Below are 71,224 nucleotides of genomic sequence, written 5' to 3' on the forward strand. Positions count from 1 at the left end.
TGACACTCTGAACTCCTTAGGAAGGTAGGATAGATATAGGTCTATACGGGTTTTGGTCTGGAGTGTCTCCCCCTTTGAAGAAGGGGATGACTGCGGCAGCTTTCCAATCTTTGGGGATCTCAGACGATACGAAAAAGTGGTTGAACAGGCTAGTAATAGGGGTTGCAACAATTTCAGCGGATAATTTTAGAGAGAGAGGGTCCAGATTGTCTAGCCCGGCTGATTTGTAGGGGACCAAATTTTGCAGCTCTTTCAGAACATCAGCTATCTGGATTTGGTTGAAGGAGAAATGGGGGAGGCTTGGGCAAGGTGCTGTGGGGGGTGCAGGGCTGTTGACCAGGATAGGGGTAGCCAGGTGGAAAGCATGGCCAGTCAGAAAAATGCTTCTTGAAATTCTCAATTATCGTGGATTTATAGGTGGTGACAGTTTCCTAGCCACAATGCAGTGGGCAGCTGGGAGGAGGTGCTCTTATTCTCCATGGACTTTACAGTGTCCCAAAACTTTTTGGAGTTTGTGCTACAGGATGCAAATTTCTGTTTGAAAAAGCTAGCCTTCGCTTTCCTAACTGCCTGTGTATGTACAGTGGGGCAAAAAAGTATTTAGTCAGCCACCAATTGTGCAAGTTCTCCCACTTAAAAAGATGAGAGGCCTGTAATTTTCATCATAGGTACACTTATGACAGACAAAATGAGAAAACAAATCCAGAAAATCACATTGTAGGATTTTTTTATGAATTTATTTGCAAATTATGGTGGAAAATAAGTATTTGGTCAATAACAAAAGTTTATCTCAATACGTTGTTATATACCCTTTGTTGGCAATGACAGAGGTCAAAGTCTTCACAAGGTTTTCACACACTGTTGCTGGTATTTTGGCCCATTCCTCCATGCAGATCTCCTCTAGAGCAGTGACGTTTTGGGGCTGTTGCTGGGCAACACAGACTTTCAACTCCCTCCAAAGATTTTCTATGGGGTTGAGATCTGGAGACTGGCTAGGCCACTCCAGGACCTTGAAATGCTTCTTACGAAGCCACTCCTTTGTTGCCCGGGCAGTGTGTTTGGTATCATTGTCATGCTGAAAGACCCAGCCACTTTTCATCTTCAATTCCCTTGCTGATGGAAGGAGGTTTTCACTCAAAATCTCACGATACATGGCCCCATTCATTCTTTTCTTTACACGGATCAGTCGTCCTGGTCCCTTTGCAGAAAAACAGCCCCAAAGCATGATGTTTCCACCCCCATGCTTCACAGTAGGTATGGTGTTCTTTGGATGCAACTCAGCATTCTTTGTCCTCCAAACACGACGAGTCAAGTTTTTACCAAAAAGTTATATTTTGGTTTCATCTGACCATATGACATTCTCCCAATCTTCTTCTGGATCATCCAAACTCTCTCTTGCAAACTTCAGACGGGCCTGGACATATACTGGCTTAAGCAGGGGGACACGTCTGGCACTGCAGGATTTGAGTCCCTGGCGGCGTAGTGTGTTACTGATGGTAGGCTTTGTTACTTTGGTCCCAGCTCTCTGCAGGTCATTCACTAGGTCCCCCCGTGTGGTTCTGGGATTTTTGCTCACCGTTCTTGTGATCATTTTGACCCCACAGGGTGAGATCTTGCGTGGAGCCCCAGATCGAGGGAGATTATCAGTGGTCTTGTATGTCTTCCATTTCCTAATAATTGCTCCCACAGTTGATTTCTTCAAACCAAGCTGCTTACCTATTGCAGATTCAGTCTTCACAGCCTGGTGCAGGTCTACAATTTTGTTTCTGGTGTCCTTTGACAGCTCTTTGGTCTTGGCCATAGTAGAGTTTGGAGTGTGACTGTTTGAGGTTGTGGACAGGTGTCTTTTATACTGATAACAAGTTCAAACAGGTGCCATTAATACAGGTAACGAGTTGAGGACAGAGGAGCCTCTTAAAGAAGAAGTTACAGGTCTGTGAGAGCCAGAAATCTTGCTTGTTTGTAGGTGACCAAATACTTATTTTCCACCATAATTTGCAAATAAATTCATTAAAAATCTTACAATGTGATTTTTCTGGATTTTTTTTCTCATTTTGTCTGTCATAGTTGAAGTGTACCTATGATGAAAATTACAGGCCTCTCTCATCTTTTTAAGTGGGAGAACTTGCACAATTGGTGGCTGACTAAATACTTTTTTGCCCCACTGTATTTTGGTTCCTAGCTTCCCTGAAAAGTTGCCTATTCGATGCTAATACAATACGCCATAGGATGTTTTTGTGCTGGTCAAGGGCAGTCAGGTCTGGAGTGAACCAAGGGCTATATCTCTTCCTGGTTCTACATTTTTTGAATGGGGCATACTTATTTAAGATGGTGAGGAAAGCACTTTTAAAGAATAATCAGGAGGCATCCTCTACTGACGGAATTAGGTCAATATCCTTCCAGGATACACGGGCCAGGTCGATTAGAAAGGCCTGCTTGCTGAAGTGTTTTAGGAAGCGTTTGACAGTGATGAGGGGTGGTCGTTTGACCACAGACCCATTACGGATGCAGGCAATGAGGCAGTGATCGCTGAGATCCTGGTTGAAGACAGCAAAGGTGTATTTGGAGGGCAGGTTGGTTATGATGATGTCTATGAGGGTGCCCGAGTTTACGGATTTGGGGTTGTACCTGGTAGGTTCAATGATAATTTGTGTGAGATTGAGGGCATCAAGCCTAGATTGTTGGATGGCCGGGGTGTTAAGCATGTCCCAGTTTAGGTCACCTAACAGCACGAGCTCTGAAGATAGATGGGGGGCAATAAATTCACATATGGTGTCCAGGGCACAGCTGGGGGCAGAAGGCGGTCTACAGCAAGCGGCAATGGTGAGAGACTTGTTTCTGGAAAGGTGGATTTTTAAAAGTAGCCAAGGCTTTTACGGTTACAGAAGTCAACAAATGAGAGCACCTGGGGAATGGGAGTGGAGCTAGGCACTGCAGGGCCTGGATTAACCTCTACATCCCCAGAGGAACAGAGGCGGAGTAGGATAAGGCTAAAGGCTATAAGAACTGGTCATCTAGTACGTTCGGAGCAGAGAGTAAAAGGAGCCGGTTTCTAGGCACGGTAGAATAGATTCAAGGCATAATGTACAGACAAAGGTATAGTAGGATGTGAATACAGTGGAGGTAAACCTAGGCATTGAGTGACGATGAGAGATGTATTGTCTCTAGACACCATTTAAACCAGGTGAGGTCACAGCATGTGTGGGAGGTGGAACAAAAGGGTTAGCTAAGGCATATTGAGCAGGGCTCTACAGTGAAATAAGACAATCACTAACCAAAACAGCAATGGACAAGGCATATTGACATTAGGGAGAGGCATGAGTAGCCGAGTGATCATAGGGTCCAGTGAGTAGCTAGGCGAGCTGGAGGTACTGCGATTCAGACAGCTAGCGGGCCGGGACTAGCTGAAGGGCATTAGAGAGACGTTGCGACGAAAGAAGTCTGTTGTAGCCCCCTCATATGGTTACGTTGGCAGACCAGTCGTGATGGATCAGCAGGGCTCCGTGTAGTAAAAGGGTCCAGGCCAATTGGCAAAATAGGTATAGTGGCCAAAGAAATTGGCTGATGGACCTCTTCAGCTAACCGTCCGATATGCTCTAGACAGCTAGCGGGCCGCGGCTGGCAGGCTAGCAGATGGACTTTCAGGGGACGTCGCAATGGAGAAGCCTGTTGATAAAAAACCTCGGGCAGATTACGTCGGTAATCCATTCGTGATGAATCGGCTGGGCTCTGTATTGGCAGTAAAAGGGGTCCAGGCCAATTGGCAAAATAGGTATTGTAGCCCAAGGAGTGGCTGATGGACCTCTTCAGCTTGCCGGGAGATGGGCCTAGCATGGGCTAGCTCCAGGCTAATTTATGCTTTCTTTCGGAACAGAGACGTTAGCCAGTAGTAGCAACTCGGATTGCAGCTAGCTAGCTGCAATGATCCAGGTGAAAAGGTTCAGAGCTTGCAGTAGGAATCCGGAGATATGGAGAAGAAGTCCGATGGGTTGAATCTCGCTGTGCAGACTGGCACAAAGTTGTCCGGGCTAAAGGTTAGCTGATGACCGCTAGCAGTGGTTAGCTGACTACAAGCTAGTGGCTAGTTAGCTGGCTAGCTTCTTTGGGGGTTCCGGTTCTAAAGTAAAGGAAAATAGCAGATCCATACCACATTGGGTGAGGCGGGTTGCAGGAGAGTATGTTGAAGTTGAGGTTAGTTGAGGTTAATAATATATGCGAAGAAAAAAGTTCGAAAAAGATATATACATGGGACACGACAAGACGAAGACAAAGAGGCCTGACTGCTACGCCAGCGGAATAGAAAACAAATATTGATTGTGTTTCTGGGTAGATCCCTACTTTCATGGATTAATTTGTTGTACAGTCCAATATGTTTTTGCAATACAACAAAATGAAAAATTACATTTTAATAATATAACGTAGCAAATTAAACTGAGATTGAACTGTGGGCTGGACTCAAACTTAGGTCCCAGTCTAGTTCTAAGGGGAGGTAGCCTACAGTGGTGGCTAGCGGCACTTAAAATGGGGAGGACGGCTAATAGTAATGGCTAGAACAGAATAAATGGAATGGTCTCAAACACATCAAACACCTGGTTTCTATGTGTTCTATGTGTCCGTTCACTAGATTCATTATTATAAGCCGTCCTCCCCTCACCAGCCTCCTCTGGTAGCCTACCCTTAGAACTAGAGGGACCTGAGTTTGAGTCCAAGGCGCAGGCTAGGTTCGTTACAATACAATACCCCACTGCTTTGGGATGTGCACAGACTGTATCAACGTGAGCCTTTATTAAAAACATGGATTTCCTATCATTTACTAAGCAGTTTCACTGGGGACTTTTATTTTGATGGCAGCTATCGGAATAAGAAGTTATATTATTGCCAGTTGTTGGTTATTGTTGCCAGGATTACAGATCTCTCACTGCTCACACTTGTAAATTACATTGTAATGTAGATTGGACACTGCAAGGCATTGTGGACAGGTTTAAAGCCGCACATACCAATTGGAACCGCAGATCCACTTTTCCTCAGGTTCTGAGCACTTAACAGTCAGCAATGTGCAGGAATGTACTGTTAATCAGTAAACTCATTAACTGTCCCGTCTGCATCATCCTAAAATTGTTTTCTAACCCAACATAAACGATGGATGTGTGGTGAACTTTTGGTCGACGATGTAAAAATGATCTACAACACAATTTTTGTTAAAATGAAAAGCTAGCAGGAGGAGGGGGGGTTGTTGAAAGCCTAAAACTAAACAAATGATATACATAAAACAATTTGGAGGTAGTGGATATATATGAAGATGATAGTGGATATAACCTTGAAAAGTGAGAATGGATATCTGGACTTGTTCCTCCGCTTCCTTCTTGGCATCTCACTGGAATCCAACCACAAACGGTTGCAGTGGCATGTATTATTGGATTCCAAGGGAAGCCAAGCTTCCCGAAAACATTTACCAAGAAAAAAATGTATATATTTTTTTTTCTTTTGTCTCTTTCGTCTCTCTGTGTTTCATAATTTTCCTACAATTTGCAAGAGGCTGAATGTATCTCATGAGAGAAAGCATCAGAGCGAGCGACACAGCGCCCCTTCGTCTCTGTATGTGTAGGCATTCTATCTGATGCTGTCTGGTCAGAAAGAGTATGACATTTGTTTCCACCCATAGCCTTTTCCACCAGTGAGCATTTGGCCTCCCTTGATTAAAAAAATAACTAATAGCCAATCAGTGTTGAGCTAAACTGTTAATGGTCCTGGACCACCAAAAAAAGTATCAAGGGAAGCCCGTTTTGATTTGGCTTCACCCCTATCACATCGCATCGAGAGAAATATGTAATTGACAGAAACAACTTGAATTGTTGCACTTTGTTGTGTTGTTGTCCTTCGGTGGCTAGCTATAAGCTAACTAAATTTGTCCCTTTTCTAAATTAGCCATGGATGGAGATAGGGATTTGGACTTGTGGTTTTACCGGCCAATGATTGTAACAGTGATTCTGATCCAACCATTAATTCATACACTGTGCCCCTGGACTGAGAGGATGGAAGTTCAGTATGTAGCTAGATGTAGAAGGCCAATGTTAACTAGCTAACATTGCCCATGAAAGGATGTTAGGCTAGCGAGCAAGCAAGAAAATAGCTTTCAGGTACAAACTGCTCAGCACTGCCCAATGCTATGCTGATGTCAAAGGGCATGCTGGATGAGTTTGACATGAGAAAATATAACATATCTGGTTGGGGGAGTGAGAGACTGATCCCTGCTGTGAGGAAACGTAGAAAGGCAATGTAAGTACAATAATAACAAAATGCCAAACTCACACATACCACATAACTATAGATAATCATACAATTTTAGACCTTAGGGGCTTTGGTGTGTTATTTTTTTAAATTCACTGACACTTTCATACATCAATACGGTACGAGACACAACAGCATTGGGGACAAATATATGACACTGTAGGAATTATATTTTCTTTGCTTCTATAGATTGTTTAGACTTAGTCTTTCAGTTGAGAGATGTGAATCACTGGCCTTCATACTCCCATCAGTAGACTCACTTCTAAAAGAGCTGGACCTGAGGAGAGTTATGGTGAGGGCCGACTGTGTTCTCTTAGCTGGACTGAAACAATCACACCGTAAACTAGAGACCTTGAGGTCAGTGTCCTGTCCAGGGGGTGTGCTTCTACATAAAGCTGCCTCATGATATAGAAGTAGATGAAGTGGAGGAGATTTTTAAGCCTTGAGACATGGATTGTGTATGTCTGTCATTCAAAAGTTGTTAAGTGTCTTTGAACAGGGTATGGTAGTAGGTGCCGGGCACAGAGGTTTGTGTCAAGAACTGCAACGCTGCTGGGTTTTTCATGCTCAAAAATGTCCGTGTGTATCAAGAATGGTCCACCGCCCAAAGGACATCCAGCCAACTTGATACAACTGTGGGAAGCATTGGAGTCAAAATAGGCCAGCATCCCTGTGGAATGCTTTTGACACCTTGTAGAGTCCATGCCCCCATGAATTGAGGCTGTTCTGAGGGCAAAAGGGGGGAGGGGTGCAACTCTATATTAGGAGGGTGTTCTTAATGTTTTGTACACTCAGTGTATGACTACAACAGATGACCCAAGACATGGACTTATCTCAACAGAGGACCACTTTTGAGGTCTGAATAGATTTCACGAAATGAATGTGATTTTGGGATGTAATGTCCCTTTAATTGTTTTATCTCTAATAATAGACACATCAACATTGGATTTCACTCATTGTATTAAATGTAACATTTCTGTTTCATCCATAGGATCAGATGGTTGACTATCACAAGATGGCAGGTAAAATATGTCACCAATGGCAGTAGGGGTGTGGGTCAGCATACAGTATGTAGGCTGCTGTAAATCATATCTTAAACCCTCTATTGTTGCCTGGTCTTATGGACTTCAAGCTGCCCCATGGCAACGACAAACAAGCCCTTGACAAAGAAACTCCTGCAGCATGGAAACACAGAGAGAGAGGTCCAGAAAACAAGGCGCACATTAATGTTACATTACAAAGTGCCTGAAAATATGTCACACATGCTGGTGAGTTTGACATTTTCAATCGCCTTACAGAAACTTGACTCTTTTTGTCGAGCCTTTCTAAGAGAGAGAAAGGTTAGGTTCTTGTTCAGTCACAATGTTCACATAAAGGGAGATGGACATGTATGCACAAAAACATAAACAGTTTTGAATATTTCATCTCTGAATTACTGTGGACCGAAATTATGTTCTTTATATAGACTTCAATGTTTAAATGGTGGATCATTTTGGTCTATTTTCAGTATTAATTTCAGTTTGATTAGGAGCAATCTGTAGCATGACCAGTGAAATGTGGCATATCAGGGGAGGAGGAAAATATCCATCTATCTTGTCCTCCACTCCAGGGTGGTTTTTAGAGTCTTGGTCAGAGCAGGAGGGCTCTTCTACTCATTACGTTATACATTACATTTGCTCTTAAGGTAGGGTCAGGGTGATACCAAAACATGACTTTATGCTGTGTACTGTAGTATTGTGTTTAGTGTTCTGTTTAGAGGCTAAGTTAGCCTGATCCACCTACCTGACCACTGCGCTGAACTTTCCTTTCACTTCATGTACGTTTGCGAGATCAGGATGGTCGCGCGAGGCTAACCCTACTACTGTAAGTAGACACTAAACATTGTTGTAACATTGTCATAAGAATGACTATATACCTGACAGGACATGAAATGACAAGCAATGACACTGAAGTGATTTCCTCTGAAGCATCATGGCAGTTTCTTAAGAGTGTTCGTAAGGAACACTAGGAACCAGCTGGATTGTATCTGCAAAGAGGGACCTTTTGGCTTGCACATTAGGAATAGCAACCACAGTTGTAGCTATAGCAATGTGCCCTTAACTTGCACATTAGGAATCCAGCCATCCAGCAACCACAGTTGTAGCTATAGCAATGTGCCCTTAACTGACCCTGTAGAGTGGGGCGGCAGGGTAGCCTAGTGGTTAGAGTGCTAGACTAGTAACCGGAAGGTTGCAAGTTCAAACCCCCAAGCTGACAAGGTACAAATCTGTCGTTCTGCCCCTGAACAGGCAGTTAACCCACTGTTCCTAGGCCGTCATTGAAAATAAGAAGTTGTTCTTAACTGACTTGCCTGGTTAAATAAAGGTACAATTAAAAAAAAAAAAAAAAGTGGCTGTTTTATTACTGGGATATATATTTAATCCTGGTTATATCACTGACCCTAAAGCCTGTTAAAAGATGATCAACACAACATGGCAGTATTAGATTTGAAAGTGAGTGTATTTCCACTGTAAACTCTGAGACTGGTAACTAGATTGAGGGATGTAGAAAGCAATTCTCATTCTAGAGTAGTATGAGCCCTGCGTGTGGTGCTGATCAGGCAGAATCCTTAATCACTTCTCTCGCGACCCTCATTTCCGCTTATCCAGCCCACTCCCTATACATGTGTAAGCAGAAGAAGAGAGCGTGTGGGAGTATGATGTGGTGATTAAGAGCACTTGGAGGGAATCAATATATTACACAGGACGATATATATATATATATATATAATACATATAAAAAATTGGGGGAATAATATTTACTATTTTTTTTACATTTACATAAAACATTTTTTTATGAACAACAACTTACAGACACACACAAACAATGACTACATCTCATCTGCCCAGACCCTGTCACGACTTCCGCCGAAGTCGGCTCTCCTCCTTGTTCGGGCGGCGTTCAGCGGTCGACGTCACCGGCCTTCTAGCCATCGCCGCTCCATTTTTCATTGTTCCATTTGTTTTGTCTTGTTCCCCGCACACCTGGTTTTCCCCGCATTCCCAGAGACGGGGAGTCTCTCCGTCTTCCAGCACCCCCGCTCCGGTGCCCATGGAGCTGGGAGGGGCTGCGCTTAGGGAGACTGGAGGAGGGGCCTTCACGTGCACTATCTGTGGCCGCAGAGAGCACACTGCCGGTCGGTGCCGGGTTGTTCCCTCTGGGAGTCGAGGCAGCAGGCAGGGCTCTCTGGCATCACCCCAGGTGAGTCTGCACCACTCTCATCCAGAGCCCTCTGTTGACCACCTGTTTGTGCATGTTTGTTTTCCTGAGTTTTCCCCGCATTCCCAGCATTAGGCGCTCGTCGATTTCAGGTGCGACTGGGAATTTTATCGACAGAGTGTTCGCCCTTAGTTTAGGGATTCCCATTGTTCCTGTGGTTAGACCATTCCCGGTACACGCTCTGGATAGTCGACCATTAGGGTCTGGGTTAATTAGAGAAGCCACCATCTCCCTGGCCATGGTGACGCAGGGGAGTCACGACGAGAGAATCAGTCTCTTCCTCATTGACTCTCCTGCATTTCTCGTGGTACTAGGCCTTCCCTGGTTGGCTAGTCATGACCCCACAATTTCATGACAACAGAGGGCTCTAACTGGGTGGTCGCGAGAGTGATCGGGGAGGTGTGTAGGCGTTTCCGTTGGTGCTACCACTGTGGAAAGTCCAGACCAGGTTTCCACCGTGCGCATCCCCCCAGAATATGCCGATTTGGCTCTCGCCTTCTCCAAAAAGAAGGTGACTCAATTACCACCCCATCGACGGGGGGATTGTGCGATAAATCTCCTAGTAGACGCTGCACTTCACAGGAGTCACGTGTATCCCCTGTCGCAAGCGGAGACGGCGGCTATGGAGACATATGTCTCTGAATCCCTGCATCAGGGGTACATTCGGCCCTCCATTTCACCCGCCTCCTCGAGTTTCTTTTTCGTGAAGAAGAAGGAGGGAGGTCTGCACCCGTGCATTGACTATCAAGGTCTCAATCAAATCACGGTGAGGTACAGTTACCCGCTACCTCTCATCGCCACGGCAATTGAGTCAATGCACAGGGCGCGCTTCTTCACTAAACTGGATCTCAGGAGCGCTTACAACCTGGTGAGTATCCGGGAGGGGGACGAGTGGAAGACAGCATTCAGTACCATCTCAGGGCATTATGAGTACCTCGTCATGCCGTACGGGTTGATGAATGCTCCATCAGTCTTCTAATCCTTTGGAGACGAGATTTTCAGGGACCTGCAAGGGCAGGGTGGAGTGGTGTATATCGATAACATTCTGATATACTCCGCTACACGCGCCGAGCATGTGTCCTTGGTGCGCAGGGTACTTGGACAACTGTTGGAGCATGACCTGTACGTCAAGGCTGAGAAATTCCTGTTCTTCCAGCAGGCCGTCTCCTTCCTAGGCTATCGCATTTCCACATCAGGGGTGGAGATGGAGAGTGACCGGAGGTTTTTAAGGTTTGCCAATTACTACCGGGGTTTTGGCCAGGTGGCTGCTCCAATTACCTCACTGCTGAAGGGGGTCCTGTACGTTTGCAGTGGTCGGCTGAGGCGGACAGGACTTCTGGGCACCTAAGGGCTCTGTTTACCTCAGCTCCCATGCTGGCCCATCCGGATCCCTCTTTGGCGTTCATAGTGGAGGTGGACGTGTCCGAGGCTGGGATAGGAACCGTGCTCTCTCAGCGCTCGGGCACGCCACCGAAGCTCCGCCCCCAGCCCGGTGGAGCGGAACTATGATGTGGGTGACCGGGAGCTGTTGGCTGTCGTCAAGGTTTTGAAGGCATGTAGACATTGGCTTGAGGGGGCTAAACACCCTTTCCTCATCTGGACTGACCACCGCAACCTGGAGTACATCTGGGCAGCAAGGAGAATGAATCCTCGTCAGGCAAGGTGGGCCATGTTTTTTTACCCGTTTTGTGTTTACCCTATCCTACAGACCAGGTTCCCAGAATGTTAAGGCAGACGCACTGTCCCGGCTGTATGACACAGAGGAGCGGCCCATGGATCAGACTCCCATACTCCCGGACTCCTGCCTGGTAGCGCCGGTCGTGTGGGAGCTGGACGCGGACATTGAGCATGTGTTGCATACAGAGCCTGCTCCCTCCAGTGTCCCGTTGGGCGTCTGTACGCTCCGTCTGCTGTCCGTGACCAGTTGATCTATTGGGCCCACACGTCACCCTCCTCTGGTCATCCGGGGATCGGACGGACGGTGCGTTGTCTGACTGGGAAGTACTGGTGGCCCACCTTGGCATAGGACGTGAGGGTTTATGTTTCCTCCTGCTCAATGTGCGCCCAGTGTAAGGCTCCTAGATATATGCCCAGAGGTAAGCTACATCCCTTACCCGTTCCACAACGGCCTTGGTCACACCTGTCGATGGATTTTCTAACCGATCTTCCTCGCTCACAGGGAAACACCACGATCCTGGTTTTTGTAGATCGTTTCTCTAAGTCCTGTTGTCTCCTCCCTCTGCCCGGTCTCCCTACAGCCCTACAGACTGCGGAGGCCTTGTTTACACACGTCTTCCGGCACTACGTGGTGCCTAAGGATATAGTGTCTGATCGAGGTACCCAGTTCACTTCGAGAGTCTGGAGGGCGTTCATGGAACGTCTGGGGGTCTCGATCAGCCTCACCTCAGGTTTTCACCCCAAGAGTAATGGGCAGGTGGAGAGAGTGAACAAGGATGTGGGCAGGTTTCTGTGGTCTTATTGCCAGGACTGGCCGGGGGAGTGGGCGGCGTTCATGCCCTGGGCTGAGATGGCGCAGAACTCGCTCCGCCACTCCTCGACTAACCTCTCCCCCTTTCAGTGCGTATTGGGGTACCAGCCGGTTCTGACGCCATGGCATAAGAGTCAGACCGAGGCTCCTGCGGTGGACGACTGTTTCCGGCGCGCAGAGGAGACATGGGAAGCCACACATGTTCACCTCCAGCAGGCCGCGCTGCGCCAAAAAAACAGCGCGGACCGTCACCGCAGTGAGGCCCCGGTGTTTGCACCAGGTCTGGCTCTCGACCCGAAACGTACCCCTCCGCCTGCCCTGCCAGAAGCTGGGTCCGCAGTTTGTGGGGCCATTCAAAGTCCTGAAGAGAGTGAACGAGGTGTGTTACAGGTTACACCCCCCCGCCTACGGCATTAACCCCTCGTTCCATGTGTCTCTCCTCAGGCCGGTGGTTGGTCCGCTGCAGGAGTCTGAGGTGCGGGAGGTCCCTCCGCCTCCTCTGGACATCGAGGGGCCCCGGCATACTCCGTCCGTTCCATCCTGGATTCGAGGCATCGGGCTGGGGAGCCTTCAGTACCTTGTGGAGTGGGAGGGGTACGGAAGAGAGGAGAGGTGCTGGGTTCCGGTGGCGGACGTGTTGGACCCTGAAATGCTGCGGGAGTTCCACCTTCTCCGGCCGGATCATCCTGCGCCTCGCCCTCCGGGTTGTCTCCGAGGCCAGTGTCAGCATGCTGCTGGAGCCGCGTGTCAAGGGGGGGTACTGTCACAACTTCCGCTGGAGTCGGCACCCCTCGTTGTTCGGGCGGCATTCGGCGGTCGATGTCACCGGCCTTCTAGCCATCGCCGCTCCATTTTTCATTGTTCCATTTGTTTTGTCTTGTCCCCGCACACCTGGTTTACATTCCCTAATCAACTGCATATATATATTCCTCTGTTCCCCCCATGTCTTTGTGTGGGATTGTTTTGTTACGTGTTTTGTATTGACGCGCCTAACTGGTTTTTCCCCAGGGTACTATGGTTCAACCCGGAGTATGTTTAATTGTTAAAATTTTTGGCTTATTTGTGACTGTCGCGCTTTGCACTCTTGCCTTTGGCTGGAGGTTTGTTGGACACTGTTGCGTCTGTCTGTTGTTTGCTTCTGCCGAATAAAGTGTGCGCCTGATCACAACTCTCTGCTCTCCTGCACCTGACTTCAGCACCAGTAGCGCATACGCTGACAGACCCACATGCTCACACCCACATCCCTAGTGCTTGCATTATTGTTTGCCACTTGGCCTTAGATTGTACCAATCTGTTTTTCTAAGTCATTACATATTGTATCATGCAAAATGTTTATTAAGGACACCCCATCAAGGTTGTTCAGGTATTCCCAATGACCTGTGTTATGTTCCAATAGGGTAGAAGGGATTTGATTTGACCTCACCCTCTGAACCTACAGGAATTAAAAGGCTCCATGTTTTGACCTTGCCTGCCTAACCAGATGAAGCCTCTAGGATCTTTGACAGATGTTTGTCTACAGCTTTCAGGATATAGTCAATGTTACAAAATAACGGACTACTCAAGACTTAAATACCTCCCCTCAATTACCTGGTTATTTTAAATTACACCAGTCTTCCAATCAAATCAAATTTTATTTGTCACATACTTCGCAAAAAACAGTTATAGACTAACAGTGAAATGCTTACTTGCAGTTCCTTCACAACAATGCAGAGAGAAAGAAAATAGCAAAATAATAGAAATGTAATAACACATAGTAAAGGTAATAATAAATACACAATGAGTAACGATAACTTGTCTATATACACAAGGTACCATTACGGAGTCGATCTGCAGGGGTAAGTGCATTGGCTATGATGTCATTATGGTACAAAGTCCATGATCAGCTCTTTCATTCAGAAACTAGGCTCGGATTTGGATTACGAGATTGGATGATGTTTTATCGTGTTTGCAATTGTGGAAGATCCCAAAGGCAATATGCAATGCCATCTGTTTGCTATTACAGTATTGTTGGACGTTAATACTGTGGGTGGATTTAGTATTTCATTTGATTTATTTAGTATCTACTGTTGGTTGACATAAGGACAGATGTGGTATATAACAGTTCACTAAAGCCAGATACAGACATAGAGGAATACTAAAGAAAATCCACAGTGCCAAAAATCCATGTACCGTGTTTTATATACACGGTACACCACAAGTGATAAACAAATACAAATAAAATATTAAAGTTGTGGCCTGTGAGACTACCTGAGAATTTTGTATGGTATATGAAATTACTTTAAGCTTGTCCTTTAACTTGATTTGTGACTGAAATGTCCTGCCTTTGTGACTCCCATTTTGGAGGAAAGCCAGATGAGAGACAGAAGAGTCTGTGTAAGTTACTGACCTACTCTACTCACACAAACAAGATAGCGTGTGTAAATCAAACGTTATTTTATCAACTATTCTCTATAGCATAGCTTGCTTTGTACAATAGTTTCAAGATCGTTCTGTGCGTGTGTGCGTGCGTGCGTGTGTGTCACTGCTCGGGAAAGAGCTGGACTGAAAAGGAGGGATGTGGGGAGGACACACTGATTCATAGTATAATCGATAAGATCTCCTCTCTCTCTCTCAAACCCCCGCTGCGATTTCCTCCCCAAAAGTTTCAATCTGTGGTCAAACCCTCCAGGAAGAAACGGTGACCTCAACAAGATGATATGGTGTTTAAAAACACTTTCAAACCCCCTCTCAAAAAGGTTCTCGACAAAGAACAAAAACCTTTGCATACTTAGTGGTTGCCATGGCACGGCCTCACAATGTTTGTTACATCATAGAGGGTGTTACTAGATTCCATAAATTCTTAAGAGATCAGAGGGATATTTTGGTGTGTTATATGGGCTCCACCTCATGAAGCTGATATATGGAACAACTCTCCACAATGCTGGGGTGAGTGCTGCATAGTACAGGCCTCAATGACTTCATTATCTTCCAGAGTCCTTCTCTGTGTGATCGTAATTCAGTGGATGATAATTCCCTCTATGCAGAACACCACTAGCAGTGAGAGTCAGTGTGGGGGATTAGGAAAAGAGACAAGACTCTGCAAATTGACTCTGCATGCCTTGGCTTTCATCGCGGGTTGACTTTCAAAAGATCCCGAAAATACAGTTGTTTTTTTCTCCATCTATGTCTGAGAGTTGAATAACAACTACAAAGCAGAGGTGGAAAAAGTACCCAACTGTCATACTTGAGTAAAAGTAAAATTATCCAGTAAAATACTACTTAAGAAAAATATCTACCTTTTTATTTAACTAGGCAAGTCAGTTAAGAACAAATTCTTATTTCCAATGACTGCCTTGTTCAGGGGAAGAACAACAGATGTTTACCTTGTCAGCTTGGGGATTCAATCTTGCAACTTTTTGGTTACTAGTCAAACACTCTAACCACTAGGCTACCTGCCACCCCACTTGAGTAAAAATCTAAAAGTATTTGGTTTTAAATATACTTAAGTATCAAAAGTAAGTGTAATTGTGAAAATATACTTAAGTATCAAAAGTTTTAAAAAATAAACTATTTCAAATTCCTTATATTAAGCAAAACAGAAGACACCATTTATTGTTTTTTAAAATGTATTTACAGATAGCCAGGGGCACACTCCAACACTCAAAAATAATTTACAAACAAAGCATGTGTGTTTAGTGAGTCTGCCAAATCAGAGGCAGTAGGGATGACCAGGAATGTTATCTTGACAAGTGTGTGAATTGGACCATTTTTCATGCATTCAAAATGTAACAAGTAATTTTGGGTGTCAGGGGAAATGTATGGAGTAAAAAGTATATTATTTTCTTTAGGAATGTAGTACAGTAAAAGTATAAGTTGTAAAAAAATATAAATAGTAAAGTACAGATACCCACAAAAACTACTGAAGTAGTACTTTAAATGATCTTTACTTAAGTATTTTACACCACTGCTACAAAGACAGTGCTCCACCCAAGCAAACTAGATAGTTGATTGAAAACATCTGGCGCTTATTTAATGTAGACATCTTGAGGGAGTGTCAGATATGACTGGTGGTCACCCTTAGAGATGTGAAGTAATGCCTCAACATAATGGTTGTGTTTACATCACTTCTCCCATAGTCAAGCACACGTTCATGGAATGCTTTCAGTCATGTAATGGATATAGACACAGTAGGCTACTGCACAACATTAGCTAGTCAAACATAAGCTCCAAACACTGCTCTTCACGTTCCAATAGTTCTTAGAACATCCATATTAGAGCCTCAAATGAACACATTCATTGTGGTATCAGTAACAAAACAAAAGGCTTGACATACAAATGAGAGTTGACTTTAAAGTATAACTTGTGCATGTTATCAAAGGTTTGGTGTTATAGGTATGTGGCTACTAGGAAAGCATCTGCAAGAGCATTTCATTGGGGATGTGACTGACGTTAACTGGCTTCAGCAACTCTACGTGACAACTGAATGAACTTAAAGGTCCTGAGTGTGCTCATGCAGTTGGTGAGGTAACATTGTCGGCTAATTGTATTAGATTACATCACTCGATACAGATTGATCCATTTAGAGCTCTGTGGAATGATTACGGGGATTACACATTTACCTCCAGGAAAAGATGTCTGTAGCCTCAGTAATGTATCACTTTCTGAGGAATGAGAAAACAAGATAACACCTTACTTGATTGGAAGAATGATAGGTGGTGATATAATGTACAGCCCACCATAGTGTTTTTAGAAAAATAGTTGTATGTTGTTTTGCTTTGTAAAATGGATCAAGGCACAGATGCTGATGTTACGTGGTAGTGTTAATTATTGTTGCAACATTGCCCTCTGTAGGAAAGATATAGGAATGCCTGACTTGTGGTAGAAAAAGACAGTCGGATCATTGTGTCAGTTCTGCATATTACATTTCTATGTCCAGATTTCCAAACCTAAAGGAAGCTGTATGACTGTTTCTGTTGATGCTCCAACTTGGTCTTTTGAAGTGATATTTTAACAAATAAATAAAAGCGAAGCCAGTTCAGAAGGGAAACCAGAGTGTGTTGGCATCAAATCAAACTTTGAATTACAACAAGTGTCGACCTTACCGTGAAATGCTTACTTACAAGCCCTTAACCAACAAGGCAGTTCAAGAAGACCTTACCGTGAAATGCTTACTTACAAGCCCTTAACCAACAAGGCAGTTCAAGAAGACCTTACCGTGAAAGGCTTACTTACAAGCCCTTAACCAACAAGGCAGTTCAAGAAGATCTTACCGTGAAAGGCTTACTTACAAGCCCTTAACCAACAAGGCAGTTCAAGAAGACCTTACCGTGAAAGGCTTACTTACAAGCCCTTAACCAACAAGGCAGTTCAAGAAGACCTTACCGTGAAAGGCTTACTTACAAGCCCTTAACCAGCAGGGCAGTTCAAGAAGAGTTAAGAAAATACTTACCAAATAAACTAAAGTAAAAAATAAAAACAATTATAAAAAGTAGCACAATAACGAGGCTATATGCAGGGGGTACCGGTACCAAGTCAGTGTGCGGGGGTACAGGTTAGTTGAGGTAATTTGTACATGTAGGTAGGGGTGAAGTGACTATGCATAGATAATAAACAGTGAGTAGCAGCAGTGTAGAAAATAAATGGAGGGGGGTCAATGTAATAGTCCGGTGGCCATTTGATTAATTGTTCAGCAGTCTTATGGCTTGGGGGTAGAAGCTGTTAAGGAACCTTTTGGTCCTAGACTTGGCTCTCTGGTGCCGCTTGCCGTGCAGTAGCAGAGAAAACAGTCTATGACTTGGGTGACTGGAGTCTCTGACAATTTTATGGGCTTTCCTCTGACACTGCCTATTATATAGGTCCTGGATGGCAGGAAGCTTGGCCCCAGTGATGTACTGTGCCATACACACTACACTCTGTAGCACCTTACGGTTAGATGCCGAGCTGTTGCCATACCAGGCGGTGATGCAACCGGTCAGGATGCTCTCGATAGTGCAGCTGTAAAACCTTTTGAGGATCTGGGGACCCATGCAAAATCTTTTCAGTCTCCTGAGGGGGAAAAGGTTTTGTCGTGCCCTCTTCACAACTGTCATAGTGTGTTTGAACCATGGTAGTTCGTGGGTGATGTGGACACTACAGCCCCGTCGATGTTAATGGGGGCCTGTTCGGCCCGCCTTTTCCTGTAGTCCACGATTAGCTCCTTTTTCTTGCTCACGTTGAGGGAGAGGTTGTTGTCCTGGCACCACACTGCCAGTTCTCTGACCTCCTCTCTATTGGCTGTTTCATTGTTGTCGGTGATCAGGCCTACCACTGTTGTGTCGTCAGCAAACATAATGATGGTGTTGGAGTCGTGTTTGGCCACGCAGTCGTGGGTGAACAGGGAGTACAGGAGGGGACTAAGTACGCACCACTGAGGGGCCCCAGTGTTGAGGATCAGCGTGGCAGACGTGTTGTTGCCTACCCTTACCACCTGGGGGCGGCCTGTCAGGAAGTCCAGGATCCAGTTGCAGAGAGAGGTGTTTAGTCCCAGGATCCTTAGCGTAGTGATGAGCTTTGTGAGCACTATTGTGTTGAACGCTGAGCTGTAGTCAATGAACAGCATTCTCACATAGGTATGATCTAAGGCAGTGGTTCCCAAACTTTTTATAGTCCCGTACCCCTTCAAAACATTCAGCTTCCAGCTGCGTACCCCCTCTAGCACCAGGGTCAGCGCACTCTCAAATGTTGTTTTTTGCCATCATTGTATGCCTGCCACACACACACACACACACTATACGATACATTTATTAAACATAAGAATAAGAAGAGGGAAACGAAGCGGTCTTCTGGTCAGACTCCGGAGACGGGCACACCGTGCACCACTCCCTAGCATTCTTCTTGCCAATGTCCAGTCTCTTGACAACAAGGTTGATGAAATCCGAGCAAGGGTAGCATTCCAGAGGGACATCAGAGACTGTAACGGTCTCTGCTTCACGGAAACATGGCTAACTGGAGAGACGCTATCCGAAGCGGTGCAGCCAGCGGGTTTCTCCACGCATCGCGCCGACAGAAACAAACATCTTTCTGGTAAGAAGAGGGGCGGGGGCGTATGCCTTATGACTAACGTGACATGGTGTGATGAAAGAAACATACAGGAACTCAAATCCTTCTGTTCACCTGATTTAGAATTCCTCACAATCAAATGTAGACCGCATTATCTACCAAGAGAATTCTCTTCGATTATAATCACAGCCGTATATATCCCCCAAGCAGACACATCGATGGCTCTGAACGAACTTTATTTAACTCTCTGCAAACTGGAAACGATTTATCCGGAGGCTGCATTCATTGTAGCTGGGGATTTTAACAAGGCTAATCTGAAAACAAGACTCCCTAAATTTTATCAGCATATCGATTGCGCAACCAGGGGTGGAAAGACCCTGGATCATTGTTACTCTAACTTCCGCGACGCATATAAGGCCCTGCCCCGCCCCCCTTTCGGAAAAGCTGACCACGACTCCATTTTGTTGATACCTGCCTACAGACAGAAACTAAAACAAGAGGCCCCCACGCTGAGGTCTGTCCAACGCTGGTCCGACCAAGCTGACTCCACACTCCAAGACTGCTTCCATCACGTGGACTGGGAGATGTTTCGTATTGCGTCAGACAACAACATTGACGAATATGCTGATTCGGTGTGCGAGTTCATCAGAACGTGGGTTGAAGATGTCGTTCCCATAGCAACGATTAAAACATTCCCTAACCAGAAACCGTGGATTGATGGCAGCATTCGTGTGAAACTGAAGGCGCGAACCACTGCTTTTAATCAGGGCAAGGTGTCTGGTAACATGACTGAATACAAACAGTGCAGCTATTCCCTCCGCAAGGCTATCAAACAAGCTAAGCGCCAGTACAGAGACAAAGTAGAATCTCAATTCAACGGCTCAGACACGAGGCATGTGGCAGGGTCTACAGTCAATCACGGACTACAGGAAGAAACCCAGCCCAGTCACAGACCAGGATGTCTTGCTCCCAGGCAGACTAAATAACTTTTTTGCCCGCTTTGAGGACAATACAGTGCCACTGACACGGCCTGCAACGAAAACATGCGGTCTCTCCTTCACTGCAGCCGAAGTGAGTAAGACATTTAAACGTGTTAACCCTCGCAAGGCTGCAGGCCCAGACGGCATCCCCAGCCGCGCCCTCAGAGCATGCGCAGACCAGCTGGCCGGTGTGTTTACGGACATATTCAATCAATCCCTACACCAGTCTGCTGTTCCCACATGCTTCAAGAGGGCCACCATTGTTCCTGTTCCCAAGAAAGCTAAGGTAACTGAGCTAAATGACTACCGCCCGTAGCACTCACATCCGTCATCATGAAGTGCTTTGAGAGACTAGTCAAGGACCATATCACCTCCACCCTACCTGACACCCTAGACCCACTCCAATTTGCTTACCGCCCAAATAGGTCCACAGACGATGCAATCTCAACCACACTGCACACTGCCCTAACCCATCTGGACAAGAGGAATACCTATGTGAGAATGCTGTTCATCGACTACAGCTCGGCATTCAACACCATAGTACCCTCCAAGCTCGTCATCAAGCTCGAGACCCTGGGTCTCGACCCCGCCCTGTGCAACTGGGTACTGGACTTCCTGACGGGCCGCCCCAGGTGGTGAGGGTAGGCAACAACATCTCCTCCCCGCTGATCCTCAACACTGGGGCCCCACAAGGGTGCGTTCTGAGCCCTCTCCTGTACTCCCTGTTCACCCACGACTGCGTGGCCACGCACGCCTCCAACTCAATCATCAAGTTTGCGGACGACACAACAGTGGTAGGCTTGATTACCAACAACGACGAGACGGCCTACAGGGAGGAGGTGAGGGCCCTCGGAGTGTGGTGTCAGGAAAATAACCTCACACTCAACGTCAACAAAACTAAGGAGATGATTGTGGACTTCAGGAAACAGCAGAGGGAACACCCCCATCCACATCGATGGAACAGTAGTGGAGAGGGTAGCAAGTTTTAAGTTCCTCGGCATACACATCACAGACAAACTGAATTGGTCCACTCACACAGACAGCATCGTGAGGAAGGCGCAGCAGCGCCTCTTCAACCTCAGGAGGCTGAAGAAATTTGGCTTGTCACCAAAAGCACTCACAAACTTCTACAGATGCACAATCGAGAGCATCCTGGCGGGCTGTATCACCGCCTGGTATGGCAACTGCACCGCCCTCAACCGTAAGGCTCTCTAGAGGGTAGTGAGGTCTGCACAACGCATCACCGGGGGCAAACTACCTGCCCTCCAGGACACCTACACCACCCGATGCTACAGGAAGGCCATAAAGATCATCAAGGACATCAACCACCCGAGCCACTGCCTGTTCACCCCGCTGTCATCCAGAAGGCAAGGTCAGTACAGGTGCATCAAAGCTGGGACAGAGAGACTGAAAAACAGCTTCTATCTCAAGGCCATCAGACTGTTAAACAGCCACCACTAACATTGAGTGGCTACTGCCAACACACTGTCAATGACACTGACTCTACTCCAGCCACTTTAATAATGGGAATTGATGGGAAATGATGTAAATATATCACTAGCCACTTTAAACAATGCTACCTTATATAATGTTACTTACCCTACATTATTCATCTCATATGCATACGTAGATACTGTACTCTATATCATCGACTGCATCCTTATGTAATACATGTATCACTAGCCACTTTAACTATGCCACTTGGTTTACATACTCATCTCATATGTATATACTGTACTCGATATCATCTACTGTATCTTGCCTATGCTGCTCTGTACCATCACTCATTCATATATCCTTATGTACATATTCTTTATCCCCTTACACTGTGTATAAGACAGTAGTTTTTTGGAATTGTTAGTTAGATTACTTGTTCGTTATTACTGCATTGTCGGAACTAGAAGCACAAGCATTTCGCTACACTCACATTAACATCTGCTAACCATGTGTATGTGACAAATAAAATTTGATTTGATTTGAATGAGTGTGAGTTTTTGTCACAACCCGGCTTGTGGGAAGTGACAGAGCTCTTATCGGAGGGCACAAATAATATCATAATAATCAATTATTTTGCTCTTTATTTAACCATCTTACATATAAAACTTTATTTGTTCATCAAAAATTGTGAATAACTCACCACAGGTTAATGAGAAGGGTGTGCTTGAAAGGATGCACATAACTCTGCAATGTTGGGTTGTATTAGAGAGAGTCTCAGTCTTAAATAATTTTCCATACACAGTCTGTGCCTGTATTTAGTGAGGGCCGAGAATCCACTCTCACATAGGTCCGTGGTTGCAAAGGGCATCAGTGTCTTAACAGCGTGATTTGCCAAGGCAGGATACTCTGAGCGCAGCCCAATCCAGAAATCTGACAGTGGCTTCTGATTAAATTACATTTTCACAGAACCGCTTGTTGCAATTGCGATGAGGCATTCTTGTTCAGATATCAGTAAGAGGACTGGAGGCAGGTCATGAAAGGGAAAACGAATCCAGTTGTTTGTGTCATCCGTTTTGGGAAAGTACCTGCGTAATTGCGCACCCAATCACTCAGGTGCTTCGCTATATCGCATTTGACATTGTCTGTAAGCTTGAGTTCATTTGCACACAAAAAAATCCTACAATGATGGAAAGACCTGTGTGTTGTCCTTGTTAATACAGAGAGAGATGAGCTCCAACTTCTTAATCAAAGCCTCAATTTTGTCCGGCGCATTGAATATAGTTGCAGTGAGTCCCTGTAATCCTAGATTCAGATCATTCAGGCAAGAAAAAACATCAGCCAGATAGACCAGTCGTGTGAGAAACTCGTCATCATGCAAGCGGTCAGACAAGTGAAAATTATGGTCAGTAAAGGAAAATTTTAAACTCGTCTCTCAATTGGAAGTCAGTCATGTCTACTGAATTATTTAGGCAGGTTACCTTCGCTTCCTTGGAAACAGGGACTATGGTGATCTGCTTGAAACATGTAGGTATTACAGACTCTGTCAGGGAGAGATTGAAAATGTCAGTGAAGACACACACTTGCCAGTTGGTCTGCGCATGCTTTGAGTACACGTCCTGATAATCCAATCCAATCTTAATCCTATATTGACGCTTTGCTTGTTTGATGGTTCTTCTAAGGGCATAGCGGGATTTCTTATAAGCATCCAAATTAGTGTCCCACTCCTTGAAAGCGGCAGCTCTAGCCTTTAGCTCAATGCGGATGTTGCCTGTAATCCATGGCTTCTGTTTGGGGTACGTACGGTCACTGTGGGGATGATGCTGTCGATGCACTTATTGAGACGATAACTGAGGTGGTAGACTCCTCAATGCCATTGAATGAATCCTGGAACATATTTAAGTCTGTGCTAGCAAAACAGTCCTGTAGCGTAGCATCCGCGTCATCTGACCCCTTCTGTATTGAGCGAGTCACTGGTACTTCTTGCTTTAGTTTTTGCTTGTAAGCAGGAATCAGGAGGATAGAATTATGGTCAGATTTGCCAAATGGATGGCGGGGGAGAGCTTTGTATGCATCTCTGTGTGTAAGGGGTGCGTACTGGCGGCAGAGAAGTCAGACGCAGGAGAGCAAAAACTGTGTTTCCAACGGCGCAGTTTAATAATAAAAACCCACCGGAAACTAGAACAATAAATAAATGGGTACAAAACCCGACACACACCAGACATAACGTGCACAAGCACTTACGATAAACAATTACCGGACAAGGACATGTGGGGAACAGAGGGTTAAATACGCAACATGTAATTGATGGAATTGAAACCAGGTGTGTGGGAAGACGAGACAAATCAAGTGGAAAATGAAAGGTGGCTCGGCGATGGCTAGAAGACCGGTGACGTCCACCGCCGAACGTCGCCCGAACAAGGAGAGGGACCGACTTCGGAGGAAGTCGTGACACTGTGTGTGGAATAAAGGTGGTCTAGAGTTTTTTTTCCTCTGGTTGCACATGTGACATGCTGGTAAAAATGTGGTAAAACTGATTTAAGTTTGCCTGCATTAAAGTACCTGGCCACTAGGAGCGCCGCTTCTGGGTGAGCATTTTCTTGTTTGCTTTATGGCCTTATAGAGTTGGTTGAGTACGGTCTTAGTGCCAGCAACGGTCTGTGGTGGTAAATAGACGGCTACGAATAATATAGATGAGAACTCTCTTAGTAGATAGTGTGGTCTACAGCTTATCATAAGGTACTCTACCTTAGGTGAGCAATACCTCGAGACTTCTTTAATATTAAAACATTGCGCAGCAGCTGTTGCATCAGAGAATATTGCACCAATTGGATCCGCACTTACATGCCGTCCATGTAAATTGACCAGTTCTACCTGGTCTACACATGCTACCTCAATGCCGGATGTCGCACACATACATGTGCTGGTGTCTCTTGCTGCTATTGCTGTTGTTGCTGTAACTAGCTATTACTCGCTATGCTTGCTGTTTTCTGATATCCCAGGGTTCTGTGTTTCTTCATTCAGGGGATTTGGTATAGCATATCGTGCTCACTACCTGTAGTTATTTGATCACCTTTATATGACGCTTCACTCTGGCAGTGAGCTACCCTGAAGGATCAGAGCCCAAGACAATGCATTGTACTATTTTCTAATATATGATTAAATGGTTAAACGTACATGTGGTGTTTCCTTTCTGAACTAGGCCTTACTGATACACATTAAATGAAGTTGACATACGGTATTTGAGAGAATAGCTTGTCTTATCAAGGATATTTTTTTTAAACTGTACCAGACCTAATTCAGTATACATATGGAATATAATCTCTTCCACACAGGCAATGTGGAAGGTGCCCTGGGATACCCATGGGACTTCAGCATTGGTCCCCAGGTAGGAAAGACTGGCCACATAACATATACAAATGTATGTGCATTTGTGTGTGCACAAAGTTTCAAGTTTTCCACCTGGTCCATCCCCAAAGACAGGCCCATGTGAAGAGACCCGCTACAGCTGCAGACATCTGCCCCAGAAAACCGCATCAGGGAGCAGATAGCAGTATGTATTTTTGCATTTGAATATAAGTATTGAGAATGCAGACTAAAACATTCAGGCAACAAGTCAAGTACTGTCATATTTAACAAACTAATTGTTTAGTTTCTATACATTGTTCTTCTGCTTCCAAAACCTAAACCGAGTGTGTGTGAAAGACGTGTAAATCAGCATATGCTGGGGTGGTGTCTGTATACCTAGTAGAGACAGCTGCTCACCAGTAACGCCTCAATCACACCAACAGTGTTTTTGAGCAAAATGGCACACAGCATCATCTTGGTATGTGTGCAACACATTAATGACACATTAATTTTCAAAGTCTGCTGCCTCAGGTTGTATGATGGCAATTTGCATTTACTCCAGAATGTTATGAAGAGTGATCAGATTAATTGCAAAGTCCCTCTGTGCCATGCAAATGAACTGAATCCTCAAAAAGCATTTCCACTGCATTTCAGCCCTGCCACAAAAGAACCAGCTGACATCATGCCAGTGATTCTCTCATTAACACAGGTGTGAGTGTTGACAAGGACAAGGCTGGAGATCTCTGTCATGCTGATTGAGTTCGAATAACAGACTGGAAGCTTCAAAAGGAGGGTGGTGCTTGGAATCATTGTTCTTCCTCTGTTCACCATGGTTACCTGCAAGGAAACATGTGCCGTCATCATTGCTTTGCACAAAGGACTTCACAGGCAAGGATATTGCTGCCAGTAAGATTGCACATAAATCAACCATTTATCGGATCACCATGAACTTCAAGGAGAGCGGTTCAATTGTTGTGAAGAAGGCTTCAGGGTGCCCAAGAAAGTCCAGCAAGTGCCAGGACCGTCTCCTAAAGTTGATTCAGCTGCGGGATCGGGGCACCACCAGTACAGAGCTTGCTCACGAATGGCAGCAGGCAGGTGTGAGTGCATCTGCACGCACAGTGAGGTGAAGACTTTTGGAGGATGGCCTGGTGTCAAGAAGTGCAGCAAAGAAGCCACTTCTCTCCAGGAAGAACATCAGGACAGACTGATATTCTGCAAAATGTACAGAGATTGGACTGCTGAGGACTGGGGTAAAGTAATTTTCTCTGATGAATCCCCTTTCCTATTGTTTGGGGCATCCGGAAAAAAGCTTGTCCGGAGAAGACAAGGTGAGTGCTACCATCAGTCCTGTGTCATGCCAACAGTAAAGCATCCTGAGACCATTCATGTGTGGGGTTGCTTCTCAGCCAAGGGAGTGGGCTCACTCACAATTTTGCCTAAGAACACAGCCATGAATAAAGAATGGTACCAACACATCCTCCGAGAGCAACTTCTCCAAACCATCCAGGAACAGTTTGGTGTCGAACAATGCCTTTTCCAGCATGATGGAGCACCTTGCCATAAGGCAAAAGTGATAACTAAGTGGCTCGGGGAACAAAACATCGATATTTTGGGTCCATGGCCAGGAAACTCCCCAGACCTTAATCCCATTGAGAACTTGTGGTCAATCCTCAAAAGGCGGGTGGACAAACAAAACCCACACATTCTGACAAACTCCAAGCATTGATTATGCAAGAATGGGCTGCCATCAGTCAGGATGTGGCCCAGAAGTTAAGTGTCAGCATGCCAGGGCAGATTGCAGAGGTCTTGAAAAAGAAGGGTCAACACTGCAAATATTGAATCTTTGCATCAACTTCATGTAATTGTCGATAAAAGCCATTGACCCTTATGAAATGCTTGTAATTATACTTCAGTATTCCATAGTAACATCTGACAAAAATATCTAAATATCTAAACTTTGTGAAAATTCATATTTGTGTCATTCTCAAAACTTTTGGCCACGACTGTTCAGTTTGACGCATATGTTCGATAAATCCAACTATGCACCACACAGAACGCACTGAAACTGCCTCTGCAACGCAAGGCAAATGCAGCGTTCCATTGGAAATTAATGTACTTCTGGTGTACCAAAATGCATTTTCACTGTCGGTGTGATCGAGGCGGAATCTTAGTTCGAGGTGTGTCCAATCTGGACTATGTTAGATGGACAACCCATGCCAATGTTCAATTGTTTAAAAAAGTGATGGTCCACAAAAATGAAACAAAAAATCCAAACTCTCCTCTTCTTCACCAGGTGAAAGCCAGCCTAATAATGAGTTTCCAACATATTATTTTTTACCTGTTAAGTCATTTCCAATCAACTTCAAATGCCTTCGCAGGTAGGGACAAAATGGTTGCTCGTGCCAGGCGTTCTGAGTCGGCTGAGGACAGTCGAGCCGGATGCACCACAGATATCTGGCACTCCCTGACAAAGGACCTGGTGGAGGAGAGTATTCCCTGCGGGACACAGGAAATGAAGAGGAGGCCGTCCACAGCCAGGCAACACAGGCATGAATACTCCAGGTATGACCCTTGAACACAATAAGTTTGGGAGTAGGAAAGTGTCAAGTCATGCCGAGGTGACTGTGGTGCTGGCTTACTGTGATGATGATTAAGATGGTGATGATTGTGATGGTGTTGGAAATGATGATGATGATGATGATGATGATGATGGTGGTGGTGTTGGGATGTGCTAAACTTTGAACATTGAGATATTAAATGAATGATAGGAAATGAAAAAGACTGGGTTATGTTAGAATTTAATGGTTCTCAGAAGAAAGAAGGCTTTGGAATGTGTTTGATGGAGGAGAGGAGAGCGATGTGTTGATACAGTGGAGACAGATGGACATCTGTGTATTAGATGAAAGAGGGGTTGAGGTCAGGAGGTGAGGACAGATTCTCCGAAGAGAATAATAAATGTTTGGAATCCTGTTACCCTCTTTATTAGCTTCCTGTAGTGCCATAAAATGTAAGGATTGGAGAGAAATTGGAGTGTTTTAAGGAGGATGCATATAAACTGTGAAGTCTGAAATCTTTTGCTGCCTGTTTTCAGCTGTACAGAACCTTTGGGGAATGATTAAACTTGGTTAAAGCTTCTATAGTGTCTGAGTAATTTACTCTGAAAAATAAGGACCTAACAGTGGTGATGAGGATGGAGGTGATGAGGATGGAGGTGATGAGGATGGAGGTGATGAGGATGGAGGTGATGAGGATGGAGGTGATGAGGATGGAGGTGATGAGGATGGAGGTGATGAGGATGGAGGTGATGAGGATGGAGGTGATGAGGATGGAGGTGATGAGGATGGAGGTGATGAGGATGGAGGTGATGGATGGAGGAGATGATGATGGAGGTGATGATGATGGTGATGATGTTTATGATGATGGAGAAGATGGTGATGGAGAGGATTGTGATGATGATTGTGATGATGATGGAGGTGATGGTGATGATGGTGATGGAGATGATGGTGATGATGATGGAGGTGATTATGAGGATGATGACTGCGGTGCTATGCAATAGTGCCTCAGGCAGTGTGCGGATCACAGATGTCCAGCTGCAGGGTCTGTTAGTGAGGCTGGGAAACTCCTCCCAGAGAGAGCAGGACATCGGGGGGTTCCGTCTCCAGCAGAACGTAGCAGGACGTCCCATTGCAGAGTTCCTCTTCCCTCCCAGAACACTCCTCCAGCCAGCTAGCTCTGTTACGGTAGGCCTGTGATGAAAACACAGACATTAATCCTTTGGTGAACATTGGTATAGGTTGTCATAGTATATCGGCTTTTGTTTACAAAAAAAGCCTCATTTAATTTTCAATTTAACCAATCATTCTAGGAGGTAGTTTATGCTTTGACAGAGGTTTATGAAGTTGACTCAGTTTTGACCGTGATTTGTACTGTACTGTAAGGTTTGGTCTGAAGCCTCTGGAAGGAAGACACAGAGCCCATGGGACTTCCTTTGGGTTGGGTTGGAGCGCATCATGTTGAGACCAGAGTGCACCACAGTCCTATGCAAAGACAATGGCCAAGTGAGAACACTGTGAGGGGTGAAGGATGATTGAGTGTTCTGCCCCTATGGTTTGATGGACTACATTATTTGCCCTTTTTCACATAATTAATCTAAAAACACATTTCCTACAAGTCTCTTGTATGTTAGCATTGAATGTGCTGTATTCATAACATGTAATGATCTGCATACTCTGGTGGGTGGGGTGGCTAGGCCATAGCATGGTACACACCTGCACGCTGTACTGGGATAAAGCCACAAAAGGCCTGGGCTGAGCATCATGAAAAAGTGGAGAGCTGCAGAGAGGACACTTTGTCCTGTGAAGAGGCAAGCATCCCTGCTACAGAGATCAACTGCCCTGACAACACACCCTTTCTTCTGATTAAAAGGTCATCTGTGTATTCAAATGCAACATTCAACTAATGCTCTGTTGACGTACCATTAGAACAAGAATTGATTGAAGCATTACATAAAGTGATACGATTTCTTTAATGCTAGTGTTTTGATTTTCCTACAGGAAGAAGCATGTGTTTAGGGTGTGCCACAGTCCATGGACCCAGAACCCTTCATCCATAACCCATCCTTCCTGCTCCCCCTGTGCTCTGCTAGACTTCCGGGCCCAGCCCCAGAGCAACCCTGCAAGGAAGCACACCGGTACAGATCTCCATAGTTAAAGTCAGAACTCTTATTCCGCCATTGAATTGAATTACTTTTTTTCTTCTGATTCCTTAATTGAATTTAGAATGCGTGACACATTGAACTTGAGAGATAAGTGTATCATAGTATGGTTCTCAAAGTCAAACTGTGTGTGTACCATCACATGCAGCCGGTGTCCAGGCCAGAAGACCTGCCACCCTACGTTCCCAGGGGACTGGAGTGGGGGGAGGGCCTGTTCGATCAGCAGGGGTATGTAGATATTACACATGCTATTTTTTCTTGCTGCTGACACTGAACAATGTAACCGGTAATTTTGTGGATAGAGAAACTATATGATTCAGTAGGGGACAATTCAAAGTCAGTGTTAGTAACATCCCACTGGGCACAGATATCAATTCAATGTTAATTTAACTGAAATGACGTGGAAACAATGTTTATTCAACCAGTGTGTGCCGAGTGGGATGACCATTACCCAGAGTACAGTAAACATATGGCGCTTTGTGTGTTGTGTCTCAGCCCTGTGTAGGAGGCATGATGTTCCTTGGCTCTCAGCCCCCTTGCACCTCCCTCCTCCAGCAGTACCGCACTGCAGCTAAACTACACAGCCACAACATGGTTATTACTGCTTAGGTGCATGAAAGTCAAAGCGGTAGCTACTGCTGCACAGGCACATGACTGTCCAGGGACTACGGACATGAGACTGAAACCACCTTGGGCAAGCAGCAGAAACAGAGCCCCACTCTAATCTTCATCTGTTTCATTAGATCTACTTAACAGAAGACCCTCTGTACTGTCAGCTTTGGCGTCTATTGGTTGCCTGTTTAAAAATAAAATACAATGTACATGGTTAAATAGTCACAAATGTCAATATTATTCAATTGGATAAAATAAAATAGTATTTCTTTTTTTTTTTTAAATAGGCAGGTTGCAAGTTGGGATGTATTTTATTTTCCTCCAGGTCAAAGAGGTGTAAGAAGTTCAAATGTATTATTCTCAATAAAAAGTCTAACTATAACCTGTCCTTTATCAAAAAGCATTCCATGTAATTTAAAAAGACAGTCAATTGACAAGGTCAAGAAGGTGCTTCTACATCTGCATGGCTTGTTGTTAGGGGTTTTAGGTTGGGTTTCTGTATAGCACTTTGTGACATCTGCCGATGTAAAAAGGGCTTTATAAATACATTTGATGAATTGATTGAACCAAACCAAGACAGAAACACAGGGGATGGAACAGGGTCGAGGGAAACACCACAACAGTGTAAGTGGATCTAGAACTGTCAATCATCCAAATTCTATCTCCTGGTTTTTCCTCACATAACAAAACAACTCCTCCCCAATACTAACTCTAATCCCCCCCTCTCAGGAACTTTAGTTCTGTTCTTTATTTTATCAAGTTAGAAATTATACTATAAACAAAAGATGTATTTGATTTATTAATGTAATCTTTAAAACAATGGTCCCAGCCCTCCCCAATAGTAAAGCTGGACTCAAACATTGTAGATAAAGAGAGGCTTCGCAGCAGGACTCCTAAATGAAGTGTCAACTCCCTTCATCCATGTCACGATTTTAAGCAAATCAACTTTCTCCAGTTTTCCCAAGTGATCTGTCTTATATTTCCTTCATATTTTCATTGACCACTGGCTCGATACACTCACTGGACTCTACCCACACACTCACACATACTACACTGACACGCCAACACACACACACACACACACATTGATGCCACACACTCACACACAGACAGAGTTTCACACTCTTCGCATACACTGCTGCTACTCTGTTTATTATCTATCCTGATTGCCTAGTCACTTTTACCCCTACCTACATATACATATTACCTCGTACCCCTGCACATTGAGGCAGTACAGGTACAACTTGTATATAGCCTCGTTATTTTGTGTTACTGTTTCCTTTATTTTTTCCTACTTTTTAACTCCGTATTGTTGGGAAAGGGCTCGTAAGTAAGCACAGTAAAGCCTACACCTGTTGTATTCGGCGCATTTGACAAATACAATTTGATTTGAAATGCACTTTATTCTATGACGTTCAGTCAACACAGAGCCACAGATGATCCACAACCAGGACCAACCCAAAACCCAGCACAGAGGTCCTCAGTGAATGTGGTCTGGACTCTGTGGAGGAGGGTCATTGTATCCGGGACGCTGTAGAAGGCCAGAGTCCCTGCCCTGCTGTCCAGATACACTCCTACTCTGGTGGAGCAGGGGACAGGGATATCAGTCCTATTCTTATTGTGCCAATAGGAACAACTCGAGTTGCGACACACCAAACTCCAGGACTGATCATTGGAACCAAAGCAACATTCCAATCCGCCCTTCCTGCTGATGCTTCTGTATGTGATGGCTACCTCACACTCCCCCCTCCTATCCACCTCACAGTAGCGGGTTCCAGACAGATCCTCTTTACACAACACCTGGTAGTGGTCTGTGAATCTGTCTGGGTGGTCAGAATAAGACAGAGCCTTGTCACTCCATGACACTTCTCTATTGCACTCAGACAGACGCAGGTGTTGATACGCCGAGTTGGGATCCAACGTGAGATGGCAGTAGTCTAAGAAAGTTAAAAAATTAAATGAAGGTGAAATATGCATTCGTGATAAGGTGTGTGTGTGACGGTATTACTTACTCTCCAAGAACTCCACTCTGGTCTTGGGCTCATGATGGAAATGTACTTCAGCAGCAGCCATTACTATATAGAGTAGGGAGGTATATTAATTAATTCATGTTTTATTAAGAAGCATTCAACACAAATATATACAACATTTAACCAAGATTAAATATTCAATTGTGTGTGTGTATTACTCACATTCTGGTCTTGGGCTGAGGACACAGACTTCGGAGACAGCCGTTACTATATTGTATATAGGCAGACAAATGGATGTATTCATTTATAATCAAGAAGCATTTAACAGAAAGTTAACCAAATATTTTATCTTCACTATATCTGTAACACTTACCTTTTCCAGGTATCTGGACCATTTCCTCCTTCAATACATCCTCCAGTCGCTCCATCATTCCAGAGATGGAGCTCTTCACTTCCTCAAAGGAGAAGTGCTGGTTGGCAGTGATATAGGGTAAGAGCTCAGATGCAGGAGCCACACAAAGAGACTGGAAAGTCTACAGCGGGAGAGAGAGAGTAGGAGAGGAAAAGTAGACAATAAGAAAATATGAAGAATTCTGGAGCTCAGAGGTTATATGTTGTGTAGAAGTAAGGAATCCTGGGTCATGCTTGATGGGCACAAACGGGGAACATATGACACAAAAATAAACATTCTTATTGAACAAGCTCGGGTAGTTTCGTGCCTAGCTCTGAACACCGCCCTGCCACTGTGGATAGAAAGACGTCACCTTGAAGAAATGAATGTTGTCCTCTGCTTGTGCGAGCTGCTCCAGATCCTTATCTCTCCTCTTCAGCTCAGCTATCTCCTGCTCCAGTTGCTCCAGGAGTCCTTCAGCCTGGCTTACTGACGCCCTCTGGTGGGCGCTGATTAGCTCCTTCACCTCACAGCGCCTTTTCTCAATGGAGCGGATCAGCTCAGCAAAGACCAGCTCACAGTACTCCACTGCTGCCTGTGCAGGAAGCTGTTACGAGAGAAGAAGATAGAAGGACGGGGGGGGGGGCATTTTAACCAGCACATTCACTCTGCTCTCACCTAGACCCATAGAGATAGATAGAGCACTCCTCTTTGCATCGGTGTCATTGTAGTGTCTGTGACAGCATAGGCAGTGCAATTGAGTCAGTCTCCATTTTGAGGTAGTACATTTTCTTCCTCACAATTGGCTAATCCCTCCTGATGACACAGTTGGACATGACTCCAACAAAGTCACCAGGAGGGATCAGTCAATGAAGTTAGAAGTCCCACCCAGTTAACTACATTAAAATAGTGGAAGCCCTTAACGGCGCTGCCCACGCTAATTTGGCCTTCTGGCCACTAGAGGCCTCTATCATTCTCTATGCCTAGACCCCAGACAATCTGTCTGTTCCTATAGTGTGTCCCAGTGGTATTTGGCTCCTCCCTGGTTTTAGTTCAGGAATAGTATGTAACTTTCTACAAAATAAATGTACATACTCTAAATGGTTAATAAATACTCACTGAAAGGGACATCACCGCCTGTCTTACATCTCCTTCTCTCTCACACAGATTCTCAGCCCGACCTGCTGCCGTTTCTCCCTCAGCTGCCCCTGTAGAGAATAACCATTTCAAATGATTACCAAAATTAAAACAGTTTTCATAAACAGACCAAGTTATGTTTTTGAGTGGGGAAATAGTTATGGAACTACACTTGTCATATGGCAACAAAATTATTATGCTAAACAAATCACTTAGACTAATTTAACTGATAAATGAGTGCCTTCAAGACAAAAAGGTTACGATAGTTCAGAGTTCATGCCTCTGCAGTGTATGTAAATGAGTGACCTTTGAGGATATGGTCTGGGTGTTATCTGGCCCATCATGCTGTTTTCTGTAATCTACTCCATCCTTTGTTTTAAAGTGATTTTGTTGTGACAGCCTATTTTGTCTAACATAGTTGGTTTTTGACTCTATCATCAGTCAATTTGAAAGCAGAATAGAGATTTTACAAATAAGAACCTAATTGTGGATTATGTGATACTGACCCCTGAGTGTTGTCACTGGAACAACTCAATTTTGGCTGGAATTTCCTGCTCTTCCAGTTTCTGGCAAAACAGTAAGCAATAACGAAGCTGATCTCTAAATATAAAACATTATATATGGCAATATTATGTTCCAGATCCATAGGCCTACCTGTTTCTCAGTCATCTCTGCTGCTGCGGCTGAGTCATCATGATCATACTTCACATATTCAGGTCCAGGGAAACAAGAAACAGAGGGAACCGTTTTGAAATCGGTCTTCAATTTCTCTACCAACTCAGCCAGCATAATGTTTCGATTCAGAGCAGGTCTTGGGGTGAAGGTCTGTCGGCACTGGGGGCAGCTGTGAATTCCCTTTTGGTCATCAAGAGACCAATATTCCTTGATACAGCCTTTACAGTAGCTGTGTCCACAGGGAATAGTCACTGGATCCTTCAGTAGATCCAGGCAGATCGAACAACTGATCGAGTCCATGGTCTCGACTATTCTGGTGCACACACCAACCAACTGAGTCCCAAGTGGTGAATGCTGAGGAGTCGAAGAGAAGGGCTATCACGTGCGCTGCTGTTACGATAGAAGTGTTTACACTTCCTGTTTGGGTTGGGTCGTAGGTAATCTCGGAAAACCCAGATTTGTGTCCGTTTTGACGGAACATTGAGGGGGTTCGATTCATCCTGTCCGGGCGCCCGTGTAGGCGTATTTCGCTTCGGCTGAAAATGTATTGCATTCGATTTGGAACCGGGCTGCCTCCCATGTGTGTACCGGGTGCCCCGATCAAAGGTCAGGGCGAAATCGCCTCAAAACAAAAGTGACGTAGGGCTAATTAAGCACGTATAGTAATTAACAAGGATTATGTGTTTACCCATGTAAAATGGACTACTTTTGATAAAAACGCGTTATGTGCATGCCATCCCAATAAAAACTAGTTAGGCAATTCTACAATTTTATGGATAAGATTGTTATGTTTGTGGACGATGCCTTGACAAAATGACCGACTGGTGGAGATTACTATTCAATTCGAGAATGGAACGCCTCCCTCCCCGCTTTCGCCCAATTACGTTACTGGTTCATGCCCGGTGCTCCGCGTGTCAGCATAATCGAATCTGCCCATTGGTAACATTGTAGAATGAGAAACCATGTCTATCTGCGACGTTCGTGGCTCTGTTAGATTGATTGACCCCCCCAAAAAATATCCATGATTGTGGACATTTGTAATAGACCAACAGGTAGTAATTTAATATAGTTTACAACCAACTATGTTAACATCCAAACTATATTTTACAACGTCAGTTAGTTACTTCAGGTATGATATTAATTCATAACATACAGTAGATAATGTTACCCTTATCTTTTCTTCCACTTCTAGGCGGATTCATTTTCTTCCTCAAAATCCTTCCTACAAATGGAATTCAAGTCATTGCTGATCCTCCATTTTAGTTTTTAATCATTGTTTTTCCCCATCGTAGACAGCTTGGTCTGCTACCAAGAGCTTTCAGCAATTGTTGTTACTGGAACACTCACACACAGTGGAGAAGTCAACACACAAAAAGTATTTTATAAAAGCAGTGAATTGAGTCATCCAAGTCCACACAGAAGAGAAACTACACTATTGCCTCAATCAGCACAATGCTATGTGATTGTCCACTTAGTCCCGTATTTAATGTACAGCCTTTGATGTCCTGCTGTTGACGAAGTCTGCTTTCTTATATCCAGCCAACCAAATGATGAGGAAAAGCAACACAGATTAATTAAAAACTATTGTCACCACACAAAATGTTTCTTATCCTTTGAGGTTATACTGTGTATGGGGCCTTATCTTCCTATAGGCCCTGTGGAGCTCTGAGTGGCTCCACATGCTGTGTAGTAGGATGCAGGCTGCCTGGCCAGCCCTGGTGGGACCAAACCTAAAGGGACACAAGGTTACGGTCATTGGACATAAAATGAACAGCATAAAGCAAGGAGAAGAGGTTTAACAGATTCAAATAAATTCCCTCCAATCCAACTCATAATGTTCAGGAATAATACAGTGCATTTTAAGGCCGTCTGCAGTCCTTGCATAGCATCAACCAACAGTGCCACATCGACTGTGCAGTCGGGCATCAGATTACTATGTACAGTATATCATGTGGTTAGTGGACATGTTAAATCCAGACAATGTAGTCAGCCTGGAACGCAGCCGTGGTCTTCAGAAGCTACCCACTGTCCTTTGCGCTGATGTTGATGATCTTGGGCAGCGCCCCGTGGTTGACGATGGCCCTGACGTGCTGTGTCTCATCCTGGCTCAGGTTAATGAGGATGTGGCACAGGGACACAGTCACCTCTGTAGGCAGGTCTGTGCTCGTGTCGGAGTTGGGTAACATGACCACCAGCTGTGGCAACAACTGTTTGACTACAGAGAGAGTGGAACGCTTCGTGAGAGATTGATTTTCTACAGCAGCAGGTTTATGCTGCTGTGCTTTTACATACACTTACAAGTCTAAAGACAAATACTTTGTGGGACTTATGTAGGACTAAAACAATGCAGTTGATGAGTCAATTCACAGCTCACCAATGTGAGCGTGAAGCTCTCTGTAGCGTGAGATGTTACATCGCAGGGACACAGCAGTCTTCTTCACAACCATCCCTCCTTCCTGGAGCATCTTCATGGCCTGGAGTAGACCACTCTCCCGCTGTACTATGGTGTGGACGATGGCCTGGGATACCTGCCCAAACATAGCCATGAGTCCAACATCATCAACTGACAGTCAATATAGTAATGCATAATATAGTAGTCACATCAATTTAATACTTACCATACAGTCAAGTCATGACAACATAATAGATGTGTGGCTGTATTGTAGTTATTCCAAATCAAACCCATGGGAAAATCAATTCCACACTCCCAGAAGTGTACATAGCCCATAGAAATAGGATCAAAGATCTGTGATATAGCCTTACCAGGCCGTTCCCAGCTGTGATGTTCTGTAGGGCTCCGATGGCAGCCTCCTGGGTGTAGGGACAGATGCTGTGTGCCATGATTGACAGGTACATGCGCACTGTGATGGCGCTCCACAGCCACTCCATCCCACAGGGACTACCCTTCTCCTCCAGCAGAGGGCACTTTGGTTCAAGACGCTATAGGACCAAAACAACCTAAAAACTTTGAATTAATGGGCTTCCTGTTAACTCCCAGATTTCACATACATTTTCAATTAACGTGTATAAGGCTTTTAATAAATACATTTGTCAAAGAAAACCGGGCTTAAAGAGTTCGTTCAAAACATATGCTTTACCACTTACCAAGGCGGATTATCCATAACATAGGAATTGCTCATTTTCTTTAGTGGTAATAACTTACTTATAACCAGATATAAACAGTGCATGTCAAGTACATAAGGGCCACAAAGATGATAACAGCCACAACATAGAGGTCATGGGAGCCTACCTGGATGATTTTGGCACTGCGGGAGCCGAAACAGCCGGGGGTCTTGTTCTTTGGAGCCAGGTTGAGTCGAGACTCGCTGGCATACTTCTGTGGAAGCTCCACCTGGTAGGAGAGATTGTGTAGGATGCACACACAGTTCTCTGTGGACTGTGGGAGGAAAGAAGTGGTTCTGATCAGGGGACTATGATTTTAAGATCAAACATTCTGCAGATGTCTGTTGCACAAAAATTCAATTGGAGAATAGAGCTGGTTCATGATTTTCTCTATATTTAACACTAAAAGGAGAGATTAATAAGTTGTTCTAGAGACATAAATTAATCAAATAGGCAAAAAGTCTTATTTAATTTCCCTGTGTCTATTTATTCCAGCTACAAATGTTCAGTAATGCTTGTACGAAAATAAACAAGTGAACACTTTGCACAAAACGGATGTAGTAGACCACTGAGTCAATAAGGTTCTCACACTGCTGCATGGCTGTTCTCCCTTCTGGACCAGCCGAGCTTATGTTCCTGACAACAACAATGACAGGTTGTCATTATCGCCACTAGGCAACAACAAAAGCATTCTTTACATTCCAGACATTGGCCAAACTGGCTAAATATCTATCCTAGCTGTTGGCCGGATGAGCCAAATGTTTATGTAACGGAGAGATATTTGGAGTATTTTAAAAAGGTTCTGTTGTCTGCAGTTAAAGCCATTAGAATACGTCATTGTAATAAAATGTCTATGCGTTGAGAGATAGCAACATGTATTTCAAGCACAAAGGAAACATAAGAAAAAGAGTAACATGAGTTAATCTTTCACTTTAATTTCAACCACTTGTCAATGAGTCAACTGTTCCACTTCCTTTTAGATGAAGTCTGCACATAGAGAAAAAAAACATGACAGTTGCCTCAATACATGTGACCAAATGGTCATTATTTATTCCTAAACATTCTGCAGTGTTTTTGTTAACGTCAAGCCAAATACAGTAACATTAGTGATGACCCAAGGTTATGGCTGTGAGTTGGAGTGTTGGAGCGTTGGACTAGTAACCGGAAGGTTGCAAGTTCAAACCCCCGAGCTGACAAGGTACAAATCTGTGGTTCTGCCCCTGTTCCTAACAGTTAACCCACTGTTCCTCATTGAAAAGAAGAATTCGTTCTTCATGACTTGCCTGGTTAAATAAAAAAGTTTTTGTTTTAAATCAGGCCAAAGACGGAGGAATTTACACAAGTCTCAGCGTTACACAAGTCAATGGTTGCCAGGGCTTGATAGCACCAGCCTATATGGATTCAGAGGTTTCAACTCTACTAGAGCCACTAAGAGGGAGAGGGCTCCATTAATAATTTAGTCCCGGACTGTTTTCAGTTGTATCGGTTGCTAGGCAAAAGCAAAACACTCCTTGTTATACCATGTTGCGTTTGTCAGGTGGTATATTTGTGCCAAACCAAATCAATGGCAGTCGGTTCAACAGGAACACAAGGTATGCAGGATATTGTTTTCAGCGCATTGCTGCTCCATCGAGGTGATGCTGCCTAGGCAGAAGTCATCATGCCTGTTTTGCCAGGTAGAAAGGAGTAACAGGATGATGATGGCCTTTGAGGAACCTCACAGTTCTCACTCATGGCGAGGAGGCTGTCAGAGATAAATATAATAATCTTGACAAAGCCTTGTGAGATGTAACACTGTGGTGAGAGATGGATTGGACATGAACCGCCTGGGTCACCGTATAATAATCAGCGCCTTAAGTATTCACACCCCTCGACTCTTTCCACATTTTGTTGAGTTAGAATACATTTAAAATGAATTCAATTGAGATTGTGTCACTGATCTACACACAATACCCTGTAATGTTAAAGTGGAATTATGTTTTTAGCCATGTTTAGAAATGAATTCAAAATGAAAAGCTGAAATGTCTTGAGTCAATAAGTAGTCAACCCTTTAACGGCAAGCCTAAATAAGTTCAAGAGTACAAATGTGCTTAAGTCACATACTAAAGTAGCATGGACTCACTGTGTGCAATAATATTGATTAACATGATTATTTTAATGACTACACCTTCTCTGTACCCCACACATACAATTATCTGTATGGTCCCGCAGAGAATTTCAAAGATTGAACGAAAATGACCAGGAAAGTTGCTTTTTGTTGCCAATGCCTCGCGAATAGCACCTATTGGTAGATGGGTAAAAAAAGACATTGAATATCACTTTGAGCATATTGAAGTTATTAATTACACTTTGGATGGTTCTTGAGTGGCCTAGTTACAGTTTTGACTTAAATCAGCTTGAAAATCTATGAGGAGACTATAAAATGGCTGTCTAGCAATCATCAACAACCAATTTGAATTGGAATTTTTTTCCATTAATAAGTAGGCAAATATTGTACAATGCAGGTGTGCAAAGCTCTTAAGAGATTTACAGAGAAATACTCACAGCCAAAGGTGATTCTAACATGTATTGACTCAGAGGGTTGAATACTTATCTAATCAAGATATATTAGTGTTTTATAGTGCAATATTATCTTTTTTTTAATCTTCCACTTTGACAGAGTATTGTGTAGATTGTTGAATAAAAAAATAAGACATCCGTTTTAATCCCACTTTGTAACAACAAAATGTGGAAAAAGTCAAGGGGTGTGAATACCTTCTGAAAGCACTGTATACCATTTAGCAGAAGCTTTAACCAAAGCGACTTACAGTCATGCATGCATACATTTTACATACGGATGGACCCAGGAATCGAACCCACTGTCCTGGCTTTGAAATACACCACGCTCTACCAACTAAGCTACAGAGGACCATCAATCAAGAAATTATTTCATGATCATTCCAAACATAACTACTATACCCCTTTCTGCATCCCACTGCCTAGTGTCTATCCCAGGCTGCCCTAAGATGGATCCCTAGAAATACTTGACCACAGATACTACATAGGTCAGTGTCAAACACACAAATGGCCAATAAACGCCTTTGTCCAGACCAGACGACCTACCGGAGGCAGCCAGTGGCGTTGTAAAAGGTGTCTGGGTCAGCCAGCATGCCATCTTTGGGGTTCTCCCCCTCAGACAGGCCTGAGCAGGGCACCAGTACAGAAGTGGTCAGGATCTCCAGGGCCTCTTTGGAGAGATGCTCCTTCAGCAGGTCATGGGAGGATAGGTTCCACAACAGCCCTGTGGAACATGTTTCATACTTAGGTTACTACTGTGTCATTACCATTTTACCCTGTAAGTTCATTTCAATCACATATTCACAAAGCGTCTCAGAATAAGAGTGCTGATCTAGGATCAGCCCCCCATTCATTGTGATTTAAACGGCTAAACTGATCCTAGATCAGCTCACCTGCTCTGAGGCACTTGTGAATACGCGCCCTGGTCATTAATAAAGTTCTAGGACGATTTCTTTCAGATCTACATGAGCAGGTGTTCAAACTATGCAGTGAGCTGCCGCCGGGTCTCTATGTCGCGACTTCTCCTGAGCAGACACAGTGCAGGGGCCACGCCCTCGTTGTCCTTCACCTCCATCTTGTTCTCGCTGCTCTCGAAGACAACGTTTCAGAGCGCCCCCGCCACTATGCGCTCCAGCTTCTCGCTGTCGCTCTGCAGCAGTTTGATCAGCCTGGGTATACCGTGAAGGTAGAACACCTGGGGACAGACAGGAAGAGATCTTCATCTACCCTGGTTTCCTATGAAGAGTGAGCTCAACATGAATTTCTCATGCAAATCACCCACATAATCTCAATATAAATTGAAGGGTAAATACCCCTACCAATCCAATTATTTGAAAATAGCACATACTGTATAGTCAACATCAGCTGTATTGTAGGCCTCCAGCCTGGGAACCTTTAACCTTAATTGAGCGGCCAAGTCAACCGCTGCAAATCAAGTCGGTACTGGTACCTTGTGTATATAGCCAAGTTATCCTTACGCATTGTGCATTTATTACTACTTTTGTATTATTTCTCTATTTTCTTTCTCTGCATTGTTGGGAAGAGCCTGAAAGTAAGCATTTCACTGTTAGTCTACGTGCATGTGACAAATTACATTTGATTTGAGTTGTTGAGAACTAAATTAATTGCCAGATGTAATCAACTACAGGTTTGTGTAGAACACATAAGCCATCTTACAGCGCAGTGACTTCATTCACGTCTGTCTGCTGGATCTCTGGCTCCGCCGCCGCCCTCATCTGGCCCATGTCCACCTCCATGCTGACCAGCGAGGCCGGGTACGAGCGAGGCCATTTGGCTCCCACATGCTTCTGGTTCTTCCTCCCCACCTGGCCCAGCCAGGCCAGGCCCTCTGCTCTCTGGGTAGCATTGAATGACCCATAGCCTGTTTGTCTCCTCGCCCCCCTTTGAACCTCCATCAGGTAGGGGCTGTTGTCGGTGCGAATCGCAGGGCTGCTGCACAGGAATGAGTGGTCTGCAGAGAGGGGCTGAGGCCCTCGAGTCTGTCTGAGGGACTGGCCCCAGTGGTAGTTGCCGCCGTTAGCCATGGGGTGCGTCCTTGTGCTACGGGCCACTTCCGAATGGGCATAACGTCGCATCAAGTCTGTCCCGTACGACCGCTCCTCTGAAGTCCATCATGGGCGGCTGGCTAGGGCCGGGGAGGGTGCAGGTTCCAAAACGGAGTTTCCCGTAAGCCAGATGGGAGCGAGGTAACTCAGGGCTGGTGACTGGGGTCAAATCCACCCTCTTAGGTGGACTTCTTATATTCTCCTTGAAAGACGACAGGCTGCTGAAGTCCCTGCCTCCAATCTGGCCCAAAGATGATTGTGTCTACATGGAAAGGTGAAAAGCAGAGGTTGCCCCGTTTCAGAAGGCTCACAACTGAATCAACCATAAAGACATTTCTGGTAATAATGCTAAAACATCTGTGTAAAGCTGTTGCATTTAATTGGACACAGTCTTGATGACTCAAAGCAACACAAAAGGTTTAGGGAAAAAGATCATACAAAATGCTCTCTCTGATGTCTGAATAACCACTGTTGTTTGTATTGTTACATCATCCCGTATTGTGTGTTTTAAAGCCACACTTTAGGTTTCCTCTATGAATAATAAAAGCTATTATTCAATAAAATGCAGTTCCATCCATTTGTCTATGTGAGATGATATAATTTCAGCGTTTGGTAGAACAGACAAAGGGGTGATAAATATGTCAAGTGTGTCAGGAGGAAAGGCTTTGTCACATTTTTGAGATGGTATCTAACACTCTCTGCCCTATGGGCTTGGGGCTTACAATAGAGATGGGTATCTAACACTCTCTGCCCTATGGGCTTGGGGCTTACAATAGAGATGGGTATCTAACACTCTCTGCCCTATGGGCTTGGGGCTTACAATAGAGATGGGTATCTAACACTCTCTGCCCTATGGGCTTGGGGCTTACAATAGAGATGGGTATCTAACACTCTCTGCCCTATGGGCTTGGGGCTTACAATAGAGATGGGTATCTAACACTCTCTGCCCTATGGGCTTGGGGCTTACAATAGAGATGGGTATCTAACACTCTCTGCCCTATGGGCTTGGGGCTTACAATAGAGATGGGTATCTAACACTCTCTGCCCTATGGGCTTGGGGCTTACAATAGAGATGGGTATCTAACACTCTCTGCCCTATGGGCTTGGGGCTTACAATAGAGATGGGTATCTAACACTCTCTGCCCTATGGGCTTGGGGCTTACAATAGAGATGGGTATCTAACACTCTCTGCCCTATGGGCTTGGGGCTTACAATAGAGATGGGTATCTAACACTCTCTGCCCTATGGGCTTGGGGCTTACAATAGAGATGGGTATATAACACTCTCTGCCCTATGGGCTTGGGGCTTACAATAGAGATGGGTATCTAACACTCTCTGCCCTGTGGGCTTGGGGATTACAATAGAGATGGGTATCTAACACTCTCTGCCCTATGGGCTTGGGGATTACAATAGAGATGGGTATCTAACACTCTCTGCCCTATGGGCTTGGGGATTACAATAGAGATGGGTATCTAACACTCTCTGCCCTATGGGCTTGGGGATTACAATAGAGATGGGTATCTAACACTCTCTGCCCTATGGGCTTGGGGCTTACAATAGAGATGGGTATCTAACACTCTCTGCCCTATGGGCTTGGGGATTACAATAGAGATGGGTATCTAACACTCTCTGCCCTATGGGCTTGGGGATTACAATAGAGATGGGTATCTAACACTCTCTGCCCTGTGGGCTTGGGGATTACAATAGAGATGGGTATCTAACACTCTCTGCCCTATGGGCTTGGGGCTTACAATAGAGATGGGTATCTAACACTCTCTGCCCTATGGGCTTGGGGCTTACAATAGAGATGGGTATCTAACACTCTCTGCCCTATGGGCTTGGGGATTACAATAGAGATGGGTATCTAACACTCTCTGCCCTATGGGCTTGGGGATTACAATAGAGATGGGTATCTAACACTCTCTGCCCTATGGGCTTGGGGCTTACAATAGAGATGGGTATCTAACACTCTCTGCCCTATGGGTTTGGGGATTACAATAGAGATGGGTATCTAACACTCTCTGCCCTATGGGCTTGGGGCTTACAATAGAGATGGGTATCTAACACTCTCTGCCCTATGGGCTTGGGGCTTACAATAGCTGCACATCCCGGAGACTATCCAATTCGTTTTTTATTCAAACCATATGGGCGGTACATTCAAAACCAAAGCAGCCCACAGTTTATTTTAGGGGCAATAGATAGATACCATCTCATTTTCCTGCTGTTTCTTGTGAAGTTCATCACCTCGGTAACCCACTAAATAGGGAATTCAAGTTTAAAAAAATAAAAATTAACACACTTCACGTAACCTCCAGACACATTGCCATGTAGGGTGAAGTCCCTTGCTCCGGTGTTGAATCGCGTAGCTGTTCATTCTAACATTCAGGCTCTCTGATGAACTAAAGCACCTGTGACTGTGGATAGTGTGTATATTAAAGGACTGGCCTTACCTTCATGTTTGACAAGATAATTGGATGGCTTTCTGGATAGTTGAAGACTACCTGAAAGATACACCACATGTGTTCTGAAGGATCATGCCATCTCGCCAATTCCCTAATTACCATCTGGATGCACGCCCTCTCCTATTGGAAAGGTAAATGGGGAGGACTGCAAATACAGCAGACTAGAGGAGATTGAATATAATAGTTTGCTGACATGATTGCAAACATCATGACAAAGAATTTGACACCAATGACCAGGCCTGCATGTCCATTCGGTTTCATCTGGTTTCGATCCGTCCTGTATTTCCTGGTAGACTATGCCGAAACAGTTTTACCCCCCAATCATCAACTTCTGATTCCCTTGGCGATTTCAATAGGCTAATCTTGCAGACCTTGTTTCTTCGTACAGACTCAATGAAAAACACATTTTAGATTACCATTTTACCATTGGACGTTGTCTTTTTGCCCTTACGAGCAAGTGTGAGCTGCACTTGTTGCTGAACACGAAAACTCCGGTCGTTTGAATGGGTATATGTATAATCCTCTGGTGGTAATACCAAACTCGTGTCATCTGCGTCAAGTGTGAAGGAGTCTAGTGTAGGTAAAACCAATTTATTAAATTGCGACTCTTCCATGATTCCGTAGCTCTCCAAACGTGTAATTCCATAACATAGCCCGCAGATTCATCAAAAGTGTCACTATCGTCCTTTCCCGACCCGTTCATATACAGTGAAGTACTCGGGTGAGTCTGTTCCAGTGCAAGTGAGACAGTTGAGTTCATTGTCACTGTGGTGTGGTCTGTATTAGTCGACACCTGTAATATAATTTTATAAATAAGGAAGCGAGGACATTCTCTGGCAAATAGCAACCCTTGTAGATCCGGGATGGGCAACTGGCACCCTCCCCTTTATAGGCCCGCGGATAACTCTCCCACCAACCACTTTTTTTTAGGATCTGTCAGGGTTTCAATTTACTGTTGATAGTTGGACTATTAGAAAATACAATATGCTATTTCAAAATGTGGTTGTGCATCAGCAGTTTTTCTCTTATGTCAGTTACTGACTGTCACTCACTTAGTTCATATCAGCAAAACTTTTTTAGATTGGTTTGTTAGTCTAGCGCCCAGCTATCTAATCATGTTCGAATTATCGACCGGCCCCCATTGATCATCAGATATCATATAAAAAACTTCAAACATGTCTACACCCTATGGCAAAATGTAAAAACATTGCAGGAAATTGTCTGTAAAACTGTAAATGTTTCTCTCTGCCCAACCTGGTCTCAGAGCATTTTGTATTATTCTGTATGTAAATTAGGGACAATCCATTTAGTATGATATGTTATGTTTAGTTTGGTATGTATTATTTTGTGGATGCCCATCATCTATTTCTTATATATATTACGAATGACAATTCGTATGAAACTAATTTGCTAAACTTATGATATGTTACAAATTCCAATTTGTTGTGATTGTTGTTAGCTAGGTGGCTCACGCTAGCTAGGCTGGGGCTTAGCGGAAGGGTTAGCTAACATGAAAAGTAGTTGAAAAGTTGCTAAAGTTATACACCCACCCATCCACCCCGACCAACCACCCTCCTTTTGTTTTTGTCTTAATAAGTAACCTCTCTTGTGTAATTATACCACACCAAATATAACATATCATACTAATTTGATTGTCTCAGATTTACATTTACTATGTTACATATAGCCTGAGACCAGGCTGCTCTATTGAAAAAAATGAGCAGAATTGCATGAAATGAGTTATACAATTGCAAAATCTTCTCTCTGGCCCATGGCAAAATATGTAGAATTGCAGGAAATTAATTCAAACTTCAATTTTCTCTTTGCTGTCAAGGGGGGCTGATAAAAGGTTTTGCTTGCAAGGTGGGGGGAGGGGCAACTTCACATAAGACACCCAAAATGCTAGAGCCGGCACTGACTGCACTTGTAGGTTAACAAACCAGTGCCAAATGTATTAATTCAGTTTTTTGTGGGGGCCCCACCCCCATCAACATTGCCCATCCCTGTTGTAGATCAGTGGTTCCCAACCTTTTTCGGTCACTATACCACCAACTGAATTTTGCTGCGCCCGAAGTACCCCTGAAATACCCCCTCATGCATTTTAACAGTAGGCCTATGGTCTCTGAGTATTCTCAAGTACCCCCTGTGGATAGGCCAAGTACCCCAAGGGCTCCTAGTACCCCTGATTGGGAACCACTGTTGTAAATTATGCAGAATTTCTGGATGAGGTCTTTTTTTGCCATTGTTTCCATTTACTATCCAATCATTTCTGATATGCAACACCTGTATCACACCTGTCAATTACTAATACCATTTGAATCTCACAAAGTCACACTTTATGATTTCTATACCAAAGTTGGGTAGTTCTGTGTCATAATCAAGCAACAGTTTTGTTTATGCCTGAAGAGGCAGGCAGGCATGTACCTGAAAAGGAATGTAATGCTCCTAAGCATGTGATGTGTGTGTTGTGTGTCAAGTTGGGTACTGTGACAAATATCAAGAATATTAGTGCAAATGGATAAAACAAGTATTTTATTAAACTAATGCACATTAGTTGTAACAAGTGTTATAGGCAAGACCATTCACCTCACTGTGTAATGGCTCTCTACATTTTCATTAAAGGAGGTGTTCCCAGTGCAGTACGGTACTAAGTATGACACAGCACTGCAGATTCTGGTGTGGGAGTTCTTCTCCAGACTGGAGGAGTTGCTGCTGGTACCCAGCTTTACACAGGTACTGATATGACTACATCTTCATCCTATCAATTCAAATGTGAAAAATGTTGCGTTTACAGTTATGAATGAATGAACCCCCTTTAATAAATGAATCAATGGATTGAACATTCACACATTTCCAGTGGGTAGGAGCTAGGGGTTGATTTGGTATTGGACTGCACTCTCCTTTTCCATTTTAACTTTTAAGTTTGTCTCTCTCACCCTCAGACAGCATCTTGTCTCAGCCTTGCCTTCTCTGACCTGGAGGAGTGTGTTCAGTCTGTCTCTGACCTTGAGCACCTGAAGACACTGCTACAGCATCAAAGACACCTGGGACACCTAAACAGAGGTAGGTAGCCTTCAGGTTATCCATACTGAACAAAAAATATAAATGCAACAATTTCAAAGATTTACAGTTCATATCAGGATATCAGTCAATTGAAATAAATGCATTAGGCCCTACATCTATGAATTTCACATGACTGGGAATACAGATATGAATCTGTTGGTCACAGATACCTTAAAAAAAAAGTAGGGGCGTGGATCAGAAAACCAGTCAGTATCTGGTGTGACCACCATTTGCCTCATGCAGTGTGACATCTCCTTTGCATAAAGTTGATCAGGCTGTTGATTGTGGCCTGTGGAATTTATTTATTTATTTATTTTACCTTTATTTAACCAGGTAGGCAAGTTGAGAACAAGTTCTCATTTACAATTGCGACCTGGCCAAGATAAAGCAAAGCAGTTCGACAGATACAACGACACAGAGTTACACATACAGTGTAAGTAAAACAAAGTAAAACAAACATACAGTCAATAATACAGTATAAACAAGTCTATATACAATGTGAGCAAATGAGGTGAGAAGGGAGGTAAAGGCAAAAAAGGCCATGGTGGCAAAGTAAATACAATATAGCAAGTAAAACACTGGAATGGTAGTTTTGCAATGGAAGAATGTGCAAAGTAGAAATAAAAATAATGGGGTGCAAAGGAGCAAAATAAATAAATTAATTAAAATTAAATACAGTTGGGAAAGAGGTAGTTGTTTGGGCTAAATTATAGGTGGGCTATGTACAGGTGCAGTAATCTGTGAGCTGCTCTGACAGTTGGTGCTTAAAGCTAGTGAGGGAGATAAGTGTTTCCAGTTTCAGAGATTTTTGTAGTTCGTTCCAGTCATTGGCAGCAGAGAACTGGAAGGAGAGGCGGCCAAAGAAAGAATTGGTTTTGGGGGTGACCAGAGAGATATACCTGCTGGAGCGTGTGCTACAGGTGGGAGATGCTATGGTGACCAGCGAGCTGAGATAAGGGGGGACTTTACCTAGCAGGGTCTTGTAGATGACATGGAGCCAGTGGGTTTGGCGACGAGTATGAAGCGAGGGCCAGCCAACGAGAGCGTACAGGTCGCAATGGTGGGTAGTATATGGGGCTTTGGTGACAAAACGGATTGCACTGTGATAGACTGCATCCAATTTGTTGAGTAGGGTATTGGAGGCTATTTTGTAAATGACATCGCCAAAGTCGAGGATTGGTAGGATGGTCAGTTTTACAAGGGTATGTTTGGCAGCATGAGTGAAGGATGCTTTGTTGCGAAATAGGAAGCCAATTCTAGATTTAACTTTGGATTGGAGATGTTTGATATGGGTCTGGAAGGAGAGTTTACAGTCTAACCAGACACCTAAGTATTTGTAGTTGTCCACGTATTCTAAGTCAGAGCCGTCCAGAGTAGTGATGTTGGACAGGCGGGTAGGTGCAGGTAGCGATCGGTTGAAGAGCATGCATTTAGTTTTACTTGTATTTAAGAGCGTTTGGAGGCCACGGAAGGAGAGTTGTATGGCATTGAACCTTGCCTGGAGGGTTGTTAACACAGTGTCCAAAGAAGGGCCGGAAGTATACAGAATGGTGTCGTCTGCGTAGAGGTGGATCAGAGACTCACCAGCAGCAAGAGCGACCTCATTGATGTATACAGAGAAGAGAGTCGGTCCAAGAATTGAACCCTATGGCACCCCCATAGAGACTGCCAGAGGTCCGGACAGCAGACCCTCCGATTTGACACACTGAACTCTATCAGAGAAGTAGTTGGTGAACCAGGCGAGGCAATCATTTGAGAAACCAAGGCTGTCGAGTCTGCCGATGAGGATGTGGTGATTGACAGAGTCGAAAGCCTTGGCCAGATCAATGAATACGGCTGCACAGTAATGTTTCTTATCGATGGCGGTTAAGATATCGTTTAGGACCTTGAGCGTGGCTGAGGTGCACCCATGACCAGCTCTGAAACCAGATTGCATAGCAGAGAAGGTATGGTGAGATTCGAAATGGTCGGTAATCTGTTTGTTGGAATGGTATCTCACTCCTCTTCAATGGCTGTGTGAAGTTGCTGGATATTGGCGGAAACTGGAATACGCTGCCATACATGTCGATCCAGAGCATCCCAAACATGCTCAAAGGGTAACATGTCTGGTGAATATGCAGGCCATGGAAGAACTGGGCAATTTTCAGCTTCCAGGAATTGAGTACAGATCCTTGCGATATAGGGCTGTGTATTATAATGCTGAAACATGAGATGAATGGCGATAAAATGCTATTTTATTTATTGTCTGTAGCTTATGCCTGCCCATACCCTAACCCAAGGGGAGGCAACGTACTTTAATCCGGCCCGCAAAACATTAAAAAAAATATATATATATATATATATACACAGTTCAAAAAAAATAAAGGGAACACTAAAATAACACATCCTAGATCCTAGAAACAAGTCAAAATGAGGCTCAGTAGTGTGTGTGGCCTCCACGAGCCTGTATGATCTCCATGGGACCACGCAGCCATCATACCACCCAGGAAGGAGATGCATTCAGTCTCCTAGAGATGAACGTATTTTGGTGCGAAAAGTGCAAATCAATCCCAGAACAACAGCAAAGGACCTTGTGAAGATGCTGGAGGAAACGGGTACAGAAGTATCTATATCCACAGTAAAACAAGTCCCATATCCACATAACCTGAAAGGCCGCTCAGCAAGGAAGAAGCCACTGCTCCAAAACCGCCATAAAAAAGCCAGACTACAGTTTGCAACTGCTCATGGGGACAAAGATCATACTTTTTGGAGAAATGTCCTCTGGTCTGATGAAACAAAAATAGAACTGTTTGGCCATAATGATCATCGTTATGTTTGGAGGAAAAAGGGGGAGGCTTGCAAGCCGAAGAACACCATCCCAACCGTGAAGCACGGTGGTGGCAGCATCATGTTGTGGGGGTGCTTTGCTGCAGGAAGGACTGGTGCACTTCACAAAATTGAGGGCATCATGAGGATAGAAAACTATGTGGAGATATTGAAGCAACATCTCAAGACATCAGTCAGGAAGTTAAAGCTTGATCACAAATGGGTCTTCCAAATGGACAATGACCTCAAGCATACTTCCAAAGTTGTGGCAAAATGGCTTAAGGACAACAAAGTCAAGGTATTGGAGTGGCCATCACAAAGCCCTGACCTCAATCCTATAGAACATTTGTGGGCAGCACTGAAAAAGCTTGTGCGAGCAAGGAGGCCTACAAACCTGACTCAGTCACACCAGCTCTGTCAGGAGGAATGGGACAAAATTCACCCCAACTTGTGAAAAACTGAGTTTAAATGTATTTGGCAAAGGTGTACGTAACCTTCCGACTTCAACTGTATTCATAATTTTTTTACCCCTTTTTTCTCCCCAATTTCATGGTATCCAATTGGTAGTTACAGTCTTGTCCCATCGCTGCAACTCCCGTACGGTAGAGAGCCGTGTGTCCTCTGAAACATGACCCAGCCAAGCCCCACTGCTTCTTCTTGGCACAATGTCCTCTTAACCCGGAAGCACCAATGTGTAAGAGGAAACACCGCACACCTGGCGACCGTGTCAGTGTGCATGCGCCTGGCCCGCCACAGGAGTCACTAGAGCGGAATGGGACAATGAAATCTTGGCCTGCCAAACCCTTTCCTAAACCGGACGATGCTGAGCCAATTGTTCACAGCCTCATGGGTCTCCCAGTAATGGCCAGCTGTGACACAGCCTGGGATCAAACCCAGATCTGTAGTGACGCCTCAAGCACTGCGATGCAGTGTCTTAGACCATTGCGCCACTCGGAAGGCCCCCGATTTGCCCATTAAATTCTTTGACAACAGCTCTGGGGGACATTCCTGCAGTCAGCATGTCAATTGCACGCTCCTTCAAAACTTGCGACATCTATGGCATTGTGTTGTGACAAAACTGCACATTTTAGAGTGACCTTTAATTGTCCCCGGCACAAGGTGCACCTGTGTAATGATCATGCTGTTTAATCAGCTTCTGATATGCCACACCTGTCAGGTGGTTGGATTATCTTGGCAAAGGAGAAATGGTCACTAACAGGGATGTTATCCTTTTGTGCGTATAATATTTCTGGGATATTCTTCGGCTCATGAAACATGGGACCAACACTTTACATGTTGTGTTTATATTTTTGTTCAGTGTACATGGTAGTTGCATAAGCAGACACCTTACTATAAAGCACCTTGTGATGTCTGATGTAAAAAAAGGGCTTTAGAATAACAATTTGATTGACTTTTTTCCAACTTTATTTTCAGTTCATTGGGCTGCAGTCTATCATTTTTTCAACAACCCTAAAAATATTGAAGGCCAGTATGTCTCGTGCACCCCTCCTTAGTGCCCTGGAGCAGTCATCTTGAGTCCCTTTCCATGCAGCATCATTGTGGACTTCCTGTTCTATACTGTCTTTTTAAACAAACACAAAGTAACACCTGACCCCACCCACTAACACCACCCTCACACAACCATGCACCAACAACCTACCAAAAGACTGGGAAAACACTGAACAAAATGAGTAGATACAGTACAGACATTACAGACAGGCTGGAGTCAAGTAATTCCCTTTTAATTCATTATTATTCCAAACAGAATAGTCTTCAATCTACTTTATCCAATTTCACTGTTCATATGATCATAAAGGAAATTCTGTTTGCATTGATAAACAAGTGAGTTCTTCAAGACACCTTAGTGAGAGAGTGCCTGGAACTAAGTTGATCAGCACACATTCACAGCAGTCCCCCACCCATTCATTATACAGGGACTGTTTAGTGTCAGTAATAAGGGACCATGGGGGTAATTCATTCAAAATAAAACTACGGCTGCTGTACATTTTCCACTTTTCCCCTGCAAATGTTTTAAAAAAGAAGGTAAAATTCAGAACAAATAACATTAATGTCCTTACTTTCCTTCCTGAAAGTAGAATACCAGTATGCATAAATCCAATCTCCATAAATTGTTATATCCATAAAAAATACAACTGGTTCAAGGTGATAGTTTCATGAATAACCATGTTGTTTTGAAATCCTTAGAACATTACCAAATGTACCAATTATTATTATCATGGATTAGACATGGCTAGAGTAAGTAGATTTTGACTTTATCATTCTGCCTGGCCAATTATACCAAACATTTGTCATTTGGCACAGGATCAATATTTATTTGTCACACAGACACAATGTATGCAACAAACAACACATGTAGTCTGACCAAGTGGCAGACATTATCCAATGACAGGTTTTATAGAAAGACTGGACCAGCCAGATGACTGTCCAATCAGACAGGCCGGTGAAATCTTTTCATGCAACAGATTTTAAGAAGGGTCAATATCAAACTCACAATAGATCCCACCTTCATCTTTTAACACTTTCTTGGGTTATTTACTTGCTCCTAAACACTGCCTCCCAAAAAACTGCTTTGATGAAGCATGAGCACAAATTAAAACAAGCATTATCCACAAGGGCAGACCCTGGTCAAGTACACTTATAAAATACAGTGCTCTTGATTTAGCGTGCCTAGTAAAATTGAACCAATGGAATAATCCCAAAAGTATAAACTCCGCCCACCCAGCAATACCTCAAGTATTTGAAAGTTGACATACTGGTATGTATTTGACAATGTCTGCCTCAGAGGGGTATTCTTGTGATAAAATGAATGCTGGGAGTCTGGGTGAGATAGTGGTTGAGTGATAAGATTAAAAAGTGAAACCACTTATGTTTGTGTAATCTCCAGTAAAACACTACAATATCTCACATCCATGTCCATCGTAAGAACATTTCCATGTTCAGCCTAACCATCAGTGTCGTTCCACCATGAATCTAACACGGAAAGCACTCATTTCCATCCATTCCCTTTCTCTTTCAGACTACTTCCCTATTCGTTGTTCCATGTCATCTCATCTCTGTTCTCAGGTGGAACTGAAAGACTGAAAGGAGGAAAAAGTTTACTGTCACACCTTCACTACATGGCACAGCATTTTCTCCATGAAACACTTTTTTTTTTTTACATCATTAGAAAAACAATTGCAAATATGGAGGAGAAAAGTTAATATGGTTGCATTTCTGTTAACCAGACACACAACTCTACACTTCTCTGCAGCAGAGTATTTACAGGTCCCCTGTGTGGGGGGGGTTCCATGCTCATTCAGCACTCAGACAAGATGCTCAACTGTGGATTAAGGTACATTATCTCAGCATTGAGGAGACATCATTTCTGGAAATTTAATGAAATATAGATATTATTATATTAAAGAGGGCCTGCCTTCAACTAGTAAAGAGACTATTTTGAAGGTTGACCAGATCATATATGGGGCAGGGGTTAAAAATTAAATTAGTATATCAAATTATTGTTATTTATGATGATGATAGATGGAGAAACTGATGACAATCAAGGCAACACAATTAAAGGCAATTAAATGTGAAATTCTCCATATAAGAAATTCAAAATGTGTTGTTTTTACAACTAAACTTGAAGAAGAGCACCAATTACTGAGGTGAACGGGGAGGGACAATAGTGAGCCCTTGTCTTCTGCCCACACAGTATGGTACTACTTGAAGCAGGTAAACAGTCATATTTTTGAGCTGTAGTTTGTTTGTACAGTTTAAACACCAGCCAAAGGGAATCTGACACCGTGCTAAGACATCCTTCCAGTGCTCGTCCAACTGAGGTAGCATCTCTTTGTTGTCAACACTGCTCCTGCTCCCGAGGTCCAGTGACACTGCCATTTTCCATCCTATTGTCAGCCAATGACCCATTTTCTGTGGCAGCCATGTTGTGTGATTTACTTAATTATGGATGAAAATAATAATGCAATTGACCCCAATAGAACATTCTTAAAGACGTTACTGAAAGGCATTCCTTAACTGAATCATCCAGACACAGTTCCAAGTATGGCTTTGGTTTGTCCAAGTATACAGTAATTTACATACATGTGGCATGAGCCGTGACTCTGAGGATTTGTATATTCATGCAAAATGTCAGTTTTCAGTGTATCTGTACAGGTAGAAGATAGTTCATAGGCGTGGGAAGGGGCCAGTCCTATCTGCGCGAGGGGCCCAGAACAGATCCTGTGGTGAGGGGGCCGTAACGGGGGAAGTTGTCATTAGGGAGCTGGCTGGGGAGCAGGGAGTTCCCATTAGTTGGAGAGCAGCTGAGATGAAGCTGCTTCAAATACTCAGCGTGGTCCGGCTTGTGGTGCTGCAGGACTTTGATGGCTTCGTCCACTGTGAACCACTCCCGTTTACGACCTGCAGGGGGAGACAGAGACTGAGTGTCAATCACTCCTGCTGTTGACCACAGGAGGAGGGGGGTGTCTTTAATACACTCCCAATAACCAATCAGCATTCAGAACTACTGGGGTTTTCCACATGAACTTAGTGTGACATTTGCCCTTTGAGGGATGGGGATCTTCTCACAAAGAAATGGGATCAGGATCAACCCCATGTGGCACTGTCAATAAAATATTCTGGTATCCCCTTACCAATCTGCAAACATGCCCAACGTTTGTCATCTAAACATTCAAAATGCCCCTATTAATTTCAGCCTACCAAAAGTCTTGTGAAGGGTGCTAATAGCCCGTTTGAATACATGTTTCCAGAATAGATGTTATCAGAATACATTGATTATCTCTAACAACAGCTACATTGTTATTGTGTGAAGATGAGGCCATAGACATGAGCTCATTTAAAGATCATTCATAGTGGCATGCTTTAACAACATTATTTTTGAGGAACAAGTTGTAGCCCATGTTTGGTAATCCTGAGTGTTAACAGGAATGAGTTTTATTAGTGCAAAGGAACAAATATTGGTGCGGTTAAGTCGGTAAACAAAACCGAAAGAAAGACTGAGGCTGATATTCTGCCTACTGTAAGATCTATAAGGACTGAAAGCTCCAGCCACCCAGGAAAAAGACTGATTAAGTCTAAAGGATGATTAATGGATTTCATCTCTCGGTAATCCAATCGCACTTTCACATTTTACTCTACCTTTTACCAGCTATTTTAGTCCACCTCTCCAAAGCCAGCAGGCTGGTGTGATTTAGCTGTTAGCAGCATAAGTTGAGTCTTAATCAGCCACTTTGGAATTGATGTGTTATGACTCCAAACTTTAGATTAGGTGAAGCCGGATATTATTGGAAAAATATTGAACTTGTTTGTTGCTTGTTTTCTGCAATCCCAGGCCTTTTAGTCAGTGAGTGGGATTTCATTATTTAGTCTGTGAGGCCTGTTGGAACTGGCAATATCCTTCCTGGAAAAACATATTATTATACTAGACATTGAAGTCCTGATTAGAGGTCGGCCGATTATGATTTTTCAACGCCGATACTGATCATTGGAGGACCAAAAAAGCCGATACCGATTAATAGCCCGATTTTTATATGTTTGTAATAATGGCAATGACAACAATACTGAATGAACAATGAACACTTTTATTTTAACTTAATATAATACATAAATAAAATCTATTTAGTCTCAAATAAATAATGAAACATGCTCAATTTGGTTTAAATAATGCAAAAACACAGTGTTGGAGAAGAAAGTAAAAGTGCAATATGTGCCATGTAAAAAAGCTAACGTTTAAGTTCCTTGCTCAGAACATGAGAACATATGAAAGCTGGTGGTTCAATATTCCCAGTTCTTCAATATTCCCAGTTAAGAAGTGTTAGGTTGTAGTTATTATGATGCATCGACTATTTCTCTCTATACCATTTGTATTTCATATACCTTTGACTATTGGATGTTCTAATAGGCACTTTAGTATTGCCAGCCTAATCTCAGGAGTTGATAGGCTTGAAGTCATAAACAGAGCTGTGAAGAAAGCATTGCTAAGAGCAGCTGGAAAACACAGTAAAGTTTGAATGAAAGCTTACAAGCCTGCTGCCGCCTACCACCGCTCAGTCAGACTGCTCAATCAAATCGTAGACTTAATTATAATATAATAAACACAGAAATTCAAGTCATTAATATGGTAAAATCCAGAAACTATCATTTTGAAAACAAAACGTTTATTCTTTCAGTGAAATACAGAACCATTCTGTATTCAACCCTAAGTCTTAATATTCCTGTTACATTGCACAACCTTCAATGTTATGTCATAATTATGTCAAATTCTGGCAAATTAGTTTGCAACCAGCCAGGCAGCCCAAACTGTTGCTTATACCGACTCTGTGTGCAATGACTGCAAGAGAAGTGACACAATTTCCCTAGTTAATATTGCCTGCTAACATTAATTTTTTAAAACTAAATATGCAGGTTTAAAAATATATACTTCTGTGTATTGATTTTTAAAAAGTCATTGATGTTTATTGTTAGGTACATTCGTGCAACGATTGTGCTTTTTTCACGAATGCGCTTTTGTTAAATCATCCCCCATTTGGCAAAGTAGGCTGTGATTCAATAAAAAATGTACAGACACCACATTGATTATACGCAACGCAGGACAAGCTAGTTAACCTAGTAATATCATCAACCATGTGTAGTTAACTAGTAACTATGTGAAGATTGATTGTTTTTTTAATGCTAGCTAGAAACTTACCTTGGCTCCTTGCTGCACTCGCATAATAGGTGGTCAGCCTGTCACGCAGTTTCCTCGTGGAATGCAATGTAATCGGCCATAATCGCCGTCCAAAAATACCGATTACCGATTGTTATGAATACTTGAAACTGGCACTAATGAATCAGCCATGCCTATTAATCGGTCGACCTCTAGTCCTGAAGTCATGTGACCATAAACTCACCTATGTTGACAGAGTCTTCCCATGCTTCCAATGTCTCCGTCACGGTCAATACGTAAACGTACGTTCGGTGCTTTCGGTCTTGATTCTGCTTTAAAGTTGAAAAGAAAACTACATTTTAAAATTCAGGTTGGAAGAATCTCTACCTGTGGCACCTCAAGAAAAAACAGCTGCTTTCAGAGGGTGTACATGCTTTTGGGTAGTTTATCAACCCTTGACTAGGCATCAACCAAATCCACTCATTTTCTATTCTTGAATTCCATTCATGTGACAATTTACACAAGAGAGCAATGACAGTTTTTCAGGGAGTAAAAATGTAACTGTCTTATAATTACTGTCAGCCTAGAGTCACGCCTTACCTCAAACACACCTAGGAGACGTCCCAACTTGCCTTTCACTCCTGCCTGGTGGGAGAGAGGAGAGAGGCATTAGGAGGATGTGAGATGAAGTATTGGGCCTATGGCTATTTGACAAACCAAAACACTTGTGTTAGATTAAAAAGGAAAGTAGAGAAATCCCAATACTTGACAATACTGTGTGGGGGTTTAGAATGAAAACCTTTGACTGGAGATAGGAGTGTGTTGAGATGTGAAGAGTGTGTGTTGAGATGTGAAGAGAGAGAGAGAGTGTGTGTGTGTGTGTGTGTGTGCCTGTGCGTGTGTGTGTGTGTGCGTGTGCGTGTGTGTGTGAGATCAGAACACGTTGACCAATATAACATGATTGAATATCACAACACAAACCCAGTCCTGCTGTATATTTAGAGGTCAAAATCAGAGGTTACTGTTTCCAAAAAAACTCATGACCCATCCCCTATTCCCCTTCCTGCCCCTTTATCAAGCTTCACAAGGAATCTGCCCACGTCCTCTGGACAGGCTTTAGGACCTGTGAATGTGCTGGAATCCAGCAGGGAGCCAAGTTTAGCCTGCTGACGTACCCAAGTACGTTAGGTTTCCCACCAGCTGGACCTTTGGAATACCACAAGCTCCTCAGTCCTTTCTCTACAAACTCACTTTGGACCCACCAAAATGTACCTCCCAATTGTGTCATGTCATAAGTGAGTTCCCGTCACCCACTATCATTGCATACATCAAGTCTCTCAGAATGGAACCCTTTTTAGCTGTGAAGCCACTTTGGAGAGGACATGCTGTGAAGTGCCAGTGAGATATCCCAGGAGATCGACAAGGTCAGTCACATGCCACAAGGAAGGCAGTGGTGAATTATAGAGTGTCTCTCTCTCTCTCTCTCTCTCTCTCATAGTGTATATGAGAAAATGTAGGGCCTGCATGTTGCCTTTAAATGACCAATCAGGAGCCAGCAATACTTTTGATACTCATATAGATGACATGATCACTACATGACTTGAAGCCAGAGTTTACAACTAACACATTACAATAGTCTCACCCATCACTAAAAGGCATGTTCTTTACGGACAAATCAATGAATGACCATCAGATCAATGTGTGTTTTGTGTGTGCATATAGCTATTAGTTACACACCCACTTTGTGATTCATTTCAAATTCATCATCACTGAATATTATGGTGATGATTGATTGGATTAAAGTAAAGATCCAATCATTCTGAATGTGATATTGTTTTTGTGCATCTCTGAGCGATGCTCTATCGACTCCCAGGTCATTCTTTAATTTTTATGTGCATCTGAAAAGGTTTTGCATCATATGAAAACATGAAATGACCCCGGGAATTGACAGAACATCGCTCAGAGATGCACAAATACAATATAACATTCAAAATGGTTGGATCTTTCCTTTATCTGATGATGATGATGAGTGAACTCACCTCTTCAAACACTTCTCTGACCGCTGCGCCACAGGGCTCCTCCTCAGGCTCCATCCCTCCACCTGGGACGATCCACTGGTCCGGGTGCCGACTGCTGCTCACCAGCAACACCTGGAACAGAAAACACAATAGTTCTGTGAATCCAGCTCCACCACAGGGCCCTCTGCTCCACCCACCACAGGGCCCTCTGCTCCACCACAGGGCCCTCTGCTCCCCAACAGGGCCCTCTGCTCCCCAACAGGGCCCTCTGCTCCACCTTTGCTAATCGATTGACCCAGATCAGGTCCTTTTGGGAGCATCGAAGCAGGTGCCTGAGCTTAAATTACACGACAGTCTGCCATGTACAACAATCCGAACAGATTGAATGAGCCTGTATCTGCATTTTCATGATGCAATACACACACATGACCTAAACACACACACACACACACACACTCATGAACTATGGGGCTCATAGTTGCTCAGTTGTCTCTTTCACCATGCTGAGGAAACATCCAAGTCAGTCGAATACGACATACGACAGTAATGCAGCGTCAGCTGCAGCTAATGTGGCTTTCACCTTCCATCTTTTCCCCATCCAGACCCCTCTATACGGGACCAGTCTGTCAGCCTGACAGCCATGTAATATCAGCTAGCAGCTTGGCTTTGACACTCCTCTGTGCTGCTCTAATGGGATTGTGGGATTGCTGGAGCAGACTTGTTGTGGTCCGAGCTTGGAGCCAGGTAGTGACAAGTCAAGTGGCCAAGAGAGGCCACCCAGTGGATACGGCACGTGTCACCCTTCCACTCTGGGTCCCCATGTCATGTTCCCGGGCCTTAACTGAGCCAATATCTCAGCTGGCTCGTCCCGGGCTAAGAGGGGATGGAGGGTGGACAGGGAGTGGGACGGTTAGCTATATTTACGGGCACCACATACAGATGAGGGGATCCAACTGAAGCAGCGGGGTAGACCAGACTGTCTGCTTAGTACCCTACATTATAAAGCCATAAACCATGGAGATAGAATGAACCTACTAACCTATTTATAACAGACTGCTAGCGCTTCAGAATGTGAGTGTACATGTGTGTACACAAGTGTTTGTGTGTGTGTTGGGGGGGTACTGTCTGTGTTTATATATGGGGTGGGGCACCGTTGTGTGCCTTTTGCAAATATATTTTTGGGGGAGCAAGGCTTTAAGCTGCTCAGGGATGTCACTGTGTTTGACAGTGTCTGCTGTGGAGTTTACAAAACAAAGCTAGTTATACATCCTGCCAGTGTTATTTTTGCCTCACTTTAAGTCCTATTTTTTCTATTTCTTGCTCAAAATGTGGTTGGATATGAAATGTTACGAATGTAACTCTTTCCAGGAAAGACATAAGGCTTGTCAGCACCTCATACAAATTCATGCAATATACAAAACAATGTTCATGTCATTTATGTCAACAGCTTAGGCTAACAAGGTATGTCCCACTGAAAAATCATGTCACTGAGGAACACTCGGCACAGTGAGGAGCAAAACCCTACACCAACATATTAGATAGGTCAAAGATTAGGTGCAGATGGAGGGGGGGAGGCCAAAGGGAATAGATCAGCATCTCCCAGCGAGATTCCAGTGTGTTTTGTAAGCCTGCTAAACGGGCCAGGAATCTCAGGGAGGAAATAAACACCGACTTTCTCGGAGGAGCAACACTGTGGCTGTCAAATAAACCAGTCTCCCACATGCCAGCCTAAGGAGGTCTGAAGTTTTAGACAGGAGTATTTTAATGCAATAGGAGAGTGGTTAGTCATAACCAAAATAGATATGAAGTAAATAAATATGAAGTAAACATACGGAAGTTTGCTGCCCCTTGTTTTACACCAAATACACCTACTTTCAGCCTAGTCGGTATAAAAAAACTAAGCCCAACTACATGCCAATTCCAGACCACACACATTCAATACAGCTTTAACTCCTATCTAGCAATGTACAAGTAGGGCAACATCATTTACCTAGTAATAGGCTACCCTTTAGTCCATCCAGACCAACAATAAACCGTACTTCAACTTTACCAAGTGTCAACAAACCCTTAGTCTTGTAGTGACACAATGGACTGAAAACACACAATGTACTGTAATACAGTCTCAGGGAGACACCTATTAACAGACCGCTCCTACCCTCCGCATGAACGCTCTTCTAGTCTCTACTGTTGTTGGAGGCAAATGACCCACCCACTGGCCCTGAGGGATGTCATGTTCCTGTTTTCCCTTGATGGACTTTAAACCTTGTCACTGAACACCTGACCCAGGGGGTTCCTCTTTCTCCTTTTCCATTCCTTAAACAAAGTCTCTGACATCACAGAGTTCCTATTAACCTACTCAGGCCCTCTCAATGGGGGGTCGTCTAACATGTCATGTGTGTGTGGGGGTGGGATTCAGGGATTCAACAGCATGGGATTGGCACAAAGAGGTGGTATTGGCATAGACAGTATCGGCCACTCAGGAGCCACAGAGGCTTTTCTCCTGTTCAGGCTTAACGAGTTCATGCAATTACGACAGAGTAGCTGGACAGACCCAGAGCAAACTCTGTAAAGATGTTCCTGGGGATGGGCTCTATACATTACAACAGCTCAGTAACAGTTGAACAGACACTGGCAAAGCATTTCTTGACCTAACAATATCCTTGACCAGAGACACAAGTGGGTGATTGAAGATGGTCTCCATTTGTTCCACCACAGGTATCTTAAATATTAAAACAAGCTAAGATAGGTTGACTTGTTTTATAGCATCACAAATGAAATATCAGCAACAAGATTGTATGTGTAGATAATTACTAATGTTAATAAACATTTCCCAAGTAAAAATCAAAAGGGAGATTGGGATGCAGTATTGAGACTGAGATTGGGCAGTCTCATTAATATAACTCAGTGAGAAAGCCTTCCAGCTACCCAGCTGCCCTACCACAATGCAATGTGCCTATGGCACGGAACACACTGACACACAGCAAACTGATATATCTCTATTCCTTGTTCCTGAAAGAACCGGCTATACATGAGGGAGGGAACTCCCGCAGTCATAAGGGACAACAGTTTCTCCTTCAGGCCACCTCTCTCTCTCTCTGTGTGTGTGTGTGTGTGTGTGTGTGCGCGTGTGGTACAAATACTTGAGTGCTCTGATAGAGTTCTTCATGACAGACAGATAAAGTCTGCAGCTTATTTATTGCATAACAGTGGTGCAGGGAAGTCAGAGGCTGCAGTGTCTTGAACTGTCTGATAAAGATTTGGATTTCTATCAGACAGTACAAATCCAAATGTAGGAGCTGTTCATAAACAAGGCGTGTGGCTCAGTAAGAGATGAAAAGCATCGCCACTTTTACAATAATGACCCGCCTTAATAGTATTCTCGATTTTAGTTCATGCACTGAAAAATGACATAATTTGCTTACTAAGTCTCCTATGACAACAAATCAAATCAATCAAATTGTATTTGTCACATGCGCAGAATACAACTGGTGTAGACTTTACCGTGAAATGCTTGCTTACAAGCCCTACCCAACAATGCAGTTTAAATAAAAATAGTAACACATCACAATGGAATAGGTCCATAGATTTTGGTTATGATAAAGTGGGCCAATTTAACTTGTTCCGGTAGAAGATATAAGTCATATCTGTATAAATTGTGCCTTTAAACATTTAAATAGACCTAGGCAGAAACAATTGGAACATGCTATATTGACTGAAAGGACACATGCACAACAATATAGCCAATTACATGGAAATAATTGCTTCCGGTTTAATCAAATGTTTTTTTTTAAATAAAACATGTGTGGAACGAGTCCTATATGTTGTTATAATTTCGGGGAAATTGACTTGGGTAGATAGTCCATTTTGTCAAACCATAGACAGTGAACGCTTGCATCATGGTGGTACGTAGGCTATGGTGAAGCCCGTTAAAAACCAGAAACTATTACGAGGAATATGTCTAGGTCTACAGCAGTTTGTTAAGAATATTCTCTCAAACCAGAAATATAAAAGCAAAGCCTTGATTGAGACTACTTTTCAGTAGACTACCTTTGGTTTCAGCCTAGGATACTTGAAAACCTGTCTTACAAAATGGCCACTTCATCAATAACGCATTTTCATTTCATTTTTATGAGGTAGCAGAGATTATAAGGTGTAAAATGATGACGGTGATATTGTTACTAGTATTTAAACTCGTATGCATTAGTACAGTGGTATCGTCATACAATGTAGCAATGGCTGGACTGATGTCCCGCCCGTCAAATGAAACATGCAACAGAGCGCCTCGACCCGCTTGCATTTCTCTCAAACTAGCCCAAACTGGATAGCCGCGGGCAGTCACACAACACCACTGAGGATGTTTCCAAAAGCCATGGAACGTAGGCTAAAAAAGCGTATAAATAGACTATAACACTCCTGGGTTTTTTGGGGCGGGGGGGGTTGTTTACCATCAAGCCTACTTCTCTAATCATTAGGTTTGAAAAACCCGCAGAAGCATTTATTTCAGACACGGCAAGACAGCCCCCCGCACATCGATATTTTCTGAGTAATTAAGTGGTAAAACCACAATAAAAACCTATTTAAGTCTATTACAATTGGCAAATATAGATAAAATATTAACAAGTGTAGGATATAGCCGAGAACAGTTAAACAGTTAAAGACAGGACAGTATCGGTCCCCTGAACTGTCAATGAGAAATATAACCATCTAACGTTATACCTCTTCTTCACGTTCGTTCTTGAAGCACAAGCATGCCGCTCGTTTCTTGAAGCCCTCGACATCATAAGTTCTGGTCTGGTTCGGCTTGAACTTCATTATGTAGGTTACTCCTCTCCTCACCGGGCAGGCAACGAAATCCAGTAAATGAACGAACGAAGAGTGAGTCACCAAAACAAGATTCTGGATGGCGAAGAGAAAACCGGCATATGTGTATCACTGAGGTACAAGAACGCGATATACCGGCAATCTACCCATCGACGGTGTATTTTCCCATTCACTCCAATTGCGTTTAGTGCGGTTTTGTCAGGGAATTCCCTCCGTGATGTTGGGTTAATGGATGCAGTTCAGTCCCCCATAACCTCCACTTCTATGTGCAATCTCTTATTTAAGTAGAGTAAGTCGATAATGTACCCTCCTCCGAAGTCCTCCCACCTTAGGTAGTAGCCTACAAGGTAGGCTTTGCGCAGTCGCTGACTGTAAATAGACAGAAGGCAACCTAGCGGAGCGCTGTTACGCACGGCACCATACGTCGGATAACTGTTGGAGGATAGGATAAAAGAAAGTAGGACAAATCTAGCTGTGATTGAACACCTATGCACTGCTCACTCCATCTGACTTTATGCTTTCTTAAAAAGTAGCCTATCCTGTTTGTATCATGGGCCCACCCATATGGATAAGCAATCTAGAAAATATGAAGGTTACAATTTTTAACCCTTAAGCCTATAACTTCATCAGAGTATTTTCTCAATATAAGATGTAATGTGACGTATTGCCCTGAAATGTCAGTAATCAAGATCTTTAAAAGACTCCTTATAATAGCCTCCACTATAAACGTCTGTCTTGGGATTGGGGGTGGTTAAAAAGACGGTTTCTGACCTTCCACTTTATCAGTATTCACATCAGAATAATAATTTCACAAATAAAGCACTGTCAATTTTATAGCCTACCTTAGCTACTCTGTGACGACTATTCATGCTATTGACTGAAAGCAAGTTGGGGGTATAGATCTAGTCTAGGTTTGTTCTGTTTATAGCCTATAAAGGAAGGTGGGCCCACTTGAAGAGGTCTAGTTTTGTGTGTTAATGTATAGCTTTTACGTTATAGAAGACAGGTCAGACAGGTCTACCTTACCCTCATAGAAAAAGGTTCTATATAGAACCTTTTGGGGGTTCCATAGATGAAGCAAGCGATATAACCCTTGTTTTTTAAGTGTATACACATACAAAGACATGTTGTATAGGAGTTCCTCTATCTTAGTCACTGCATTTCACTGTTGGTCTACAGCTGTTGTTTACGACGCATGTGACAAGCATTTGCTGAGGGTGTTGTCAAAGTAGAAAATAGTTATTATTGAGTCAATGTTTTAGCAACTGTAAATGCAAGTTTGTTTTGTTACTTACTGAAACTAGTGTTGCATAGCAGTAGATAAATTGTACAGACCATACATTCAACAACATCTCTACCGGAACCTGAATATTATATTTGTCATTACTGCTACAGGGTTCCTTTAGTTGGTATTGAAATACAAAGTCTCCTGAACAACACTGTTTTTCCTCTGCAGAATATTTTATCAATGTTTCGGTCAGAGACCTTTGTCAAGACAACGTGAGATTCACACAAACATCCACATATATGGTATATATACACACCTCTGAGTTCATTCATTACACCTGTGTGTTGGTGCTGTAACTCTCTGCACCACAAGCGAGAAAAGCATGTAATTGTAAGTGTTAACCCTTCACCTCTAAAGGTTTTTGCTCTACCAGTAAGGCCAGTGTAGTCATCTGTCAAACCTGTGTTCTTGTCAAAATTGGAATTCAACGACTGAATCAAAAGAGCTGTTAACTTGATTGACTTTTCTAACTGGCTGCCAGCAGGACAAGCATCCTACCTCACACTCTTCATCAAAGAGAAGTCACTCACAGAGTATCAGAGTTTTGGAACTGACAACCAGTGTATCATGATGTGATTGTTTTTAAGAGAGGATGGATTGAACTTCTTAAAGAGAGAAACATTGATTAGGTCATGGGGTGAGATAGCCTGCTTTTTCTTAACATAATTGATCGTTACAGTTTGAAATGACTAGTCAAAATCTTATTAGGGTCTTACGTCAGATTGAGCAATGATTCCGCCTGCACTGAGCGAGGAGCGTTGAGTGACGAAAAGCAACGGGGTAGCCTTTGATGTGTAAAAATATGAGCGGAATTGCAAAGATGTCAGACTGTGTTGTGGAACACCAAAATAACATATGCCTCGATGTTATCTTCCCTGTCTCAATGGATCTCTACCATCTTTCCATAACTTGAATTGGTCTCTAAAATCACCTTTACCAAAATAATAACTTCTTTCTACCCTCTTCTCTTACACAAAGTACTGTATATCTCTGTCATTATCTTAGAATAGACAGGGTCTCAAAGTCAACACTCCCAAAGAATAGACAAAAAGTCAATATCGTCATCTAACCCAAAAGCAGTCATCTACAGCATCATCTTGCCCAAAGTAGAAAGGATATCAACAACCCATAATATTAGCTGCAGTCCAAGTGAGAGAGAGAAGGGGGATTTGATTTCACATGCTTTAAGGATGACAGAAAGATTTGTATGAAGGTACCAGATTTGAACCTCTGCCCATTCCTGTCACCACTCTAATGATAGTGCCGCAGTCTAACACATCTGTTCTCTGCCATCGCCAAGGCAATCTCAAAACACACACAGCTAGGCTAATCCGACTGTTCTTCATCTATTCTGTCACTTTCCTCGTTTGCTAATGATCCACTCTCTCAGCACAGCCGGCTCGGATTGCCCTTTGTGCCAATTAGAGTTTGAGATGATCAAGTCACTTGCTGTAAGTCCCTTTTAGACAGTATTAAAGGGGAGGTGCTTTGGTCTTTAAATCTCCCAGAATCATGAGGGCATGGCCCATTGCCAGTTAATTCTAAGAGCAGCAGGCTCTTGAGCAGCAATAGCACAGCCCCCACCACGACCCATAAACCTTTCCCTAAAATGTCACTTTAGGATATTTATATATGGCTTGTTAAGCAGCATGGGGTGTAATGTATAGGTCACTAGTACTGCCTGGATGGGTTAGCGAAAGCTAATGGTCCTTTAAGCATAATTTATCCTATATCACACATCCACACTCTCTCAAGCACGCACGCACGCGCACACACACACACACACACAAACACACACAAATGCTGCAACCAGACTCTTATTTACTATTGCTAATACTGCTAAATTTAAACACTTGCCCCCCAATGCTCCCTTCTCTGATAAATGTATACATTTTGGACTATAAATTGTATTCTATTCTACTGAGTCATTTACTTTATGTTCCTATTCTTATCTTCTATTATTTATTATTGTTGTTGATTGTCGAGAAGGAGACTGCAAGTAAGCATTTTATTGGACAGTGTATACCATGTGTATCCTCTACATACGTCTAATAAAAACTTAAAACTTGAAAATGAAACTATATATCATGCGTACATCTAGATATTTGAAGTGTGTGTCATTTGAAATCATACCACTATTACTACGAAGAATAATAACAGTAATCAAAATATCATTGTTATATCTATTCTTTAAAATATTTCTACGTGTTTTAATGTTGAGACTGTTGGTTTTTTTCTCTCTAGAGAAATCAAATCAAATTTTATTTGTCACACGCGCCGAATACAACAACCTTACAGTGAAATGCTTACTTACAAGCCCTTAACCAACAATGCAGTTTAAAAAAGATATCTACAAAAAAAATAAGAATAAGAAATAAAAGTAACAAATTATTAAAGACCTGTAGTAAAATAACAATCGTGCGGCTATTTCTGAGGAATAATAGATATCCATCCACTTGATGCAAATTTTTCTTGATCTCATACTCTGACAGTGTGTCCTCATTGAGAGACAAATAACGGATGATTAAGTGCTTCGGCGGCCATGATGGATCTAATGTTGCTGTTGTCACTATTGAATATAGAACTCCCCTCTATCTGTGTGAAACATAATCCTCTGCATCCATATCAGTATTTACCAATGAATGATCAGTGACCCAAAAATAGAACCACAAAGAGCAAAATCATGTAGCGTCATTCTAGGTTACCATATAAGGCTCTTAAAAAGCCTTTATAAGCATTACATGAAACATTTGTACACATGTACTCACAGCAATTGTCATAACTGATCACCAAGAAACCTGGTAGATGTTCTATACCATACCAAACAAATGGCTGTTGGCTTAATTTGACTTTTTTTTTTTTCTTCCCTGACCCTAAGGTCAATAGTACATTGCCCTCTGACCCTAACTCTATAAATTGAAGGGTCAAACAAGCAAACAAACAAAATGATAGGATTAGGGAATGTCACAAGGTAAAGGAAACAGAGCAACTATTTGACAGGGAATGAGGCCATAAGTAAACACAGCTTTCACAATCCTTATATCATCACAATGACCTGCTCTTAAAGATATAAGACTAACAATGGGTGTTTATCACGGCCAGGTCTTTCTCATGGCTTTTCATTAGGATAGGGAAAACATCACTTAGACACGGACCACCTGACATTATAAGCTACGCTATTATGTGTGTGTCTCTCTGTGTGGGTATATGTGTGCATATGTGTGTGTTTATGTGCCTCACTGCCTCTCTGTGGGTGTCTGTGTGAGTGGGTGTGTGTGTGTGTGCGTGCGTGCGTGCGTGTGTGCGCATGTATGTGTAATGGTATTATATTACCAACTACAGTTACTTATAGGCCTGTTTTACCTCCCCCTGCGGAAAACAACCTAGTCTTCTGTTGTGTTGCACTCACAATGATAGCACTGTCTCCTTGAGCTGGAACAAACATGGACATGCTGTAATCATGGGCAGAACAGTGTACTGAGACGTAAACAAGGCCAGGGAGCGACAGTGTAATTGCTAGATTGTGGGAAAGTTCTCTGAATCAAAATACACAGCATGGACAGAGGATATTGTGGAGAACAGTCTGACCTCCTCCAGGTAGACAAAGGCAGTTCACTTCATTCTTTGAATGGGCAGTGGATTAATATGTGTTTTATTATACTTAGGGCTTCTGAAGTAGACTTGAACTGAAAAAGCAACTTTTATGGTGTGGTGTCTTGTGGGGTAGAAACTTAATGGGTAACTTTAGACATGTAGTCAGCCTGGAACGCTCATGCTGGGGTAGTCTACTAAACTATATGGATTTTTTTAAAGAAGGTCATACCAAAGATACAATTCCAAATCAAATAGCTAAATTAAGACTCCTTGAAGTATAAAAATAATATTTGATGAAAAAAATGTTTTGGCCTTACTGCTATTAGCCCATTCAAACATATTGAATAACAGATTCACTACATGGAACAACAGGTAGTCCCCCCACCGAAATAAAATCTAAGGAAGTTTGTTCTGAAGTGTCTGTCCTATATCTGAGAGATACCCCTTATTTTTGGCGCTAAACATTCTCCATATATACTTAAATATTTTTAACTGGTACCGGGGACCTTCAGACAAGTCTTGAGAGGCCTGTGGGTGTCCTAGAGTAGAACAACCGAAATGTACAGTACGTGTTTGTGAGATCATAATATTTTCTAGGCCAAACCGTTTGGACTCTACAGAAGATTTTGTGAGAAGAACGATTTTCGGGATGTCTCATGGTCTGACAAACACCACTTTAGCTCTGTCACCTTTCACCGCAGATGCGGAAGTGCGAAATCGGCGAATAGAGACTCATCCAATGCAAAAAAAAAAAACAGATCTCTCTTAAACTAACAGATTTTCCGGGATTTTTTTTATTACGCTAGTTAGATTTATGCGGGGGCTCATTGAGGGCTTGATGATTAGTTGACAAGTTGATCAGGTGTGCTCACAAAAAAACGTGAGCTGTTGAGGGTATTAAAGGACGAGTCGGGAAAAACTGGTTTAGAGGAGAGGACTGAGAGCAGGTAGCTCTGTTCGCATGTTTGTGTTGCTGAACATTTACGTTTTATTCATTATTGATTCTTTAGGCTGTAAACTTCATAGGCAATAAAGCTATTTTGTTTTGACTTTACCCTGTCTCATGAGCCTCTGTAGTAGAAGCCTAGATCTGGTCAGTGGCAGCACTTCTCTCCCCGTGCTGACACAATGGCTTTAACCTGGCTTTATAGCTTTAATTTTTTTTAACTAAACAGAAACGATTTTCAATCTATGACAAATTTTACCATGAATAACACTAAGCAGAATGACACATCTAATGTGACTGCAGAGGGGGTTTAGACGGACAGTGGAATCTTGAGCAGGTTATATTATAGCGCAGTACACTGTGGCTAAAAGCCTGAGTGAACAGATGATACACCTGAAGGACAGCATCATCCATCCTGCCTGGTCAGCCATAGAACTCGCAAGATGAAGAGGTGACAATATAAGAGGCTCCATGACATGAATTGTAGCCCTCCCTCTAGTGTTCAGAGTACCTTGCTACTTATGTAATGCCCCATTCATAAATCAACATCAGCCTGCTGGGAAATGAGATGCGGACTCAGTTCTGGATTTGGAAGTGTAAAAGGGGTCCTTGCTATCTGGAATCCTTGGGACATCCCTACCCTATTGAGATTGACGTTTAAAATTGTTAAGGTAAGGGTAAAGGTTAGGATTAGGGTTTGGCAAGGGTTATGATTAAGGTTAGGGGTTATGGTTTAGGACGGGGACGGCCCAAGGATACCAGATTTTTTTGTATTTTTTTTGTATGTTCTATAGATAGCACTAACCGTGTTGAAATGGGCAGTCGGAAAACAGGAATTCACTGCAGTTTGTAAATCTGTCTTTCTCCCAACAAATCCTAGCATTGGTTGTGTGTTGCTAGCAATTAGCTAAGAGTCATATTCATTTCTCTCCACTTTTAAAGCAGATTATTCCTCCTCTGTTGACATTGTTGGGCAATGTCACCCATACTAGCTACCTAATCTCTGTCCTCTGAGACTTGTGGACTGGGTTTGGGTGTTCCATAAGCACTGATCTACAACATATTCAAATAGTGTCATATAGCTATTATCTAATCACTCACAAAGCTCGCTACTGAGTAATATCATATTCCAATAGATGTCACAACACTTTGACCCTAAATGTCCAACCCCTGCAATCAGTACGTCTACACGAAAAAAAAGTAATCAATTCTATTTGAATGTAACAGGACAGGTAATTCATCACTGCTATAGTTGTTATTGTAACGGCTGTCGTGGGAACCCCCTGCAAAGGTGCGGACTCCGGCCGCGAAACCTAAACCTATAGGGGAGGGTCTGGGTGGGTGTCTGTCCGCGGTGGCGGCTCTGGCATGGGACATGGACCCCACTCCACCATAGTCCTTCTCCGCCTCTCTACCCGCCTCCGTGGCCTCTTTAACGCGGCGACCCTCACCGCCGACCTCGGACTGAGGACCCAAGCCACGGATCCCGAATGGACGGGAGAT

The 71,224-nt window shown here is 43.5% G+C and overlaps 4 protein-coding genes across 11 annotated transcripts; 1 reads left to right on the forward strand and 3 right to left on the reverse strand.

The window, feature by feature from the left end:
• Nucleotides 1-7,450: 7,450 nt before the first annotated feature.
• Nucleotides 7,451-30,524, forward strand: LOC112234219 (lamin tail domain-containing protein 1-like). 2 transcript variants are annotated; one of them, XM_024402271.2, is made up of 10 exons: nt 7,451-7,556; nt 24,801-24,853; nt 24,945-25,018; nt 27,195-27,378; nt 28,373-28,556; nt 28,755-28,874; nt 29,066-29,241; nt 29,370-29,506; nt 29,679-29,758; nt 30,026-30,524. In XM_024402271.2, exons 1-10 carry the CDS (start codon nt 7,515-7,517, stop codon nt 30,137-30,139), a joined length of 1,164 nt encoding a protein of 387 aa, XP_024258039.1. In that variant the 5' UTR covers nt 7,451-7,514; the 3' UTR covers nt 30,140-30,524. The 2 variants fall into 2 exon arrangements, with proteins under 2 accessions (XP_024258039.1, XP_024258040.1); XM_024402272.2 differs by lacking the exon at nt 7,451-7,556 and adding an exon at nt 14,893-14,959.
• LOC112217087 (tripartite motif-containing protein 16-like) lies at nt 28,767-34,317 on the reverse strand. 2 transcript variants are annotated; one of them, XM_024377382.2, is made up of 7 exons: nt 34,295-34,317; nt 33,623-33,711; nt 32,877-33,110; nt 32,486-32,645; nt 32,335-32,379; nt 32,155-32,217; nt 28,767-28,853 (listed from the first exon to the last, which is right to left on the reverse strand). In XM_024377382.2, exons 2-7 carry the CDS (start codon nt 33,632-33,634, stop codon nt 28,825-28,827), a joined length of 543 nt encoding a protein of 180 aa, XP_024233150.1. In that variant the 5' UTR covers nt 33,635-33,711; nt 34,295-34,317; the 3' UTR covers nt 28,767-28,824. The 2 variants fall into 2 exon arrangements, with proteins under 2 accessions (XP_024233150.1, XP_024233148.1); XM_024377380.2 differs by lacking the exon at nt 28,767-28,853 and adding an exon at nt 31,485-32,079 and having other exon boundaries at nt 34,295-34,312.
• Nucleotides 34,318-35,562: 1,245 nt separating this feature from the next.
• On the reverse strand, nt 35,563-45,380 carry LOC112234254 (plakophilin-2-like). Of its 5 annotated transcripts, XM_042300438.1 has the most exons (10): nt 44,947-45,380; nt 44,511-44,561; nt 41,672-42,322; nt 40,888-41,189; nt 40,541-40,718; nt 37,566-37,712; nt 37,079-37,255; nt 36,690-36,843; nt 36,342-36,530; nt 35,563-36,045 (listed from the first exon to the last, which is right to left on the reverse strand). In XM_042300438.1, exons 7-10 carry the CDS (start codon nt 37,202-37,204, stop codon nt 35,954-35,956), a joined length of 561 nt encoding a protein of 186 aa, XP_042156372.1. In that variant the 5' UTR covers nt 37,205-37,255; nt 37,566-37,712; nt 40,541-40,718; nt 40,888-41,189; nt 41,672-42,322; nt 44,511-44,561; nt 44,947-45,380; the 3' UTR covers nt 35,563-35,953. The 5 variants fall into 5 exon arrangements, with proteins under 5 accessions (XP_042156372.1, XP_042156373.1, XP_042156369.1 ...); XM_042300439.1 differs by having other exon boundaries at nt 41,064-41,189; nt 44,511-45,380; XM_042300435.1 differs by having other exon boundaries at nt 40,960-41,189; nt 44,511-45,380.
• A 6,731-nt stretch (nt 45,381-52,111) lies between these two features.
• nudt4b (nudix (nucleoside diphosphate linked moiety X)-type motif 4b) lies at nt 52,112-64,236 on the reverse strand. Of its 2 annotated transcripts, none has more exons than XM_042300442.1 (5): nt 63,789-64,236; nt 59,094-59,204; nt 57,655-57,699; nt 57,299-57,383; nt 52,112-54,809 (listed from the first exon to the last, which is right to left on the reverse strand). In XM_042300442.1, the coding sequence occupies exons 1-5, from the start codon at nt 63,882-63,884 to the stop codon at nt 54,601-54,603; spliced, it is 546 nt and encodes a 181-aa protein (XP_042156376.1). In that variant the 5' UTR covers nt 63,885-64,236; the 3' UTR covers nt 52,112-54,600. The 2 variants fall into 2 exon arrangements, with proteins under 2 accessions (XP_042156376.1, XP_042156375.1); XM_042300441.1 differs by having other exon boundaries at nt 57,299-57,386; nt 63,789-64,234.
• Between the last annotated feature and the right edge of the window lie 6,988 nt (nt 64,237-71,224).

The sequence above is a fragment of the Oncorhynchus tshawytscha genome, linkage group LG17 (assembly GCF_018296145.1).
Source record: "Oncorhynchus tshawytscha isolate Ot180627B linkage group LG17, Otsh_v2.0, whole genome shotgun sequence".
NCBI lineage: Eukaryota > Metazoa > Chordata > Actinopteri > Salmoniformes > Salmonidae > Oncorhynchus > Oncorhynchus tshawytscha.

Bases quoted from the DNA above. Each gene is read 5' to 3' on its own strand.
- LOC112217087 (XM_024377380.2), bottom strand. The intron at 32,646-32,876 runs GTGACGTCTTTC...CTCCCGCTGTAG, and splicing joins ACAACATTCATTTCTTCAAG to ACTTTCCAGTCTCTTTGTGT. The intron at 32,080-32,154 runs GTAAGTAATACC...TAACTTTCTTAG, and splicing joins CAGAGTGGAGTTCTTGGAGA to ACTACTGCCATCTCACGTTG.
- LOC112234219 (XM_024402271.2), top strand. From the start codon at position 7,515: ATGTTACATTACAAAGTGCCTGAAAATATGTCACACATGCTG. The intron at 7,557-24,800 runs GTGAGTTTGACA...TCTTCCACACAG, and splicing joins AAAATATGTCACACATGCTG to GCAATGTGGAAGGTGCCCTG. The intron at 29,759-30,025 runs GTATGTAGATAT...GTTGTGTCTCAG, and splicing joins GGCCTGTTCGATCAGCAGGG to CCCTGTGTAGGAGGCATGAT.
- nudt4b (XM_042300441.1), bottom strand. From the start codon at position 63,884: ATGAAGTTCAAGCCGAACCAGACCAGAACTTATGATGTCGAGGGCTTC. The intron at 57,700-59,093 runs GTGAGTTCACTC...CTCTCCCACCAG, and splicing joins TCAGAGAAGTGTTTGAAGAG to GCAGGAGTGAAAGGCAAGTT. The intron at 57,387-57,654 runs GTAAGGCGTGAC...TCAACTTTAAAG, and splicing joins GTCTCCTAGGTGTGTTTGAG to CAGAATCAAGACCGAAAGCA.
- LOC112234254 (XM_042300438.1), bottom strand. From the start codon at position 37,204: ATGGAGTGGCTGTGGAGCGCCATCACAGTGCGCATGTACCTGTCAATC. The intron at 36,844-37,078 runs GTAAGGCTATAT...ATGTTTGGGCAG, and splicing joins TCACAGCTGGGAACGGCCTG to GTATCCCAGGCCATCGTCCA. The intron at 36,046-36,341 runs GTGGGTAGCTTC...GTGTCCCTTTAG, and splicing joins CAACATCAGCGCAAAGGACA to GTTTGGTCCCACCAGGGCTG.